The sequence below is a fragment of the Thermobia domestica genome, chromosome 10, assembly GCF_964235325.1.
Source record: "Thermobia domestica chromosome 10, izTheDome1.hap1.1, whole genome shotgun sequence".
Taxonomy (NCBI): Eukaryota; Metazoa; Arthropoda; class Insecta; order Zygentoma; family Lepismatidae; genus Thermobia; species Thermobia domestica.
The window spans coordinates 188327257-188388457 of NC_137463.1; the positions used below are offsets into that span (position 1 = coordinate 188327257).

The 61201-nt window shown below is 37.7% G+C and overlaps 1 protein-coding gene across 1 annotated transcript; it reads right to left on the minus strand.

Annotated features, from left to right (window-relative positions):
* Positions 1–34546: 34546 nt before the first annotated feature.
* On the minus strand, positions 34547–37493 carry LOC145662888 (uncharacterized). Its single transcript, XM_081728858.1, has 2 exons — positions 36719–37493; positions 34547–36685 (listed from the first exon to the last, which is right to left on the minus strand). Exons 1-2 carry the CDS (start codon positions 37166–37168, stop codon positions 34670–34672), a joined length of 2466 nt encoding a protein of 821 aa, XP_081584984.1. The 5' UTR covers positions 37169–37493; the 3' UTR covers positions 34547–34669.
* Between the last annotated feature and the right edge of the window lie 23708 nt (positions 37494–61201).

Sequence of the window (61201 nt, forward strand, 5' to 3'; positions counted from 1 at the left end):
CATCATGTCTGGAGATTAGTGTTTTGACAAATAAGCTAAAGTGGCAATTTTAAAAAGTAAGATGATCTACGCTATAAGTGACAGATGTTGTGATTTTTAACTTAACATATAAGGCAATAAATTGAAAAACAGAGATGACAGTGCACTGATGCTTGAAATCTGTGCCTTTACTCTCTATACCTACGTTATTTCCCTAGTCAAAATAAAAACTCTTCAAAATTAATCACAAATTCTTATGCAACCACCCCTTCCTTAGAGTACTGCGCAGTCACATACCCGTCACGGCGATGTAAAGGCACTTTTGGCGACGAGGATACATGCCCGAACTGAAGATAAGGATGACGATATAAAAGACAGTTTTTACGAAGAAGTGAACGGATATTTGACCAACTCCCGCGATACCATATGAAAATTCTATTAGGGGATTTCAATGCGAAGGTAGGACGAGAGGATATTTTCAAACCGATTATAGGAAACGAAAGTCTGCATAAGGAAAGTAATGACAACGGTGTTAGACTCGTGAACTTTGCAACATCCAAAAACCTAATCGTGAAGAGTACAAAATTCCCACATCGCGACGTTCATAAATATACTTGGACATCACCAGACGGAAAAACACATAATCAAATTGATCACGTTTTAGTAGCTAGAAGAAGGCAATCTAGTATAATTGATGTCCGGTCGTTTAGAGGGGTTGATTGTGACACTGATCACTACCTGGTAAAATGAAATGAAATCTTTAAGTTTTACGTCCCACGATTATGCCGGTTAGGCTAAAGTAGACGGTGATGATGAGAGATGAGTGAAATGGTGGAATGAAGAAAGTGGGAGGAAACGGAAGAATCCCGAGAAAGCCCACGAACACGGTGTTTGTCCACCACAAAGTCCATACGGCGCGAGCTGGGATCGAACCAGGGACCCCAAGCACCGGAGGTGAACGCTCTACCACTGAGCCACCGCGTCCCCTCACTACCTGGTAGCAGCGACAATACGAGAAAGGTTATCGTTAAATAAAGGTAATATTCATTGTCCGAAAACGGAGAGATTCAATTTAAAGAAATTAGAAGAGAGCCAGGTAAGAGAGAAATACCAGATCGAAGTTTCAAATAGATTCTCGGCTTTAGAAGATTCGGAGTGCACTAGTGTTGAGGATACCTGGATAGAAATTAGAGATAGCATTAAAATTTCAGCAAAAGAAAAATTGGGACACGCGGAAATACGTAGGAACAAACCTTGGTTCGACCGGGAATGCATAAAACTAGCAGAGAAGAGGAAACAGGGAAAATTACGCTGGCTACAAAATCCGAATGAAATAACTACACAAAATTTCTCAGATATCAGGCGGGAAACTTCTAAAATTTTTAGAACAAAGAAAAGCGATTTTCTGAAAGCTAAAATTAAAGAACTTGAAGATAATATTAAAAATAAAAACATCCGGGACATGTATAAGGGGATCAGCGAATTTAAGAAAGGCTATCAACCTCGTGCTTATATATTAAAAAAATCTGACGATACAGTTCTCACTGATGCGGATAGCGTCTTAAATAGATGGAAAGATTTCTTTGACGATTTGCCTAACACGCAACCAAAAACTAGTGTGCGTGAAGAAAAGGAGATACACAGCGCAGAAACGTATATTGCAGAACCCAACCGAATAGAAGTAGGGGTGTTCGATAAGGCTGAGGACCTATCGAACTTCGGGAGTGAAAATTTATCGAATTGTCACCGGTTACTCGAAACTGTTCGAGTATTTGAAATTATCGAAGTTTCGGGTATTATCGAAATTTCGAGTATTATCGAAGTTTCGGGTATTATCAAAAGTAGTGATGGACAGTTCGGTTCCTTCACCTCTGCAATGATTCCTTCTTGCAGCCAAACTAATCAAACAACTTTTTCATCTGATAAGTTATTGCAAAGTTGTATTTGTGAGGAGAAATGAAAGCGTACAAAAAGAGATTGCTTTATCGTCCGACACACACGCACACTCAGGAAGTTCAATTTCTCCCTGAATTTTATCTCTTGTTTGTTATTTGCTGACAGCTATTGTATCAGAGTTGTGAGACGTACGGTCTTAAACGTACAAATAGGGTAATTTGCTCTTCATACGATATAGTATACACCCAAAACCTCAACCATATTAATCACGTACGGTATTGCTAAAATATTGTAGCAAAATATTATTTTTAAGCCAAATGTGTTATCTTCTGTCGTGTTTCCTTTTCATTAATGACCACTAGTTCACGCATTGCCGCAATCAGATATGATGATGCTTTGGGCGCAAACTCCTTTAGCCTTTCCGTAAAATAAATGTTAGTCAAATGAGTGGTGATTTCAGGGAGTTGCTCAGGAGTAATATTCCCCCACAAACATATCTCTGATCATGTTCACCGTGGCCAGTACTTTTGCTACTTTCACCCTCCGTATTGAAAATCTTCCGGGGTAGGATTACCATAATTTCTGGATATTTTTAAGAATGGCGTGTGTTTATTGAGAAGTTAAGAAAAGTCTAATCTTAAATTCCAAAACTGCTTATGCTCATTTTCTATACTTAAAAAATATTTTTATATTATTGTCTTAATTATCTCCCTGAGTAAAGTATTCTTGCGAAGAACACTTTATCGCTATTGATTTTTTCATAAATATCAGCACGACTGAATTGCAAGCCAAGCACTTGACCAAACACGGCGAAATTTCCCAGTCTTCCATTTTCCCTAAAATTTCGGGCATTAGTTAATCCCAGACAATTTTCCGGATCGGGCTTGAATCTAGGACGTATGGTAAGCCAATCCCGGGGAAACCTTGAAATCACCACTAAGTTTAATGAAGATGAAAAACGGAAATAAATGTATTTCCTCGACAGTGAATATACAGGGTGAGCATAAAGTCTTGCCCTGATTACAAAAATTTATTACAGAAGAACCATTTGACATAATGTAAATATTGGTCAGTTACATAGGTTAGTATTACAAGCTTTTTTTAAAGACCACTTACGTTACTTATGTTACTGATGTGCGATTTGATTTCGTGATACCACAGCACGCATTGCGCTTTCTCCTGCTTCGATGCCATTTCGTCAACTAACCCGCGCGCGCCAAGTAACGTACTGCGTCACTCTTGGGTAGCACTAGTGCCATCTATTGGTCTTTAAAAAACTTGTAATACTAACCTATGTAACGGACCAGAATTTACATTATTCTATTCAACGGTTATTCCGTAATAAATTTTTATAAGCAGGGCAAGACTTTATGCTCACGGTGTACAGTGTAGCATATGCTCTATACAATCGGTTTGTACATTATGATGAATCCACACACTAGCAGATCCAGAAGCATCGTTTGGTGATTGCAGATTGCTTCCTAGACGAATAATGTAGGCAGCTTTAAAGTTTTGCATCAATTCAGAATAACGTGGTGCATTATTTTATACTGAGTGTTTCAAAACAACATCGCCAACGTTTGGGAGGCGATTCCTGACATAGGGTTACCATATTACCTGATTTTAGCGGATACCACCAGATTTTCAGGTCTTATATTCGTCCCCCGCTTAATCATCTCTTAATCACGAAAAAACACCCGCTTTTTTGGATTGGAGAAAAATCTAAGACGACTTTGTTGATAAAGTGTTGTTATATTCAAGGTAAACCGCTACATTTCTGTCAATCTCAATCGCGAGTGGACAGATGACAGAAAGAAGAAGAACGTAGAAACTGTCAAATTATTACTACTGGTTTGTACAATATGAAAGATGTATCATGCGTAGAACTTTGTGATAAGATTTTATGCAATCGAAATTTTTTAAAGAAATTTAAAGGGAATGAAAAATGTAAAAAATTTAGCATAATCATGCACATTTTGGTTCAACCCATGAATACTAATGTATGATCTCATGGGTGCGTATTTCTTTGATAACATTCTGTCCAGTTCAACTCAACAAGTCTATGCTGTTACGAATCTTTATGTTCAACTAGTCTTTATATATTCAGGAATGATTGCAAATTGAACTACGGTATCCTTAGCATTTTGTTTAGATTAGATTCATTATTAGTATTTTTTTTTTCTTTTAAAATGTTTATACTGTATTTTATATATTGTGAAACTGTGGTAATGTCGTATGTTATTATGATTTCAAGTAGAAATCTTTGAAAATGATTAGAAATTTTATAAGAGATGGACCAAGACTCCTAAATATGTTTTAGCTTTCTTACGATAAAAGTTTAGAAATTATTTTGTATTTCTTAGAGAGAAAACAGTATGAACGACATCTGCCATATATCGCCCTTTTTTTTAACAACTTGTCTTACAGATATCCTTATTAGAGATATTTTACTGTAATACTTACTTTACAATTCGAGACTCACATTTGTTCAACTTAATAAAACACTACAGGCAAAAACTAAATTTGCTTTACTTTAGTTTTGTTAGAAAAGTACATTGGAAGTGGCACTTAACAAAGAAATCACTAAAAAAAATGGCCAGAAAGATCGTCAGTATTTGTAATACACTAGTTCACATCAGTACTTACGGCTTAGAATCCCCCGCTTTTCTAATTTCAAAATATGGCAACCCTATCCTGAGACCAAGATAAAACAAAAAGTATAGACCAACCTGGGTACACAAATGCTTCCTTTTGGAGTTATAGGCTGCCGAAAACATGAATAAATGAACTTTATATGTCCATAGCTCCAATAATATAGGATCTACCGTAGTCGGGTCAAAATTTTATTTAGGAACTAGTATTGCCCTATCCAAATATTCAAGTTTCAGAATGATCCAAATATCCCATATGATCTTTTCGCTGACATTTTCACTACAGTAATTTGAACACACTTTCCAGTGCCGTTTCAGCTTGAATTAGCAGTATAACCTTGTTTCCCATAGAAAAATCTGATTACAACCGAAGTGCAATGTAATCGTAATCGGTTTCAAAGACATTGGTTTCTTGTTTCGGAAAAGAAAGAAACAATGATAAGTAGTCTATTGTATGCAGGACACAACAGGAGAGATAGGATCTAATATATCTTTCAACAACTGCAAAGCAAGTAACTGCACGACCATCTTTCTTTGAAAGTCTGCAACGATATACGAAGCAGCTGAGAGAACTCTTGAGGAAATAATGTTTTTTTTTCTCTTAAGAACTGATCGGAAGTTATTTTAATTTGATATGGAAATTGAATCAGAGCCATTGAAATGTAAGTCAGAGCATGTATGTTTTTCTCCCCTTCATCCCTTTTGTCCCTCCCTGGTTCGATCCCCGACCAAGTAAATTTTTGGTGAACAACATTATGTCCGCGGGTTTCTCGGCGTACTCCCGTTTACTCCCACTTTCTTATTCCACCAATTCATCCATCATCATTCACTTGCCTTAATCATCCTTCTCCCTTAGCCTAACGGGCATTTACGTGAGACGTTAAACTGGAAGGTTTCATTTAATTTCATTTTCCTTTGGTCTCTGTTCTGTAATATGTAAAGTTCTCCCTTGTGCATAGTACCATGCCATGAGGGCATATAGGGAGTGTGGAGTTAATTCTCCAAACGTTCTTGATCTCTGTCGTACATGAATGTGGTGTTGTTGGCACCACGCTTCGGCCGCATCCCCCCCCCCTCCCAGGTACGCATTGAATCTGAGGTTGGTAATGCCCAGAGCCGCACGGCACCTTATGTACAAAATCACATATCGTAAAGTAACCAAGAGCAACAGATACCTGACATATGCATTTAGACCAATCCCCTTTAAAATCGGACAATTCATTCGAAAGTTATCGTAGCTTTTACACGCCTACGCTCAAAGTAAGAACAAATACTTGAATTCGGGAAAATTCCCCTTGTCGTATGGCAACCAAAACTATAGGTTTCTGGTGAAAGCAAACGAAAGCATTTTAAAATGACTTCCATCAAAATCGGACAATCCGTTCGAAGGTTATCGTCGGATGCCACATACAAACAGACAGACAGAACGTCTGTAATAGAGAGCTTCGCACCCAAATTTCTCAAGGTTTGTTTCACGAGAATCTCAAATACTCGAAGGCATTCGAGCGCAGGATGGTAAATTTTCTAAACGGAAGTTTGATAAGTCTTCAGCCTTATCGAATTTTCTTACCTCTACCTATATCAGTAGCTGTCTCTATACAGAACTTTAAATTAAACCCTCGGAATCATCTGCCTGCCCTGTCATTGGCGCAATCGGCAAAGTGACAATTAGTAGATTAATGGTGTCTTGGATTCCAATTCCATTCGGGTGATGCATGTTTTCTCTTCCTCTTTTTCTCTTCTGACAGACTGTTTAAACCTTGTACGGATCTGTGGGGAAAAACTTTTCCTTCATTTTATTGCTAAGGAGAGAAGTTTTAAAATGAACACCCTGCATATATGTAATACATATTATATAGAACTATGGTAACCTCGAATACATTGTTTCTTCCGAACACTCCGATGATCCCGAACTTTTCAAAATGTTCAAGCGGCTCGACAAATGCGATTATATTGATATATTTCTGTATTTGCTGCTTTCAAACAATTCGAGACTCTCGAACAGTTCAAGTGTCTCGAAGTTGTCTAATGTTTCTTACATTTCGAGTGCCTTGAACACTACGAGAGTCCCGAACATTTCGGGAGTCCCGAACATTTCGAGAGTCTCGAACATTTCGGGAATCTCGAACATTTCGGGAGTCTCGAACATTTCGGGAATCTCGAACATTTCGGGAGTCTCGAACATTTCGAGAGTCTCGAACATTTCGGGAGTCTCGAAAGTTCGATAATTCGATAAAATTAAAATTCTTTATCGATGTAACGGTTTTGAAATTTTATCGAATTGTTATCGATTATTCGATTATCGGAACAGCCCTAAATAGAAGTAGAAACTACTATAAAGAAATTAAAGAAACACAAATCTCCGGGTGTAGATGAAATTTCGGCTGAGTTAATTTTAGCTGGAGGCGAAAAATTGTGGAACAAGATACACAAACTCATTCTCCTTATCTGGAACAAGGAAGAATTGCCACAAGAGTGGAAAGAATCAATCATTGTTGAAATTCACAAGAAAGGCGACAAAACTGATTAATAATTATCGATGCATTTCTCTTCTGTCAACATCCTATAAAATCCTTTCAAATATTCTATTAGCAAGACTGACCCCATACGAAGATGAAATTATTGGAGATTATCAGTGCGGATTTAGACGAAATCGATCAACTATCGACCAAATATTTACCATTTGCCAAATACTCGAAAAAAAGTGGGAATACAATACCCCGGTACATCAACTATTTATTGATTTTAGAAAGGCGTACGACTCGGTTAGGAGAGAAACATTATACAACGTTCTTCCAGAACTTGGAATACCGAGAAAGCTAATTAGATTAATTAAGATATGTTTAAATGAATCCCAAAGTAAAGTCCGGGTAGGAAAATTTTTGTCCACGAACTTCCACGTCGAAAATTGCCTGAAACAAGGAGATGCGTTGTCGCCATTATTATTTAACTTCGTTCTGGAATACGCTATAAGGAAAATCAAAGATAGCAACCAGGGCCTAGAGTTGAACGGTATTCACAAGGTTATTACATATGCTGATGATATAAATTTAATAGGGGATGATAGGAGAACAATAGAAAGAAATGCAGAGATCTTATTAACTGCTTGCAGGGACATGGGTTTAGAAGTAAATGCAGAGAAAACTAAATACATGGAAGTGCGTCCGTACCAGAATACAGCAAATTATTGATGCGTTAAAATATTAAATAATACTTTTGATAAAGTGGATAGTTTCAAATATCTAGGATCAATATTAACAGACGAAAATCATATTCACGGAGAAATTAAATGTCGACAAAAAGCAGGGAATTCGTGTTACTATTCGGTTCAAAATCTCTTGTCGTCGCGAATTCTGTCGAGGAATTTGAAGCTTAAAATATATAAAACGATAATCATGCCTGTTGTTCTGTATGGTTGCGAAACATGGTCGCTTACTCTGAGGGAAGAACATAGACTGAAAGTATTTGAAAACAAGATCCTGAGACGAATATTCGGACCCAAGAGGAACGGGAATGAGGAATAGCGGAAACTTCATAACGACGAACTACACAATTTATACGGTTTACCCAACATTGTTAGGATCGTCAAGTCTAGGAGGCTTAGGTGGGCAGGTCATGTAGTTAGAATGGAAGAAAGTAGAAACGCTTTCAAAGTCTTGACTGGAAGACCAATCGGAAAACGAACATTAGAAAGACCTAGGCGCAGATGGGAGGACAATATTAAGATAGATCTCGCAGAGATTGGAATACAAAGTAGAAACTGGATGCAGTTAGCTAAGGATAGAAGTCAGTGGACAGGTTTTGTGAACGCGGCATTGAACCTCCGGGTTCCATAGGCCATAGAGTTAGTTAGTTATTGTAAATATATATTTTTCTGCACTCATATTTAATGTTTTTCTACACGATTTCACATTTAGATATTTTTTCAACTTTTTCATTTCACAATCGCACATAGTCTATGAACCAATGCAATAAAACTAATGTGTAATAACACCTGTGCTAAAGAGAGGGCGTAACCCTCTAATGGCTAGGGTTAGGAATATTATCCCCATGACAACAAATGATGAATAAGAATTCCCTAAATCCCTAACCTTTTACTATTAAAAAACTCTTTTAATGATACTATTTCAATTCCTAGCCTTGCTTATAGCTTTCGGTTCATAATACAGTGATCAGATAGTGCATACGTATCTGTGAGACATATGCATTCATTCTATTTCAAGGACTGAGAAAGATCATTGAAAGGGATTGAGTTACTTAAATTTTGCGCTTATCATCTGTACATTGTTTACAGGTGATTCCTTGTGATCTTGCTTTGTTTCATACTAACACGGTTTGTCAGTCCACTCAAAAGCAAGGCGATGCGCAACACTTAAGAGTTAAGAAAACAAAGTATAACGATGCTATTAAATCTCCAGGGAAAACCCGTCCTGGTCCACCAGCTACTTCAGCTGACCCTGCTATGGACTACCAATCGACCGACACGACTCTTTATAGATGCCATACTCTTCACTAATTTACCTCAAGATCTCAAACATCCTAAGAATTTTTCCAGAGACTACTTCGCCATTGTACCCGTGAGATATCTATAGTATTATTCCTACAGAAAAAGGCATCATACTAAAAAGTACAAACCAAACCTTATATAACCATCTGTGCTTTAAAGTCGGTGAGACATCTTTTGGTCCAACTACCCGAATGCAGAAGTTAAAATCATCTACAACCAAAGTGCAACCGCCTCTACGCCGAGCTCCTCTACTATCAGCTGTCATTCGTGGCGTCGATCCTGCTTATACCGAGAAAGAAATTCTCGAAAAACTGCAAGCTGATAACATCCATACAACGAAGCTCTTTCGTATTAAGAACAATGCTGGTCCTACATATATGATACGACTACTGACAGGCAATCCGGAATTTATAGATGATGTTTTGGAAAATGGGGTTTGCATCTATCGTCGCTATCACCGAGTAGAACCCTCTCACACACCGCCTCCACTATCTCTTCGCTGAGCAAAATGATTACGATATAATGATCACCCTACACATAAATGTACAAGCCAGGCTATTTGTCCTCACTACAACGGACCTCACGCAATTAAGAACTGTACTCAATCAACAGCCTACTTGTAATACTTGTAACGGCCCGCACCCTACTTATTCATACAAATGCACCAGCAAACCGAAACCAAATCCTGCAAAACCGGAAACGGTAGTTCCACTCCGTGTTCATAATGATCCTACTACTACAGCCACAACCACCAATACTCAAACATCAATCCTTTAGCCACCTACTATCGAAAACGTACTTCGTTTTACGACTCTTGTACTACAAAATCTCTTTCCATTTGAGCGTCAGCGAATTCTCGAACATATTCAGAAGGCGGCCTCTGATATTTTCCATCTACATTTGACAGCTACTTACTCCGGATTGTATACCTCTTTTCATCTCCATCTGGTACAGCAGTATGAACTATCCAACTCGGCGGAAAAGTACAATCCGTATTATGTTCAACAACATACGCTCTCTACCCACAAACCGATTACTTTTGGAAACGATGGCAGCATTTCACAATGTAGACTGTATTGTTCTTAACGAGACATTTCTGAAAAGATCCAACCACTTCTATCTACCAAATTAGCATTTACTTCGTGCCGATTTACCGCAGAATGTAGCCCGAGGCAGTGCTGCATTAGGTCTCAAGTGCTCCCTACCGAAACGTTCCATTATTCCACCTGACTCTGCACAATATCCGGAACACGTCATTGCCAATGCCTATTTTCCAGACCGAGCTATCATAGTCTCAACTATTTATGTCCGATCAACCCAGCCATTGCCATATCGTTTCCTTATATATCTGGACCTCCATTTTAAGACATGCGCTCTACTGGCTGACCTTAATTATCATTCTCGTAATGCAGCTCAAAAAGAAATCTTGCAAGACTTCCTGCTAACTACCAATACATCATTCATTAACATTCAACAACCCACACGACCCGAAAGAGGAACCATTCCCGATGTAGTAATACTTTCAAATAACCTTTTGACTTCCTCTACTATTGAAGCTCTGGGCACCATTGGAAGTGATCATCTTCCGATTCTACTTACGGTACAACAACCCGCTCGCACCCAAACTCTAGTATCTCCATCTCCGAAATACAATTTCCATAAGGCCAACTGGACCAAGTATCAAACTCACATCTCGACCAGACTCGCCGAAACTAATCCCACTCTTACCACTTTTGAATCCATAGACTAATTAGCAGAGACTCTCACAGAAGCAATTAGTGATGGCACCGAACATGTAATACCTAAACATACTTCCCTCTCACTCCGGCCTAATTTACCTCCATATGCACTTTCCCTTCTGAATCGCTCCCACACTTACCTTACCGAGTACCGAAAAAAAAATAGATGAAATCTTTGAGTTTCACGTCCCACTTATGCCGGTTAGGCTAAAGGAGACGGTGATGATGAGTAATGAATGAAATGATGGAATGAAACAAAGAGAGGAAACGGGGGAACCCCGAGAAAACTCACGCACACGGCGTTTGTCTACCACAAAGTTCACTTGGCGGGAGCTGGAATCGAACCCGGGACCCCAAGCACCAGAGGTGAACGCTCTACCACTGAGCTACCGCGACCCTGAGTACCGAAGAACACATGATCCATATTTTTTTCCATCTCCACAAGCAGTTTCAGAGAATGATAAAACATTATGCCATAGCCAAAAAATGTCTTACTTGGCGGAATTCCTGTAGAAAAAACTCCAGACAGCGCAATCCGACAAAATTTTAGAACCTATTTAAACGCATGACTTTTCAGAAACATTGTCCACAATATCCTCTACTCGTAAATGATACGGCTCCAACTGCAGATACCGAGAAGGTAACGGCCTTTGCAACATACTTTGAAACCGTCTTTACCCCTCACTCCGATCCAATATTTGCACATATTTCTCACCGACATATTGAACTAGAGGGTAATCCATATCAGCAACCCAACAAGCACAGTTTGGCGATCCACTTACTGATGGCGTTGGCCTCCTAGCCCCAATTACACCAGAGAATATCCAGGATGTTCTTCATAAAAGACCTAATACCGTGCCTGATCCAGACTCTATCAGCTATCAGCAACTTTCACAGGCACCACAACATTTCGTTTGCCAAACTCGTAGTCTTTCTAAAACCTCAAAAGGATCCAGCATCAGTTTCCTCATATAGACCGATAAGCCTGACTTCAGTATTTAGCAAAACACTGGAAAGGATTCTAATTAAAAAAAACTCCATCCTTTTCTGGTACAACATAACATTCTTCCACCTACCTAAGAAGGATTCCGACCATTTTTTGCAGCCAGTGACCAGCTTCTCAAACTCTCATCCCACATTCAGAATCACTTTAATAAGCACCTTCCATCTGTGCTTATCTCTTTCGATATATATCTCTTTCGATATGCCTTCGATACTATCTGGCATGAGGGATTAATATATAAACTCAAACATCTCCTACCACTCCATTATGTCCGCCTGATAGCAAATTTTCTATATCAACGCCGTGCATTCATTCACTTAAACCAAGGACACTCACAAGAATTTTTCTTAAGAGCAGGAGTGCCACAAGGATCGTTCTCTCCACTTCTATATATCATATATGTCGCCGATATGCCCTCTCCGTCATTTCCAATCCATGCTCTACAGTTTGACGATGATACCGCCTATCTTGCTCTCGGCTCCTCTGTAGACCGCATCAATATCCACCTACAAACAGCAATAGATGTTTTAATCTCCTGGTGCTTACGTTGGAAACTAAAACTGAAAACAATTAAAACACAAATGACGCTCTTTGGTCCAAATAAACATAAATACTGCCCCTCACGAAATCCTGAACGCCTTCATATTACGGCACTCGGCTCAGCGATCTCACTTCAAAACAGCGTTAAATATCTTGGGGTCTATTTTGCTAAACATCTAACATGGCGCACCCACCTAGCCGCTCTCGAGAAAAACATCCGACAACGTCTAAATCTATTACGAAACTTGAAAGGCACAAATTGGAGCCTAAGCGCCAAAGTGTTACTATACACCTATAAAGTATTTGTCCACCCAGCTATGACATACGGCAATCTAGCGTGGCTGTCAACACCACCACATTCTTATGACCGCCTTCAACTTCTCGAGCGCAAGGCGTTACGCATCGCCCACTCTCTTTCATACCAAACCCCAAACGCTGAACTCTATCAAAATACCACCATGCCCCCTATTTTGGACCATCTATAAAACCTCCGAACCCGATATATCACACATCACATAGCTACATTTCATATTACAATTACAAATCTCTTGGACCAGACACCTGCTCTCCCCGTTCTGGATATTCTCCTCTGGTCCATCTCCTCGCAATTTACGAAAGAGCAAAAAATTCACCTGACTACAACCCGGAGCGCAATATATACCAAACACATCCACATTTATATCGATAATGACCTGACCACATAGGCCACGATCATTAGCCTACGATTAACATACTTTTCTCTGGTGCATCAAATTTGACATTTTTATTCTAGGCTCTACACATATAATCGAAACCTGTCTATCACCTCTACAGTAATAATCAATTATTCATCTAAACCACTGGCCAAAGAGAAGGCGTAATCTTCTACGGCCCGCCCATCGTCAGATGGGAATGAAAAACAGTTTTTAAAAATCGCTTTTAATTGCTATTGTAGCATTTTAATAGGTAGACTAGCTGAGCCTGCGCTCTGTACACAGCGCATCATTCATATATGAGCATGAATCTCCTTGTTATTCATCACATCTGTACATGTCCCTTTGCAGACACAAATGAAAGACGTCTTGATAAATATCGGTAAGAGATACCGTAAAGGGGAGACTTTTTTCGATTACTTTTTCAATATCTCGCACCGTTTGCAAGATTTGAGCCTACTCCTGTTGAAGTTTTTAATTCATGTATGATCAATGTTTTCTTTCTTCTTGCATACAGTACGTAATAATCAAACACATACACTAACTAACTCTATGGTCTATGGAACCCCGGAGATTCAATGCTGCGTTCACAAAAGCTCTCCAACTGACTTCTATCCTTAGCCAATTGGAACCAGTTTCTACTTTGTATTCTTATTTCTGCAAGATCCATCTTAATATTGTCCTCCCATCTACGCCTGGGTCTTCCTAATAGTCGTTTTCCGGCTGGTCTCCCTGTTAAGATTTTGAAAGCGTTAATTTTTTCTTCCATCCTGGCTACATGACCTGCCCACGTGAGCCTCCTAGATTTGATGACCCTAATAATGTTGGGTAAACCGTATAAATTATGTAGTTCCTCGTTATGAAGTTTCCGCTATTCTCCATTCCCGTTCCTCTTGGCTTGGAATATTCGTCTCAGGATCTTGTTCTCAAATACTTTCAATCTATGTTCTTTCTTCCGAGTAAGCGACCATGTTTCGCAACCATACAGAACAACAGGAATGATTATCGTTTTATATATTTTAAAATAAGCTAATACATTACACATACAACAATTATAATGTCAGTGTTATGGTGTTCATTGGGCAAAACACTTCAAACAATTAAGATTCAACTTAGTCTGGAGAAATGGTTATCCTTCGTTTTTCATTATAATTTGGCCATGGAACAAACGCCTGAGAGATATGCAACCCACAAATAATATTATGTGGTGTTGGAATGTAGACATGACTCCAAAAGTGCCTTACCACCTGCAATTCTCCTTTTCCTGCAAATACAGGCAACCCAAAAAGCTCAGCGGTTGTATTGGTTGTGAATTCGAAAGGCGTTGGACCAAACCTCAATTTTGTAACAAATATATCAGTGTGGCAACCTGCAAATAAGACAATAAAACAAATTGTTAAGAATGACAATTTTATTATCGTGACGGAGTTCGATGACATCAAAAGTTAGAAAATAATCTTACTTAAGCAGTTCAAACAAGATGAATGGCAAGAAACAGATATTAGAGGAAACCATTTCTGTCCTTCGCCCCCAAAAAAGAATCTCTTAAGAAAAAGAGTTATATAATGCAAAGGTTTAATATAAAAACCCAACCAAAATTTTCAATGTTCACACCCGAAAGGCAAAAACAACTGAACCGAAGTGAGTGAAATTGTGCACAGATATTTCAGATGTAAAATGAGATAATACGGGTTTCGTATTTTAATGGAAAAACGGTTGAGTGGGGCATGGACTCTTCCAAACATTTGATCACGAAACATCAAAAGTCCTGGTAACAATATGCCAGATGTGTGCAAAGAACATGAACAATTGCAGCGAAACTTTACGTATGGACAATACGCATAAAACAAACAAACACATTTTTTTATCTTCTGCGGTAAAACGGTTTCAGGGGGCAAAAGCCCCCACCCAAAATTTTGAAAGTTTACTCCTAAAAGACAAAAAAGAGGTGAACCGAAGTAAATGATATTGTGCACAGATATTGTAGACGTAAAATGAGAAAAAACGGGTTTCGTGTTTTCCTGGAAAAAACGGTTGGGGAGGCACGAACGCCTCCAAATCTTTGATCACAAAATATCAAAAGTGCTATTAACCGTATGTCAGATGTGCGTAAAGGACATGGACAATTGCAACATATTTTTGTGTATGGACAATACGCAAAAATAATCAAATACGGGTTTTTCATGTTCTGCGGAAAAACGGTTTTAGGGGGGAAAACACCCCAACAAAAATTTTGAAAATTGAAACCCGGAAGGCAAGAAGAAGTGAACCAAAGTGTATGAAATGGTGCACATATATTTCAGACGTAAGATGAGGATACGAGTTTCGTATTTTCCTGGAGGAAACGGTTGGGTGGAGCACAGACCCCTCCAAACATTCGATCACGAAATATCAAAAGTGCTAGTAACAGTATGTGAGATGTGTGTAAAGGACATGAAGAATTGCAACGAGACTTTGTGTATGGACAAGACGCAAAAAATAAACGAATACTGGTTTTCTATGTTCTGCGGAAAAATTGTTTTAGGGGGGCAAAAGCTCCCACCCAAAATTTTGAAAATTGACGCCCGAAAGGCAAAAAGAAATTAACCGAAGTGAATTAAATTGTGCACTGATATTGTAGACATAAAATGAGGGAATACGGGTTTCGTATTTTCCGGGAAAAAGGGTTGGATGGTGCACGGACCCCTCCAAACCTTTGATCACGAAAAATCAAATGTGCTACTAACAGTATGTCAGATGTGTGTAAAAGAAATAAAGAATTTCAACGAAACTTTGTGTATGGACAATAAACAAAAAATTAACGAATAAGGGTTTTTATTTTCTGCGCAAAAATGGCTTAGAGGGAAAAAGCCCCACCCAAAATTTTGAAACTTGACGTCCGAAAGGCAAGGAGTGAACCGGAGTGAATGAAATTGTGCACAGATCTTGCAGACGTAAAATTAGGATACGGGTTTCGTATGTTTCTGGAAAAACGGTTGGGTGGGGCATGGAAACCTCCAAACCTTTGATCACGGAAAATCAAAAGTGGTAGTAACAGTATGTCAAATGAGTATAAAGGACATGAAGAATTCCAACGAAACATTTTGTATGGACTGTAAGCCGAAAATAAAGGAATGGGTTTTTTTAATTTTCTACGAGGAAACGCTTTTAGGGTGCTAAAGTTTTCAATCAAAATTTTGAAAATTGTCGCCCGAATGGTGAGAAGAAGTGAACCGAAGTGAATGTGAACCAGGTTTCGTATTTTCCTGGAAAACAGGGTTGGGTGGTGCACGGAGCCCTCCAAACCTTTGATCACGAAAAATCATAAGTGCTAGTAACAGTATGTCAGATGTGTGTAAAGGACATGAAGAATTGCTACGAAACTTAGTGTATGGACAATCGCAAAAAATAAACGAATACCGTTTTTATTATTTTCTGCGGAAAAATGGTTTTAGGAAGCAAGAGCCCTCACCCAAAATTTTGAAAGTTGACGCCTGAAAGGCAAGAAGATGTGAACCGAAGTGGATGAAATTATCCACAGATACTGTAGACGAAAATGAGGATGCGGGTTTGGTATTTTCCTGGAGAAAACAGTTGGGTGGGGCACTGTCCCCTCAAACCTTTGATCACGAAAAATCATAAGTACTAGTAACAGTATGACAGAAGTGTGTAAAGGACATGTAGAATTGCAACATAAGTTTGTGTATGAACAATAGGCAAAAATTAAACAATTGTTTTTTGTACTTCCGGGAAAATAGCGCTTTTTAGGGACAAAAATCCCCGTCCAAAATTTTTGAATTTGACCCCGAAAGGCAAAAAGAAGTGGACCGAAGTGAATGAAATGTGTCCAAATATTGTAGAAATAAGATGAGGGAACACGTGTTTCGTAATTCCCTGAAAAAAAACTGTTGATTGGACCGAGACCTTGAGTGGCGGGAGAAGTGGACCGAAGCGAATGAAATTGTATGTAGATATTGGATATGTAAAATATTGCCTTTCGTATTTCACAAGTGTCGTGTCTCCATCCGATTTCTTCAAATTTGGCAGATCAACTATACGCACAAACAGAATACCGTATTTTATAGTATTTTAGGAGGCACCTTGAACCCTTACAGTGTCTTTGCGCATAATCAAACGCACGTGTCGATTTATTTCCAGTTTGCTCTTGATCTGCCAAAGTTGAAGCAAAACGGATAGGGACACTTGAGAAACACGGAAGGGCTTATTTTACATAGGATCTATATAATATCTACACACAATTTCATTTGCTTCGGTCCACTTCTTCCTTCGCTATTACGGTATTATTTACTGTTTTTCCGGATAGGGCCTAGGCCCCAACACTGTTTTTCCGCAAAAATTAAAACACGTTTCATTTATTGTTTTGCAAATTGTCCCAATACGAAGTTTCGTTGTAATTATCCACATTCTTTAGGGACTTCTGACGTATCCGTATTTGTATCCTCGTCGCTAAAAGTGCCTTTACATCGCCGTGACGTGTATGTGACCGCCTCGAACTCCAAGGAAGGGATGGTTGTATAATAATTTGTGATTAATTTTGAAGAGTTGTTATTTTGACTAGGGAATTAACATAGGTATAAGGAGTAAAGACACAGATTTGAAGCATCAGTGCACTGTCGTCTCTGAAAAGATTCGTATAATCAGCTTTTCTATTTATTGTTTTATATGTTTAGTTAAACACCACAACATGTATCACTGATATCGTAGATTGTATTATTTTTTTTAAAAAAAAAATCGTGTCTGTAATGTATTGTCAAAACATTTGTCTCCAGACATGGTGCAGAGAGAAGAGAAAGAGATATATCTGTAATGTATGTATATGTGATTTATGAAGTACCCGGTAAGTGTAGGAATTACGTAGTTAAAGGACACGTAAGAGTGCGATAAGAGATATAGAACTTTGAACTTTCAGAAACGTCCTAGATAAATGAAAATATAGTTAAAAATTGCAAAAGGTATCACGTAATTTATCTTTCTTTGCTTATATTCTAGTATATCTTTTTCACATCCAAACATCTCTATCCAGAATTACGAGATAAAAAATAATAGAGAAACATTTCCATCTGAAGAATTAATCAGAAAATAATCTTTCTACTCGGACTAGTTTCGAACTCACAACCCTTGAATTCATTAGTCAGCATTCTACCGATTGAGCTAACAACTGCTGTTGCAAAAGACTACAACTACCGGTTGATGAATGGTGTATATTAACGAAGTTGGCCGAGATAGTTGCTTCATATAGCTTTTGCTATAATAATAATAATAATAATAATAATAATAATAATAATAATAATAATAATAATAATAATAATAGTAATAATAATAATAATAATAATAATAATAATAATAATAATAAGAAGAAGAAGAAGAAGAAGAAGAAGAAGAAGAAGAAGAAGAAGAAGAGAATTTTAAAAGTCGCATTTGTTAAAAGTTTGTCTTGCGCAGTAAGTCCTAATATGAGATTTTATTAAACATAAATGTAAGCGTGGTTTATTCGTGTCTGCTGCTCAAACTCCGCAAGTCACTACCATAGTCCCATAGGGGTTGTACGCGTATGGTAAAGTAGTCTTGCATTCTCCAACCATAAGAAAGTTTCGGTTTGAACCTATGCGTGTCCTAAGGTAGAGGAGGGGATTCCAAGAGAGAAAAGTGGTTTAGAAATTATAGAAAAGTAGAATATCTCACGCGGTGAGGTGTTATAGAGCTTAGCTTCCCTTTCAGCTGCGAGTCTACATAAGACATGGTTCTACAACTTAACGCGGAACCCGAACTACGCGACTTCCGCCGGGAATCGAAACCCGGCTGTCATGGGGAGCCTAGGAACATGTAAAAATAATCGAAAATGAACTATATTAATGTCGAATCCATAGCTTTTGAGGTCAGTGACATGAATTATCATACTCCCGATATCGTTCACATCAAAGTTTAGCATTATCGGCATGGAGGTTTACTGGACGGGATGAAAATTAAAAATTCCTAGCTGAAAGATATGAGTATCTATTCAATAGTTTACGGGGTCGCTGAAGTGAATAATGACATTCACGAAACCATTAAAGCAGTGTTGGGTAAGTTATTTGTAAGAATGTAACGCGTTACAAGTTACTTTACTTTCTCTTAAAATGTAACGCGTTAGTAACGCATTACTTGCCCCAAAAAGTAACTGTTACTTTTAGGTCCGAAACTTTAAATATGTGAAAAAATTACTTCAATTTTCCGTACTACTATTACTACCGCTATTATTATTATTATTATTATTATTATTATTATTATTATTATTATTATTATTATTATTATTATTATTATTATTATTATTGCACTTCTGAATCACTTTATGTAAATGCAAGGACAAATTTTTATTTGTTATATGAACATTTTTATATAATGTAACATTGATAAAATGCCATTCTGCGTTACTCGTAGGGATGGGCACAAGCGAGTTCGAGCGAGTTTTCTTTGAAACTCGATTCGACCAGAAACATACATCTTTAAGCGTGACCTGAGAATTCGGCTCGAAAAATTTCCTCCAGCTCGACTCGAATTGGGTCGAGTTTCGAGTCGAGTCGATCGAAATCCGGTATGTAGTTTCGAGTACTATCGTCAAGTATATTACACAGACAATATAATTATTATCAATGACACTACTACTACTACAACTTTTTATGATTATTATGATGATTATTATTATTATTATTAATAATAATAATAATTTTAACAACACTATAAACATGAAAGATAGGCGGTTTGTATTTGAATACTAAAAAACTAGTTGATTGCCAACCACTATAGTCGTGAAGTCTAGGAGTCAAGGACATTGTTCACGAGATTCTGAATTTGGGTTGAGGGTCTAGGCTGAGTATTCGAGCTCGAGCCAAACACTGTTAAAAGTTATAGGGCACTGGTCAAATATCTTCAAAACTGTTCGGCCCGGGTTTAGAATTGTCAACGACTCGAGCAGCTCGGCTCACAGCTCATTCACTATCGATCCGAACCAAGAAGTGAGCCGAGTCAACAACTCACCCAACCGACTCGGCTAGAGTCCTCGGCTCAGCTGAGCCGAACTGAGCAGATGGCTCATCCCTACCAAGCCAGCTCGAGTCGATGGTTCACCCCAATCAAGCCGGCTCGAGCCATCTTCTCAGTTAAGCCGAGCGGAGGTAAGCTTGTTATTAAAAAAATCTCTTGTGGTCTCACTATCGAGACGAGACGAGATGCGAGCAGTGTTCCCTCTCGTGAGCAACACTAAAAGTATTCCATATTACTGCTTAGCTTACATTTCTTATGGCTTTCGCTTTCCAGTGTAATTAGGCCATGATTTCAAGACGAGTCAAAACGAACGAGCCATTTATCAAGCTCGACTGGACTCGAAGCTCGACGCGAAAAACTGAATCGGCTCGGAACTCGACTCGAGAATATTACCTTTTACTTGACTCGAAACTCGACTTGAATTCGAGTCGAGTCGAGTTTTAACTTAAATCGTGCTCATCCTTATGCGTAGCTTATTATCATTCTGCTGAGTTAATTATATAATAATAACAATGTTGTTATGTAAAATTAAAAATACAGAATATTGAGAAACATTACACTAAAACTAATAAAATGAGAACACATGAACTGGGAATGAATCAAAACTTGCCAGTAACTCTAAAATCGATACATGCTTTTTAAAGCTAGTTTCAAACTCTATAATCAACGGGACTCTAGGATAAGCAAACTGATCTGAAAGAACTCCAATATTACATACCATCAGCAAACTATTGTCTAGTAATAAAGTAGGCCTTCTCATCAGAACAGTTTATTCATATAAACCCTTTACTGTATATCGTTAATTTGGCACCCTAGTTGTTGATATTTTCCGCCGGGGCACTTCAGACACTTTAGTTTTAAATTCTGTCCACCATCATCCTCAGCTCTTAAGAAAAAGGTATTCTTTCAAATGTTCGAACGGTAAAATATTTTCGTTCTCCATCTTTATAAAAACAACACCAAAGTAAAATAGATTACCGGTATCATTGCATTCCTAGTTCACTCACTGAATGTATTGATTCGGAGCTGTCAAAATCTACGACAAAATCTTCCAGGTGCTTGCAACCAGTACACGTGATTTCCGTGAGGCTGTCATCTTCCAAAAACAGCAAGTGACACTATGAACTTACCTGTTCCTCTGTGTGTCGGTGACTGTTGGTCACTGACATACGTAGTTCATGCTCGATTGTTTCTTTCTGAGAAATTCAGTTACAGGAAAGAAACATTTGTTTCCGAAAAAATATATACATATATTGTAGTTACTCATCCGAAATGTAATGCGAAAAAAGTAATGCAAACTAGGTACGTTACTTAAAAATTTGCAACGCGTTACCGTTACAGTTAGTTTGGAAAAATGTAACGCGTTACTAGGAAACGTTACTTAAAACGTAACGCGTTACTTGCGTTACGTTACTTCGCAAGACTACATTAAAGCCCAAGGCTTTATTCTTCGTTAGCGGTAAGTTTATTCATTTGCTCCTGCTGGAAATGGATCCGTACTATTTCATTCCGATTCAAATACGTATTCTACTGGGAAGAACTAATCTCAAATATATCTTTGAAATATAAACCCATTCTCCCCGTGGAACATCGGGTATTTTAATTAGTAAACAAATGATTTGAGAAAGAATGAGTATATTTAATGGAAATATACATATGTATTTTTGAATGTTGTACATGTATTGCTAATTCATGCTTTATCTAGTAGAAAATGGTGCACCCACGACATATTCTGAAGTAATAGGGAGAACTATAGGAGGAATAATTTATTTAACTACTGTCAAGGGGCCGCGGTGGCTCAGTGGTAGAGCGTTCACCTCTGGTGCTTGGGGTCCCGGGTTCGATCCCAGCCCCCGCTAAGTGAACTTTGTGGTGGACAAACACCGTGTGCGTGGGTTTTCTCGGGGTTCTCCCGTTTCCTCCCACTTTCTTCATTCCACCATTTCATTCATTACTCATCATCACCGTCTCCTTTAGCCTCACCGGCATAACCGTGGGACGTAAAACTCAAAGATTTCATTTCATTTCATTTTTAACTACTGTCAAATTTAGTGTGGAATAAATTCACACAATTCATTTCGAGACTTTCGAGACGAAACTGAGAACGCTGTTTGTCGATTGAAAGGAGACTAATACTGTAAGTAGTCTCGTATTGTCTCGTTTTGATACCAGTCCTACTTCAGGGTTTGTTCTCTAGTAACTAGTTGCGTGGTGCACCTACATAAGAAAGGTATGTATGTTTGAGAACTTACCCCACTTCCACTTGACGGATCGTTCATACTAAAACTACCAGGCCGTTTATGTAATTTTGCATTTAAGCACGTCCTATCCTTATCCCAATTATTTTCTTGCAACAGAGAATGAAAAATGTAACAGTTATAATGTTTATCGCGCATAATCCTGTACAGCTAAAAGGCACTAGAGCAGCGTTTCCCAACCGGTGTGCCGCGGCACAGTGGTGTGCCGCGAATGGGTCGCTGGTGTGCCGCGAGGAAATCGGAACAAAATTAGTAATTCTATAGCAATCAAATTGCAAGACATACAGAAAAAGGTATATTTGTATTTCAAATTACTACTATGAATCTAAAATTTAAAGTTTCATACTGTGTTACTTTTCTGTAGAACATTTTTCTGTACATTTCTAATTTTGAAAAAAAAGTATTTGTTATCATTGTTATGACCATTATTGCTTCTTTATTGTTGCAGACTATTTCGTAACTTGAAATTATAAAATATTATTCAATCCTTCCGGCAAAGTAAACATGCATACGAATTACCTATATTTGTGTTTTAAAAGTAAAAGAGATTCGTTTGTTCGTTCGTTATTTAGTGATCCTCCTTCTTAACGAAAGGTTGGATACACTTTTCGAAAAAAAAGTGTATTTTTAACAACTTGAGCCCTATATCTGATTGTAATTGTTTTCTATTTTTAAATTAAAATGAAAAATAAGCATAATGATTTACCACGGGGAAAAAACAGTGGTCTAGCTTTCTTCTCTGTGAGAAGGATGTCAGTAATCAGAAAAAAAATACTACAGTATTTTATATTTTCAAATAACAATAATAATAATAATAATAATAATAATAATAATAATAATAATAATATGTGTGCCGCGAGAATTCAAGTTACCCTGAAGTGTGCCGCAAGTTGAAAAAGGTTGGGAAACGCTGCACTAGAGTGTCGGACTCCGTGGTGTAAACAGTTACTACCTTGGTAAATTCATCAGCGAACGAGTTTCTGCTCTACTCGCGAAATGACGTCACCTTCGACACACGCTTGGGACAGGACCACAGGAGTAACGCTGTTGTCTGCTTGCTCGCTTGCTGTTGTGTATTCTCCTTGAAACCTGATGTGAAATTACTGTTTGTTTTCTCCTTACTTTCAGCTGTCTTTGCTATTTCTAATTTAGATGTCTATTATATTAGTGGGATTTTATTCCGTCATGGAAATACGCGTATATTTTATTTATTTTTAAATGCAGACAAAAAAGTATATTTGGACAAGTTTCCCCACACTCTAGACGTATTGTCCGTGGTGCGTTTTTCTTTTTTTTTTTTTCTTTCTTAAATGGTATCCCCATTAGGCCTAATCCACTTGCGTTTGTCAATCAGAATTTCTTTCGTGAACTTTTAATTCTCTCACTTCACCACTTTCTTCATTTTCTTTTAAAATGTTCTTTTGGAGGAAGAACTTTTCAGTTGCTAGTTTAGTTCATTTATTCTTATGTATGTTCTAAATCGGATAAAAGTTTAAAACATCCGGTTCACACTTGCTAACAAATTCATTTTTTATGATACCTGTTAATTTTTTAATTTGATCTTTCCTTTGGAATAAATTCGCCATTACATTCACGAAAATATTCACTAGCTATTTTGATTGTGTGTAGAAGTTCCTTTGATGAAAATGTTAGTCCTCGTTTTGAGATGAATTTTGTCCAGTTGCACTGTAGTCCCTGAAGAGTTTCTTTGACATAGAGCTGTGGATATTTGACTTTAAATTAGAAAGCTTGCTTCTCAGCTATAAATTCAAGATTTTGTTCTTCAAGATCATGCATATTAAATGAATACATTTGATCTTCATTTTCATTTTCATCTTCTGGTAAAATAGGCGTCAACAGCTGTACTGTTTAGAATGTCAGCCGGCTTGGCTCAGCTCTTTTCAACTGAGTCATCGGATCGAGCCGGCTTTGTTGCGATGAGCCATCGGCTTGGTTCGGTACGGCTCAGGTGAGCTATCGTCTCGGCTCGGCTCGACTCATGTGAGCCATCGGCTCGACCCGACTCGGTTGCGAAGAGCAATCGACCCAGTTCGGCTCAGCTCAGGTGAACCATCGGCTCGGCTCTGTTTGGCCCAACTGAGCCGAGGGCTCGAGCCGGCTCGGTTGGATGAGCTGTTGGCCCGGCTCAACTTTTCGGCTCGGAGGTGACAGCCATGAGCCGAGCAACTCGAGCAGTTGACAATACTAGTTCCAGGAAACTACGATCTCAACCTTCAAACTCCGATTGCTTCTTGACTCGGTTCGATTTCAACCTCCGAACTGCAACTACCATTCAACCTCCAAACTCCAACAATCAATCAATCTCCGTCAACCTCAACCTCCGAACTCCAACTATCAATCGACCTCTACCTCCAGTCTGGAGGTTTAGGTTATATGAGTGTGAGTTCTATGTATGACTGATAGAGTGCTAAGTTGGGTGAAAACTCCCTGGTTTGAAGACCAAGACCGAGTATTTATATGCAAGACCGAGACCAAGATCAACTGTGCAAAAACAAGTCCTAGAGGTTGAGGTCATATGAGCGTGAGTCCTATGTATGACTGATCGAGTGCTAGGTTGGGTGAAAACGCCCTGGTTCGAAGACCAAGACGGAGTATTTATATGCAAGACCGAGACCAAGATCAAGTGTGCAAAAACAAGTCCAAGACCAAGTCCGCAAGACTCGGGCAAGAATGAGACCCACTTGCAAGAGCCTTGCAGTCTTCCAACTTATATACCTTTATAAATAGACGAAGAATACAGAGGTTTTATGTCTTAAATTACAATTTTTTAAAATTATGTTGTATGTTTAATCTGTGGGGATAGATGGGGCGTTAGGTGAATGTAAGTTCTTCTTAAACAAGAAAAAGTGATAATCGTAATCTTTTGAAATAACCCAACTGAAGAAAGAATGATGGGTTTCGTATTGCATTTCCTATGTATAATGATAGAGTTTATAGGCCCAAAAATTACTAAGAATGAAACATAGTAGAAAATGGCTGTTAGTCTATTGGAAACAAACTTACATGTGGAGATCAAAGCATTTTATCAAAAGTCTAAAAGAGTGATACACTTGCGTTGCAAATCAGCAGTAAAGTGTAGCTGTTAAAGACGCTTGTTTCGGAGCGCGTTTTCTTGCTTGTAGTAAACATAACAAATAAACTATTATTATTATTATTATTATTATTATTATTATTATTATTATTATTATTATTATTATTATTATTATTATTATTATTATATTTTTATTTTTATTATGGAAACCAGCACCAAGACTGTGTGTTCCTTCGCCTTCACTGGCAATCAAACCTGAGGACTTCTGCGTCAAACATAGGTGTGTTATACATTCAACCATAGAGGGCTCACGTAACAAGTAAAATATTGATATAAAATATACATATTTTGGACATAAGTATTCAAATTCTTCTGGTTATTTTGTCATAATCTTTGCAATTATAAAGTTAATACTTCATGCAGTTTATTAAGATAATTAGTTTTTTTGCAATGGAATAAATTTGTGATTAAAGTTGCTAACTACTTGCTACGAAATGTTAAAACAAAAGCCCAATTTTCGAAGTTGGATTACGTGAAAAACAAACTGTTTTATATTTGAGTTTGTAGTAACTGATTTGTTAATCAATCTCGTAAATCAGTGGGCACTAGTTCGATATCTATTGTAAATATCATTCATTAAACTAATGAAATAGAAGTACAAATATGTAAAAGTTCGAGTACATCTAAAACTATTATTGCTAAGGTCGTGTAACAGCATCTATGTAGTTTTCTAAAGGCATTCTTTGTGTTTATCTAGAGACTTGTTTTCTTTTATTGCTTCCATCTATTTATCAATAATTGAAAAAATATTTCTAATATAAGCGAACTTGTAGTTTTATCTTTGTTGTTAATCAGGACGATGTTGCGCTCAACCGGCTCGGCTCGGTTCACCTGAGTTATTGGCTCCAGCCGGTTAGGTTCGGCTTGGCTCAGATAAGCCATCGTAGAATGCTTTTCCATTATATACGCTCTTATCTGTCCTTAAATTCTAGAGAATCCGGATGATCATTGCTTGAACGCATTTTTCTAGGTATCAGGACATTTGCAGTACAACTAGTAAAGCAGTTTCGCTGGAAGTTATGAAAGAAAATAAAAATATAAGTACAGTATTTCTAGAAGTTCCCTTTAAATATTATGGACAGGGGTTTGACCAATGAGAGGTAAGGATTTGTTTACATTTTTCAGTTTTGGCCAATCACAAACAAACATTTGTTTACATCTTTCGGATATGTCTACCATGTATCTTAGTAAATTGTTTTTTCAATTTTCTATATAATTTATCCTTATATTTGGGTTTACATATTCTTAGTGTTCTGAGAAAAGTTTGTATGTATGCATGTGAGTTAATAATGGTTTCACATTCTGAAGGAAGATTTTTAGTCTGCTTTTAGTATGCAAAATACTCCCCGAGTTCCCTAAAAAAAAGTCATGTTATGTTCCCCTAGAACAATGTGCTGGCTACACCAATGTTATAAAATTTGGTCTTTGTGTAGCAGTTGATACTGTGTGCTTATCCTCCAACTGAACACTCGAAAATATTCTCTCTCAGCAAGGAGAATGAGAAGTTATTTCGAATAGTACCACAAATGTCCCAGTACCACAAATACCAATACTTGAAGTACCGCAAATGTTGCAGTATCGCAATGTCCATACTGCAAGTGTTGCCCTTTAAATTTTCTAAACAATTTTCATTTATGTGTAATTCCCTTGTCAAAAGCAATTTTTCCTACACAATTCTGTACTTTGATTCTTCGTCAAAACGAAAGGAACAAATAACAGCTGAAATACAAACGGAAAAGGGCGAACTTTACTTTCTTTTCCTTGCTTGATCTACATAAATAATTTTAGAAATAATAGGATTGTTTAAAAAAATGAAACATGTGACATATTAAAGGAAGGTGCTTAAGATTGAAACTATTGCATAACAAAAGCCTCAGCTATGAAAGTTATCTAATAAATTATCTTCTATCTTCCTGATAAAGAAAATAAAATTGATATAAATTACGAGAAAAGTATATGAATTTAAACGTAAAATTTGATTCAAAAATACCCTCTTATAAACCACTACTGAATTTTAGAAAATAAACGCATGTAAATTGAAGTTATGTGATTAACTTGGAGCTTCAAAAACCAACACCCAGGAACCGCCGTGTAAAGTCTAACTGATGCAGATTTTTTGAATTGCATAACTAGTTTTCAGCTAGGCGGGTAGTCCGCCCCCAGACGCTTGCATTTGCTCTTTCTCCGGCCACTTACTTCTCATATTAATAAGATCTCTAATCTTAAGTGGTTTCGAGATGTGGCTATCATATTTTAACAATTTCAACCCTCAACTTCGTCTTTCTGCTGATTTTCTTCTAACCGTAATATCAAAAAACGCTGAAATACATCTTTAATCAAGATGTTTCTACTCTTAAGGGATTTCGAAGTATGGCCATTTTATTTTACCAATTGCAATTTAAACTTTTTTCTAAGAAAACATTTTTTAAAAAACACAGGAACATATCTTTAATTGTTTTACATGAAAAACCTAAACACCAATTTTCATTCCGGAGGAAGTTCATGTGGTTCGGATTCCACGTTAATCAGTAGGTTCACGTTTCATAAGCTTCGTTGCTGAACGGGACGTCAAACTCAAAATCAACTCAACCAATTTTCATGTCAATAACCTTAACGATTTTTACAAAAAAAAAAAAAAAAGTCATATAAAATAAATAAATAAAATAAAAATGTAAAAATAAAAAAAATAAAATAATGATGATGATACTGATATTGTGTTTCTGTATGACGTTCACTTTCCTTAAGACTATGATTGCGTGAATGTGTCACTGATTGCTGAACGCGAACCCACCGGGCCCAGACGGGCAAGCTGTCAACACTCACTGACCCATCCACTACACCAATCATCTCCGGAAAGTAGAACTCAAATCGTCCCAAAATGTGAAGATTTCTAAGCCTCCCTCATTCTCACTCGCAGTCCAGCATCCCGATCCGCAGGTCATAGCCTGCATCCCATCAAGAGATAAGGTTACAAACCACAACCCGACAGAACAAGACACTGACCCAAGAGTGAAACTGACGGTGAATGCTTCGAAAATCTAAATGTTTGTGTTTACTAACCCAGATAAAAAAAAAAAAATTCTCGAATCAAATCTAAATCGCGCAACGGGATGGAATTTCGGAAAAAAAAATGAATGCCAAAGTGAAGTTAGTTGATCTTATTAACGAAGTGAAATTTCCTGGCAGGTCTGTGATTCCAACCCCGGTCACACTAAGTGAAATCGATTCTGTGAGTTTTCAAGACGCTCTATTTACTTTCGTTACGTACTGCTTTAAACACTTTACTTTCTGAGTACCAACAATACTATTGAAGTTACTTTACGACATAGTTTTAAAATAATTAGCTTTGCACTGGACAATGAAAGATTTTGTTTCGACTCGCACACTTTATTACACTAACTTTCTGTATGATAAGAAATAACAGGAGAATACATTTAAAAAAAAAAAATCGCAAAGGTTGGAAATTGAGGAAAATTCTTGACATAGCTGAATGGGTAAGTCCATCATTGCATTACATACTCTCTTCACATATCATGAACAATTCTACATACGTTTGGTTTAGTCAAAAAAAAAAACATTTTGAAAATAAGGACATTTACTACCATCACCACATGAGCCTTGTACTACACAGGTATCACTTATTACGGCTGTGTGCTACATGCTTTACTTTCTTTTCTTAGTATTCTCTCTTCAGATACCGTTGTGGAGGTGGGGTCAGCGCGGAGGATTTATACCGACAAGGTGACCTCCCTTGTATGAGCTCAGACCTCATCCACTTTGATTCCCACAACAAAACATTTTCCTTTGAGATAATACATACACTAGATACATCTACCTGAAAAGAAAGTACACTTAACGTAGTCCCTAGCCTAACTATCTAACTAACTTAAACTAAACATATAAAATCACTTTATTCAACAGATTAATAATATAGCACACACCCTGCCTCTTACCGAGGACGTATGGGACGTCGACCATTCAGCTCTACTTTAGTATATTGTTAAAATTAAAAAAAAAAGTCTTAAACTATGTGCTTAAAAATTCGAATTTCTGGTTTCTGGTAAAAGGAATTCAAAATACACAACGAACGTGTTATTGCTGACGAGCATCTCCCATTGCCGATAGTTGCAAGCACCCTTATTATCAATGTGAGCCGAAACTTTGTATACATTTTGTCTCATCATATTCAAACTACAGTGAAGGTGAGCACAAACCAGAGAATGGATTTAATTAGGTAATATAGCAGTACGGAAAAATAATAAATTAAAAAAAAAAGAATATATGAGATTACATATTCAAAATATAATTTTGGGGGTGAAATGTATGTTCTCGAGAGTACACACATTTCTTGGACTGTTGGTACCAAACATCCACACTGAAACTCCAAAAAAAAAAAAAAATTACCCCCCCTCCATTGAACGAGTATTTTATGTCACATCGTAGATTCTGTACATTGTATAACTTAGGGAAAACTACGCAGCGTTTAGCACATCATATTGGTGGACATCACCACGCCAATAACATAACACTTACTCCAATCCGAAAAAGGTTAGAAATTTAGCATGTTCTCACGTGGCCAAAACAACAGAAAATTTTGATGCTATCTTCTATAACTTACTTGGATTCCATGGGAAAAATATAGAATACTTCTCTCCCACGTCTGAAGGTTGTTGTTATTTTACACCAGCTCTCGAGGATGGAGAGCCTACCTCGGTGCACAAAAAATCAAATCATCGGATCTGACATCCATGAGTCGACAGTGAAGATGGCTTTTCCCCCAAACCACTTTCGGTTCTGACGTGAAAGATTTGCTCTCACTGCAGAAAATCCTATGTCCGTTGAGCACAGCAACCTACTCACTGCCTTCCATATTATGTCCACAGATATCAAAGGTATCAATTATTTTGTGTCGAAACCTTTAACTAATTCTCTTTCACGTTTTTCCTATGGACGGAGATTATCGTACGTCCATAACTTAACACTGCTTCCGGTAAAGACAATGACAATGGGAAGAAGATCCCTAATTGGAGGTTCATTGTGACGTAACTATACGATGATAGGTGTATCTATCAAGATCAAAGAAGCCGAAAAATCTCAACCACACCTGTGATTGCGGAAGATCCAATCACAGATAATTTAGATTAAACAAAGGGATGCTCCAAGAAGCTACTATGGCTGACTTTACAAATGAAAAATTTTAAAGAAGATTTTTGAAATAAAAATTTTGAATTCTTTCGAAGATCCCCAAAGCCAAAAATATGAAAGAAAATTGACTGGAAAGGACTAAATACGACCAGAAATTACCTTATTTCCTAAAATAATATTATATTTTAGCTAAATATACGAATAATTATTCAATGTAAAGATATTACTATATATTTCCCTCTAAATATACTAAAATCATTAGTTCAAGGAACTTAACGCAAATTTTTGCGGTCTACTTCAAATCAAGTCATTGATTAATTATATATTAAAAATAAAATTTTAATAAATATTAAATTCATATATACACTGGTTGCCCAAAACTTCCGGGCCATGTTACATTATACGATGTATAAGGTAACATCCTCCGGGAGCTTCGGAAAAAAAAAAACTAACTTAGAAGTCCTAAGTTAAGCTCCTTTTTTTTTCTCTAACCTAACATTTTATTCATAAAATACACTAATGCAATGCAATCAATATAGGAAATGTTTGGAAAATTTTTCAGAGACCTTAATCCTAACAAAGAATTTATAACTACACTAAACGAACGAAAAGAAAATTGGACACAAAAATAGACTCAAAACAAACAAAAATTACCTTAATCAAAATTTAACCTACGATTCTCTTTCCTTTTTTTTCTCGACTATGTTTTGTTTCTGTTCAACCTCCCAACAGCTCTCTCTTCTTTTCTTCAGAGCATCGAAATAATTTGAGATTATCGAAACTCTGCGTGCCAATATTTTCTCCTTTTAAACTTTGTAATCTCGCTGAATTTCTAGTTATAGCGGAAACAATGTATGGTCCCACATAGGTATCCATAAACTTGGCAAATATTTTCTTTGGTATCGATGACACGTGATGTGTTTTAACCATTACCAATGAGCCTTCAGTAATGGTATCCTGATGTTTCTGCTGTTTACGTTCTTTCTTGGGCACCGTCGCTGGACTAGATATGACGAGTTTCTTGTCTTCACTGACAGGAAGTGACTCTTTTGGCCAGATAAAATTCTCCTTGAAGCTCTTGGACGCAGAGTAGCATAGGAAACGCTCTGCCGGTGTGCATCCAAGTGCATCACACCAGGAATGGTTACACAAATCTTGGGCGGCTTTTAGAAAGGTACTCCATTTGGATTGATTCTCGCTACAATAGAGGCGGAGAATGCGGTGGAGGTCACGATGTCTGCGTTCGATAATGCCATGGGAGGAAGGATGGTATGGCGTGGTAAGTATGTGCTTGATTCGATGTTTTTGACAAAATTCTCGCCAGACGCGCGACAAGAATTGCGGACCTTGGTCACTCACCAAATACTTAGGATAAGGTAGTTGATAGTAATATCTCTTCTCGAGGACAGCCACAATCTCCCTCGTGTGAGCCGTCCTAAGGGGGAAGAAACACACGAAGCGACTGTAGACGTCCAGGATAGACAAGATATACTTATAACCCTGACTCCTAGGAAGGGGCCCGACCAGGTCGAGGCATTGTTTCTCGAAGGAAGCAGAGGCCTCAACATGGCAGGGTTCCTTTCTGATCACCCTGTACGAGTACTTAGTTCGTGCACAAGGAAGGCATTCTTGAATATACTTAGTAAAAGTCGCACGCATACTTTTCCAGTGAAACATGGCCTTAGCGAACGACAAACATCGCTTCACACCAAAATGGCCTTTGTTGTGAATCGCCGAAACAATATTTTCCACCAAGCTGGCAGGAATGACCAGCAGCCAAACAGAATTTTGAGAATTTCTAATATAAACTAAATGATTCTCCACACGTATCCTGTCATTGTCTCGAGAATCCTTCCAAATGGCGTGTAGCTTTCTACAATACGGATCTTTCCGCTGTTCGCGTCTCAGTTCCGCGACATCCAAGAGGTCAGCGTCCTCCGCGGTCAAAAAATTTATAAAATGATCCTCTTCTGCCTCAGGAATTTCTGGAGGATAACGGCTCAATAGATCAGCGATTTCATTGTCAGAGCCTTTGATGTGAACAAACTGCAGATCGAAACGTTGCAGTTTGAGCAGAAGACGAGTAGTTCGAGCATCGAGATTTCTCAAACTAAAAGCATATGTGACTGCAGCATTGTCACAGTGGACCGTAGTCCGTCGACCCAAAATGAAGTAGGAGAACTTCTCGCAGAGGAAAAGAACAGCTGCCAATTCTAACTGGAAAACTGACAAGGAGGCCTCATGCGGTTTTATTCGCCGACTCGCGTACGCAATAACCTCCGGGTCATCCTGTCCCGGGGGAAATTGAGCCACGTAGCCAGCCAATGACTCCGCAGAGGCATCACTGAACAGATGAAAATCCAAATTGAAATCCGGTTGAGCAAGAGCAGGAGGACTACTTAGAAGTTCTTTTAGGTGATTGAACTTTTCTAACAACTCCGAAGAGTATTCTATCTTCCGGTCCTTCTTAAGAAGATCGTAAAATGGAGCAGTTAAACCTGCGAAGTTTTGAAAATGTCGCTTTCGCCATCCCACGAGACCAAGAAATCTCCGTAGAGCCTTCTTAGTTCGTGGAAGGGGAAAGTGACGGATGGCCTCATTACTTTTAGGATTTATTTTTACAGAAGATCCTGAAACAAGATGACCAAGAAAAGGAATTTCGAATTTGAAGAAGTTGCATTTTCGAAAATTGAGAGAAAGGTTAGCCGAACGAAGAGTGTTGAAGACCTTTTCTAAATGCTGGAAATGTTCGTCTATGGAAGATGAAAAACAAAGTACGTCGTCCAGGTAAACTATAAGAAAATTTTTGAAGGTTTCTAATCCAAAAAAGGTGTGCATGACAGACTGGAAAACCGCTGGTGATGATTTCAAACCCATTGTTAAACGAGTCATTTGATACTGACGTCCTTTGTAAACAAAACTAACATATTTGTAAGAGTCTGGATGGATCGGGACACTATGATATGATTGCGTACAGTCCAACGAGGTGAAAATGGTTGCACCACTGACTCGCGCGATTAGATCGGAGATCGGCTCGACCTGAATCTTTGGTGCAATCACACGCTCATTGATACCACGCAAATCAATCACGGGCCTTAGCTCTCCAGACGCCTTACGCACAATATGTACAGGGCATCTGTATGGTGAAGGACCTTCCACGATAATCCCAAGTTTTACCCACTTATCTAAGACCTCCTCAAACTCTTTTTGAAGATGAATGGGTACAGGATACAACTTTCCTACCACCGGGAGGTCGTCGGAAAGCTGTATTCTATACGGCTCGACCTTTATGATACGGGGATTCTCTGTGAAGAGACACCTGAATCGAACTAATAAAGAAAATAACCTCTCCTGAGAATCCGAATCGAGATCGGTTCTCTGAGAAACAAAGTTCCGAAGTTCCTCCTTCGTGACCGATGGCTGAAACAAAGAGTCGTCCTCTTTATCTGAAGTTAATTCGGCGACAGTAACCTGGCAACAATGCTGCTGTTCCATGTCAATAGAGATGGTCTGTCCCGAGTCTGACTGAAGCAAAATTTCTTTAGACTTACAATTTAAAGAAAGGTTATACCGAACGAAAAACGGAAATCCTAAAATACAGTGTGCTTTTAATTTCTGGACAACATAGACTGGGACTTCAAACACACAACCTTGGATAGTGAAGTTTAAGATCTGGAAACCTTTAACTTGGAATGATTCGTCTCCTGCAAAACCTTTTAAAGAGATATTAGTTTTCGGTCGAAGTTTGGCAGAGGGATAGATCTCTTTTATTCGCCTCCAAGCATCTCCCGAGAGCAAATTCGTATCCGCTCCAGAATCTAGGATACAGACCAAAGATAACTCTCCTACCGAACAAGTTAGAGTGGGTGAGGGATAGGATAAGAGAACACTCCTTTCCGCACTGGAGTCACACTCCCTCTCGTCTATCACGAAACGAACCGAGAACAGAGGCGTGCCCGATTTGTTTCCCCGAATTCCGGAAGTTACCAAAACATCTAATTTTGAATTTTGAGGTTCGAAATTGACTACTGGACAGGTTGATGCCAAACAAAAATTTTGATGTTCCGTTATCGGACTTTCTTCTTTTTGGGGAGTTGAGGAATTCATATCGCAGTCCACACTCTCCCCTAATGAGGGCTGCGACATGCATTTCCCGAACTATTCCCATTCGCTTCAGATGACTGCGCCATCGGCGGCATGAACGTCGTATACGGTGAAGGCCAACCAGTGGACATAGCCATGTTCACCGCTGGGGAAGGAGTGGATGTGGGAGTTGCCACTCCTCCTCCAGGAGGCAAATTCGGCATGTATCCCGGATAGGCTTGTGCTCCCGGTATGTGGTTCGAACTCGGCGCGCACTGTTGGGATGCACCTCGATGACATCCAAAGTTCATTGCTCCCGATTGGTAGTTAGGATTGGAAACATATGGAACATTCTGGTTTCCGTTCCCCCAGTTTTGCCTTCGGTTGTTGTTGTGCCAGGGTCTTCTAGCCTGAAAATTTCTTCTTCGACCTCGGTTCCCCAAGAATTGATTGCCATTTCCATTTTTCTTGGCATCACCATTCTTCTTTACTTCGTCCTCCTCCGTCTGCGACGAAGTGTCTTTAGTCTGTTGCGCCTTTCCGTTCTTTTCGGTCTTTTTCCCAATCTTGGCCTGCCGAATGTGCAGACGCTTAAATTTCTTATCTGTTACTGGTTCCATAGGTTCCGGATGACCTTCTATTTCGGCTATCTTAACAATCAGATGCTGGATATTCTTGGGCTCCACGGCTCGCAACAATCTAGCATCTCCAGCTGGCAGACAATCTAGGACTATTTCAATGAGTTCTGTCTCATCTGGATGTTGTGCCACCGCATAGTATTCGGCTATGACCTTCCAGGCAAAGTCAGTTAGCCGGTTATACTTGGACCGGTCAAATTTCATTCCTTGTATGAATTTCTTCTGCAGGCGTTCCATCCTGGCCGAGAAGTAGTGTTCCTTAAATAGACGCACAAAGTCCGCATAACTGCTGATGTCTTTGCAGACCGTTTGGTACCAAGTCTTGGCCCCAGCCGACAAACAACACGGTACCAAAACCATGCGTTCGTATTCCGACGCAGAGATTATCTTAAACGCCTGTTCTAAACTTTCAAGAAAAGACCTGGCCAAACCATATTCTCCAGTGAAGTTTGGTAAGTGATTTAGCTCCGACAGCCTTAAATTTAACGCCCTATTTCCAGAACATCCCTCATATCTGCTGGAATTCAGGGGAGAGTTGCAGCCAATCACAGGGCTCTTTGCATTATTATGATTTTGTCCAAAATTCGAATAAGAAGTATAATTTGGTCCAAAAGGTAAGTTGCTTGGCATCGATACCACTGCGTGACTACATACTCCCTCCGGAATTCCAACAAACGAAGGAGTCCTATCTGCAACAGTACTGGACACTACATGACTTAAGCTACATACATTGGAAGTCGAGACCGAAGCCTGAGACCACGTCAATAAAGGATTTAAAGCCCTAGAGGCAACCTGACCACTCACGATATCCCCACAGGCGGGACTGGAATTGTTCGTAACCAACGAATGTGAATTTAAGTCAAACGGCCAGACATTCTTAGTGTGAACTCTGGTCGGCTGACAGACAGAGACTGTCACCGTTGGGACAGTACGAGTCTCCCCAACCGAAGAGACTGGTACATCCACTCGGGTGTCAGAGTCTGTTCCGTCAGAGTCAACCCCGTCACAACCAACAAAGTCACGTGACCGCTTGCGACCGGCACGACCTGGTTTACTTTGCTCCTGATCCTTCACCAAAGTTTGGATCTTAGCCTCGAGTACGTCATAAGATTTCCGGGTGCTCGACTCGAGATGCGATAGTTCTTTAGCGAGCTGATCACATCTGCGATTTTGCTTTTCTACTGACAACCGGAGATTCTCCTCAACGGTGTCCACCCGCGTTGTTATCGTATCATGAAATTCCCCCACCGAAGTGTATAAATCGCGAACTTCGTTACGGAGGTCCGATACGTCCTTGTTTACATTTTCGACTCTTTCATTTACAATTTGCTCCATTTCCGACTTTAACATATCAAATTTTTGATTCATCGCGTACAAATTATTATCTACCTTTTCAAATCTTTGGTTCATAATACTGTCAACCTTTTCAAATTTTTGGTCCATAATACTGTCAACCTTTTCAAATTTTTGGTCCATAATACTGTCAACCTTTTCAAATTTTTGGTCCAAAGTTAAAGTTAAAGTTTGACTAAAACGTTCTAACATTTTCGCAAGGTCTGTCACGGATGCAGGGGAACCTGCAGTTCCGACACTCTCTCCACCGTTGTGTAAGAGTTTCTCTCCCGTGTCGTGCGTCGCGGTGTTCCGTTCACTTCCACTTTCCTGTGACTTGGAAAGCGATTGCACAGTCAGCTGTTTGGCCACACACGTTTTACAAAACCAGGGCTCACTACACTTATTCAATTCTTCTACCTGCTCGTCGGTTATATCATAGCACTGTGCATGCACCCATCCAGAACAACCGTCACAATACACACTGAAGCCCTGTATTTCCTCACTACAACACACATATTCATCCGGGCTACGGGATTCAGTACTTGACCTGCTACCAGCAGACATCTCCATTTCATATAAATTGTTTTCCCCAAGTTACACATATACAAACTCAAGAGTGACTACACATCGTTCAAGGAGTCGTTTGTCACAACAGTCCCCATTACATTACACTGCTCTTTCAATACGATTCACTTAGCACTCGCGAAAGATTGAAATAACAGATCCTGGCTGTGGAACGCCAATTTTACAAAAAAAAAAAAAAGTCATATAAAATAAATAAATAAAATAAAAATGTAAAAATAAAAAAAATAAAATAATGATGATGATACTGATATTGTGTTTCTGTATGACGTTCACTTTCCTTAAGACTATGATTGCGTGAATGTGTCACTGATTGCTGAACGCGAACCCACCGGGCCCAGACGGGCAAGCTGTCAACACTCACTGACCCATCCACTACACCAATCATCTCCGGAAAGTAGAACTCAAATCGTCCCAAAATGTGAAGATTTCTAAGCCTCCCTCATTCTCACTCGCAGTCCAGCATCCCGATCCGCAGGTCATAGCCTGCATCCCATCAAGAGATAAGGTTACAAACCACAACCCGACAGAACAAGACACTGACCCAAGAGTGAAACTGACGGTGAATGCTTCGAAAATCTAAATGTTTGTGTTTACTAACCCAGATAAAAAAAAAAAAATTCTCGAATCAAATCTAAATCGCGCAACGGGATGGAATTTCGGAAAAAAAAATGAATGCCAAAGTGAAGTTAGTTGATCTTATTAACGAAGTGAAATTTCCTGGCAGGTCTGTGATTCCAACCCCGGTCACACTAAGTGAAATCGATTCTGTGAGTTTTCAAGACGCTCTATTTACTTTCGTTACGTACTGCTTTAAACACTTTACTTTCTGAGTACCAACAATACTATTGAAGTTACTTTACGACATAGTTTTAAAATAATTAGCTTTGCACTGGACAATGAAAGATTTTGTTTCGACTCGCACACTTTATTACACTAACTTTCTGTATGATAAGAAATAACAGGAGAATACATTTAAAAAAAAAAAAAAAAAAAATCGCAAAGGTTGGAAATTGAGGAAAATTCTTGACATAGCTGAATGGGTAAGTCCATCATTGCATTACATACTCTCTTCACATATCATGAACAATTCTACATACGTTTGGTTTAGTCAAAAAAAAAAACATTTTGAAAATAAGGACATTTACTACCATCACCACATGAGCCTTGTACTACACAGGTATCACTTATTACGGCTGTGTGCTACATGCTTTACTTTCTTTTCTTAGTATTCTCTCTTCAGATACCGTTGTGGAGGTGGGGTCAGCGCGGAGGATTTATACCGACAAGGTGACCTCCCTTGTATGAGCTCAGACCTCATCCACTTTGATTCCCACAACAAAACATTTTCCTTTGAGATAATACATACACTAGATACATCTACCTGAAAAGAAAGTACACTTAACGTAGTCCCTAGCCTAACTATCTAACTAACTTAAACTAAACATATAAAATCACTTTATTCAACAGATTAATAATATAGCACACACCCTGCCTCTTACCGAGGACGTATGGGACGTCGACCATTCAGCTCTACTTTAGTATATTGTTAAAATTAAAAAAAAAAGTCTTAAACTATGTGCTTAAAAATTCGAATTTCTGGTTTCTGGTAAAAGGAATTCAAAATACACAACGAACGTGTTATTGCTGACGAGCATCTCCCATTGCCGATAGTTGCAAGCACCCTTATTATCAATGTGAGCCGAAACTTTGTATACATTTTGTCTCATCATATTCAAACTACAGTGAAGGTGAGCACAAACCAGAGAATGGATTTAATTAGGTAATATAGCAGTACGGAAAAATAATAAATTAAAAAAAAAAGAATATATGAGATTACATATTCAAAATATAATTTTGGGGGTGAAATGTATGTTCTCGAGAGTACACACATTTCTTGGACTGTTGGTACCAAACATCCACACTGAAACTCCAAAAAAAAAAAAAAATTACCCCCCCTCCATTGAACGAGTATTTTATGTCACATCGTAGATTCTGTACATTGTATAACTTAGGGAAAACTACGCAGCGTTTAGCACATCATATTGGTGGACATCACCACGCCAATAACATAACACTTACTCCAATCCGAAAAAGGTTAGAAATTTAGCATGTTCTCACGTGGCCAAAACAACAGAAAATTTTGATGCTATCTTCTATAACTTACTTGGATTCCATGGGAAAAATATAGAATACTTCTCTCCCACGTCTGAAGGTTGTTGTTATTTTACACCAGCTCTCGAGGATGGAGAGCCTACCTCGGTGCACAAAAAATCAAATCATCGGATCTGACATCCATGAGTCGACAGTGAAGATGGCTTTTCCCCCAAACCACTTTCGGTTCTGACGTGAAAGATTTGCTCTCACTGCAGAAAATCCTATGTCCGTTGAGCACAGCAACCTACTCACTGCCTTCCATATTATGTCCACAGATATCAAAGGTATCAATTATTTTGTGTCGAAACCTTTAACTAATTCTCTTTCACGTTTTTTCCTATGGACGGAGATTATCGTACGTCCATAACTTAACACTGCTTCCGGTAAAGACAATGACAATGGGAAGAAGATCCCTAATTGGAGGTTCATTGTGACGTAACTATACGATGATAGGTGTATCTATCAAGATCAAAGAAGCCGAAAAATCTCAACCACACCTGTGATTGCGGAAGATCCAATCACAGATAATTTAGATTAAACAAAGGGATGCTCCAAGAAGCTACTATGGCTGACTTTACAAATGGAAAATTTTAAAGAAGATTTTTGAAATAAAAATTTTGAATTCTTTCGAAGATCCCCAAAGCCAAAAATATGAAAGAAAATTGACTGGAAAGGACTAAATACGACCAGAAATTACCTTATTTCCTAAAATAATATTATATTTTAGCTAAATATACGAATAATTATTCAATGTAAAGATATTACTATATATTTCCCTCTAAATATACTAAAATCATTAGTTCAAGGAACTTAACGCAAATTTTTGCGGTCTACTTCAAATCAAGTCATTGATTAATTATATATTAAAAATAAAATTTTAATAAATATTAAATTCATATATACACTGGTTGCCCAAAACTTCCGGGCCATGTTACATTATACGATGTATAAGGTAACACGATTTTCGAGATATGACCATCCAATTATAACAATTGTAGTTTCACCCTATTTTCTCTCTTTCTAGGGCAAATTTCATAAAAACGGTTACATACATATCTAATTGTTTTAAATGAGAAGTCCATATACCAAATTTCATGTCTCTAACACTGAAAAATTCCAAAGTGTGGACATTTTAAGATAATAATTGCCACTCCTCTTTCTCCCCTTTTCCTTCGAATTTCTAAAAATTCTTCTTTTAGTAGGACCTTACATTACAAATCATATGCCCTTTCTAAATTTCAAGTTTCTACCTTAAACTGTTTGGTCTATGCGTTGATCAATCAACCACTTGTTCTTTTATATACAAAGATACATAAGCAAATTAATGACAAAAGTATTCTTACAAAAGCAGTATGGCAAGGAACTCATATACTGTGTTAAAATATGTAGATATTCATTCATTTGGTAACATTCATAAAACTAAGGGCATAAGCTTAGCGTACGCTCCTTTGACGTGAGAGACCCTATTTGATTCCAGGTGGGAACTCACGTGGTTCGGATTCTACGTTAATCAGTAGGTCTACGTCTCATATAACCTCGCTGCTGAACGGGCCGTTAAACTTAAAATCAGCTCAGCTCAGTTAAGGGCATAAGCAGGGTGGACCTATGGGTTTTTGGGACCAACCACAGATGACAACGTTACACCCCGATTGTTTTACAATTGCTGTAATCTTCCTGCTTTGGAAATGAACGAAACTTGACATTCTCTTCACCAACTTTTCTATTTCGTGTGTTTATTTTAAAGCCGTACACACTACATGAGGGCATTGTTAAAGTTTTCAAAGTCAATGTAACAAATACAGATGAGTTCTATTTACACAATATACAGGTATATACAGTATAAAATACACAATAATATTCCACGTAGAAAATGTTATACACAACAGTATATAGCAAATTCATCAAATGTTTAAAAACAAAGAAAATGTATATCTTCAACACAAATGCAACTAACAACCTGTCACTGAGAGGGCGCGACAATGTTATCTTCTTCGAAGGATCAGTAATTTTGTGTCGAAGGTAACGTCAGGCGAAAGACAGGCTGCGTGTGCGTTTACCTTGTCTTATTTCCACCATGGGTGTTAGTAGTTGATATTTTCCATCGCAAAATACGTTTGGCAACATTGCTCTTCGTTGGCCTATTGCTTGTGCCTTTACGTATTTGCCCTAAAGCTATACAGCGAGCTGTGTGCGATCTATGTCACTCCCTCTCTGCCCCTAGCTGTGCTTGCAAGAATATCATTTGCTTTTTATGGATTGGGATAAGGGGTAAGACACCTTGCACACCTTGAGAGAGTGGAAGGGAGTAGTAACATATAAAATAATCGAAAAAGACGACCGATGTTAATGCAGAGTTCATAATTTCCAGGTCGCTGAGATGGTTAGGCGTAATGCTATCAGGCATTTTCTGTTAGTAGTTTCTTCATATACGTCTACCAAGTTAACGAATCTTGACTTATCTGTGTACAGTAATTGGTTAGTTTATCCTCGATTGCTATTTTTACTTTTTCCACAATCATCCCACCCTACAGTATTTTTATATGTATTGAAAAGGCTTGATTCTATCAATTCGTTAAACAACAATGTATTTTTTATCACGTTCTTTACTATTAACCTCTTCATTCTAATTAATTTAAATATTTCCAATAATTTAGAATTTTGACTTTAAAAAATGCATGGGGCGATCGTCCCCCCAGAAGAGGAAACTTTATTTTATATATAAATAAAACCCATCCCAGAGTTTGGAGCTCTTAAAAGTAGCTCTCAGTAGCAGTATTACAACCCCCCGGGAACTCTGTTCTGGATAAGCCCCTGAAAAAATGAACAATGATCAAGAATTGTATAACAAGAGGAGACTTTATTTCTAATCATTGTCATAACCCAAAGGGAAACTTATAATAAATTGAAATATTAGACGTAGAAAAGCGACAGAAATAATGAATTAAACTATTAGTTGACTCTTAGAAGTATAGTAGATATAGTTCTCAATCCAAGTAGAAGATATACTCTTTGCTTCATGAAAATAATAAACATTTTACAAAGACAATTACAGGAAAGTAATTTGATGACATTTACTGAGCGAACGTAGGTTAGTGGTTAGCGTTGACGCTTAGTATTTGGGACTCTCCAGGTTCAAACTTTTATACGAGGCATCCTGACTAGTGATTTTGCAGTACCACTGCACGAATGCCGGTATACTTTTAATACATAAGCTTTGACAAATTTTCTTGAAAACGTTTTTAGTAGAAAACTTGAAAATATTTTTAGTAAATAAAATATAGTAGATGAATGGTTAGTATAAAGGACTCCTACTTGTATGGCCTAGGTTCAAATCCCGACCGTTCTTATTGATTTTTTCCTTTAGCTACGCTCGGGATACGGCTCTTTCAGTGTAGGATGTTTCGGTGTGGGACATTTTGGTGCAGGGCGTTTCGGTGTAGGACGCTTCGGTGTACGGATGTCTCGGTGTAAGGACATTTAGGTGTGAGGCTGGTTTGGTGTAAAAGTTCTAATGTTTACACCGAAACGTCCACTCTTCAAAATGAAAATTATTCGTTAGGGAGAAATAAATTCTTGAAGTATAAAAAAATAATAAATAAAATAAAAATTAGATGCTGCTGTAATTGGCAGGAGTTACTTATTTATAGTGAGTCCCCTCGCTTCACTCTATATCAGAACATCTTATATCTCAAATGTTATAATTATGAATTGATTGGGAAAACGTTTTACGGTAATGATATATAGTTAAAAAGTGTGTGATGCATAAACATTGTGTACACCACACACACCTTATTACGGCAATAACTGTGCACAAATCGCAAAATGCTGCACAATCTTTGAAAGGAAATTTTCAAACACAGTTGTTTTTTCTTCCAAATAACGCTTTTATATCATGCATGCCCAATAAGATTAGCAAATCTAGGAGAAGAAAACTGATTATGAATCAGTGATGTAATCTTGATTATATTATTACGGAGATATAAATTCATGTTATAGTTGTAGAGAAGGACAGTGTCAGAAAAATGTCTCAAGAAAAAATTGTTAACGGCCTAAAGAATACAACAAGAGGCTGAATCCTACCAGTTGTTCCTGGAGAAATGGTTTATATTATGAGTTAATCTTTTGTTTTTAAAGTAGGTTCAAAGTTGATGAATTGTGACCACTCCATGAAGCTAATAACAAAATGGACTTTGCATTAGACGCTTGAACAATAATCTCTTGGAACCATGATCTCAAAAGACTTGATGTTAATTTTTCCGGATTTGATGCATTCACAAGGAAGTAGCATGATAGGTAATTCTACACAGAGAGATTGCCGCCTTTGATAAGAGATATCAAATGTTTATTGATTGATAATGACACAATCTATTGCTATGATATGTTATCTAGTGTGTCACAATCATGTGACTGAGGTAAGGGTACGATTTTTTTTCTGGAGGAAGTTGAATTACCTTTCTGGTGAAAGCATTGCCCCTGAAGAGTGCCCCAGATTATGTAATCGTTCGTAACTTTTATTCTTTCGTAATAATTACTCGAACAATGTGTGAGAAGTTAAAAAGCTCCTTGTTAAAATATAGCCCTTGAAGAGTACCCCTGAAGAATGACCCACCAGCTTATGTAATATTTAATCCCTCACATGTATAACATATTCGAACAATGCGTGAGAAGTTAAAATTTTATTGGATCATTTGCATAGCAAATTCAGAACAATGCATGAATCGAACCCAGGACCCTCCCCTGCTTGTGGCGCCCATGGCTTACGAGGGACCACAACCTATATGATTTTGATATAATAAAAGCTTGTAATAATTACTCGATTAATTTAATTGGTACGTATGGCAAGCCATACTCTGTCAAAATATAGCCCCCGATCCCAGGACCCTTCACTGCCTGTGACCCTTCAGGGACCACCTATAGGAAAATGACGCACTGCATCCGACAATGAATTAAAATGAAATTATATTTATATGAAATAAGAATATACATGCTACCCCAACTATACAGAGGAACCTATGATTATTTGATGAACCAGGGACCCTGCAGGGACCATACGAACACTATGTAAGCATGTGAAAATGGGATGGACAACTTTATTGCGTTGACGTTGTTGATAAAATTTTCTTTTTATATATGGGCTTTGAAGAGAAGTTGTTCATAGAGTCGTCATGGAGTCGTTTAAGAGCCAAATACATAGAAAAATCGAGCTTTGCAATGAAGTGGATTGGGATTCGTCGTTTAATATTATTGAACCTCCGAAAAAGAAGTTCAACTATTCAGACGATTCTCCTAAATCGCCCGATATTATCATAGAAAAGGAAATTATCGATTTAAGGGACGATCCTGTTTTAATCCCAACATCGCAAGTGGGATCACCAGCCTCATCACATAATGGAGAATCCATTGGTGCATCAGTAAAAGTACCATCATTGAAATGGAATTTAATGGACGGGCACGCATCATCAGATTTATTCCCCGACGTAGATCGACCAGCATCACATGATTTATTCCACGAGGTGGAGGAACCAGCATCAGCAGATTTATTTCCCAATGTAGATTGACCAGCTTCACAAGATTTATTTCCAGAGGTGGAGGTAGCAGCATCGCCAGATTTATTCCCCGAGCTGGATGGATCAATCTCCTGATTTATTTACGAATGCTGAGGAAAAAGAAATTCTTTGTTTATTTGAAGAATTAGATGAATGCAAACCCCTCACACCTTCACCAAGTGCTTCACCACTGGATTTTACATCAACAGAACAGAAGGAACCATTGGATTTGTCGGTTCATTCGAAATTAGCCAAAGAGTGTGCTCACATTGTGAAGGGTGCACCTTAAATTATTTCAACCAATTTGGACATGTTTGTTTGCAAATAAATTAACACTCAAGGCAGAAGCCTGGTGCATCATGAGTAATAATGATGTGTGTGAGAGAGAAATAGACAGATAGCTAAATAGTCGTGAAGAGAAAGGGAAGTAAAAAGGTGGGAAATAGGTAGATAGTCATGTAAGAAGAGAGGGTGATGAAGAGAAAGGAAGGGAAATATCCAAAGAGGTAAAGAAGAAAAAGAAAATCTCCAAGTTGAAGCGTTCCAAAAATTTGTTCTAATCCACTGAAACGAAAAAGAAAAGGTTAAAATATTTGAGCTATGGCTTGCGTGATTACACTGTAGCGAACATTACACATAGACTGAGACGTTGTCGTATTATAATATAGATAGAGAATTTTTGGTTTTTGAAACCTTTGTAAGAAATATTAAAATGTATGTAAGAGATTTTTATGTATGTATAATTTACCGTTTTCAGAACTAATACCTGATGTATATCCTGTCTTAAATAAATCTTGAAATGAGGATATGTAGACTTTGTATTAGTACTTCTCCTGTAATAAGAGTCTGTCAAAGGGCTATGAAATTTCTTGAAACATATCCGTCGATCAGCACCATTACATGTTGATTCAACTTGGAAGTTGGAAGACTGCTTGCAGTGGTCGATTGACAGTTTTTTTCTTATTACTATATGTTCTACACCATTGCTTTCCATTCTTTTTAATCACTACATGTTTGATGGTGATTTTAAATTTCCATAACAAATGTCCTTCAGTTCCTTGATGGTATGCATACAAACACTACAACAGTAACATACCAGATTACCTAACATCATAGGATAAAATCGAAAGCAAAGTTCAGTCTTATTTTCTCTATAATCTTAACAAATATCTTGTAGGTTACATTGAGCTACCACACCGAAAAAACATACATATACCCATATGTTTTCCGAAACCAACAATCCTACTCTCACATGTTCCATTCCCACTCTTTTTTGTCTTGCGATGTCTCTGTGATTTACTTATGTGAGCACTTCATCTGTATCTATGAAAACTCGTAACTTTATCAAATTGTTTTCAATCTTTTGCAATTATTTTCCACATAACAATAAATAATATATGTACATATTGCAAAATAAATAAATCGATTCACGTTACAAAAATAAAAAGAAAAAATCATAACTTGACCGGGGATCGAACCCCGGACCTTTAGTGCATCAGTCAACTGTCTTACTCATTACACCACAACGGACGCTAACGCGGTTTAATATCGAAGTGTGCTACCCAAATCTTTGCCCCGTGATTGTGCAATAAATATTTTAAATACGATAGTAAATTACTTTTATTATTAACAGCACTGTTCTATAAAATTCGCTACCATTATAATATAAGTTTATTTTAAGTAAATTATAAGTGTCCTACCTCTCCGAAAAACATACATACACCCCTATGTTTTCCGTAATCAACAATCCCGCACTCATGAACACAGTAAATTATATCCGTTTTCTAACTACGCCGACTAATCCTATTCCATTCTCAATTAACTTTATCCTGCAAACTTTTTTGCGACACTCCCTGTAATTTACTTCTGACAGTGCTTCATCTGTATGTTATAATAACCATGAAAATTATTTAAGAATAAACTTCCACGGAACAAAAAACAAATTCGGTTCACGTTACAAAAATAAATTATTTTATCACAGCTTGGCCGAGGATCCAACCCCGGACCTTAACTGCATCATTCAAGCGTCTTACTCGTTACTCCACAACGGAAGCTAACGCGGTTTAATAACGAAGCGTGCCACCAGTTAATTATCGTATCAGCATTTATTTTAAATGTAATTTCCTAGTGTTTTTCTTATTATTAATATCAACTTATAATTCTGCTTTCAATATGATAGTACATTTGATTTCTACGGTCTATGGATTTCTTTCAAACATGGAACGTTCCATGTAATTTTTATTACGATGTATTTAAAAACTTGGAAGAGAAGTTTGTACATTAAATATGTTTCAATTGATTAATTTTCTCACCACATGCAAACTGAAATGTTCATCCGCTATCCAAGTTTCCTAGAAAAGGATACAGTACATTATTTAAATAAATATTATTAAGATTCCATCACTGCAGCCCACGCCCAACATTCCAAACTTTTCATGTCCGAATTACTATTTCATGAAATTGGAATTTATTTGTGTGGATCTGTATTCTCGAATATATATGTGTATATAATACTGATAGTCTGATGTGGTCACCCTACACTTATGTCTACGTTCATCCACTTGTCTTAAAACTCATTCTTTATAACCACTAGATACAAAATTTCAATCTAGTTCATGTATACTTTCTGACTAAGTTATTGAAACCAGGGGTGGACTGGCTATGTAAAAAGGGCGCGGTCACATACTCTGGGAGGGCGCCGTCTTTCCGAGGCTTTCGCTTGTATCGAATAAACCCCTCCTATTAAAAGGAAGTGCCGGGGACTTCCCCCGGAAAATTAGTACACAAAAAACAACAAAATATTAAGTAGCTATTGCAGTTAATCACGATAGAATTATACAAATTCAATATTTTCACAAACAAACAAAGAGACTTTGAGTACTAAATATATTAGGCCTATATAAATCTGCACACTTTAACTGAGACTACAAAAGTCACACCAGTTGTTTAAATTCTTCGGCTACATTTGTTAACAGCCTAATTATAACTGAAGATTTGAGTTAAGTTTGGGGCTTATGCTTTTTCATACTTCTGTCCTTTTAAAGCTGTGTTCATCATAACATTAACTTACTTTTCATCTATTTTTAAAACCGCTGATAAAAAGTATACATGAAACATTTACTACAAATTCACAAAAGTAAATTTAGAATTATATACCTACCTAACGAAAAAAGAAATTCAAAAACAAAACTGGAAAATGAAAGTAAAGTCACTGCTTTATGCTTGAAGGAGCCTTCGCATCTCCCTGCTTTTCTCATACATTTTGTCAATAATAAGATTATTGTCTATTTTGGTCAGAATGTCTCTTTCTGAGTTCATCAAGAACAATGACTCCAGATATTCATCTGTAAGTCTTGAACGGAGTCTTGTTTTTATCTATCTGAGCTTTGAAAATGCTCGCTCACAGGACACTTGTGTAAGGAGATACTTTGAGCACAACTTTTGAATGAGAGACATTGCATCATGTCTGACTTTGGAATTGAATTCTTGCGAATTGCCAATCACACTTAAAGCTGCTACGAGTTCCACATATACTGGTTTTGATTTTCTTGGTCTGGCATTCTTTGAGTCGGGTGCCCAGTAATGAAAGTGTCCAAATATTTTTACAGCAGCGTTGCTTTTACTTCTCCATCGAATTATCCCAATAGCCTCAAGGCGAACGCTTGGGTTTTGTTCCAATACACCTCAAGTCGTTTCTGGGATTCTTTCAAAAATATCTGAATTTCTTGAAGAAGCCCAAAGAAAGATATATAAACACCCAAACTCGGCCAGAGGGCAAGGCCGTAGGCCGAGTAAAGACTGGATCTGGGGGCGGAGCAGTGGGGGTGAGAGGGTTGATATATAAAAATAATCCAAAATGACCGATATTAGAGTCAAATCTATAAATTTCAGGGTCCCTAAGATCATTATAATGACATTCCCAAAGCCAAAAACAGAAAGAGCGAGGCAGTAGGCCGAGCAAATACTGGGATTTGGGGCGGAGCGTGGGGTTGGTAAGGGTGATTTGTAAAAATCGTCCAAAATGGCCGATATTAGAGTCAAATCTATATATTTAGGGGTAAATCTAATATCATTAATAGCATTCCCACGCCAAAAACAGAAAGAACGAGGCCGCAGGCCAAGCAAATAGCGGGGTCTGGCGTGGAGCCCTAGCTGGCCAAAGGCTAGCGAATTTATAAAATAATTATGTGTATAGCTTTGTTGTTTTTTTAATGTGTTCAGAGAGGAAACTGTGCGCCTTTCCCGAGGTTAAGACGGGTCTTAGCCCCTCCCGAGGAGGGCGCAAAGGCACTGATGTAAGGAGGGCGCAGCGGCCATCGGGCCGGTACTTGATTATGGCCAGTCCACCCCTGATTGAGACCATTCATCTTGCTACCATGTAATGGTTTTAGCTATATGGCCTACAATATCCGTCAACCCTAACTTTGTGGTGAACTGTTCAAAACAGAAAAGGGTTTCCAAAGAATTATCAGTATGTCAGCTATAACTCGGTACTGCTTTCAGGAATTCAGTTTTGATTAATTCTTGAAATAAACGGTGTAAGCTATCAAATTGTTATAGAGTAAAAATAGGCGGTAAGAACCATAAAGTTTAGTATATTTAAAAATTTTGCAGAGTGTTGTGGTCAGCCCTTGTTTGGATTGGTATTATTCATTTGTCTTAGCTTAAAACATATTCATATTCCAATAAACTGAATGAAAGTTAAGTGTTTGTCCATACAATATCAGACTTTGTCCATAGTTAAGCGCACACACTTTAGTAATTTTTTATTTCTAAGAGATACTTTCTATTCCATCTTCACAGTTATTGAGAGTTCGATTCCCGGGTGCGGGCTTATGTGAATCAAACTGGTGATAAAATCAGTACAAACACAGTGTTATGAGAATACTACCATTAGGGGCCACGGTGGCTCAGTGGTAGAGCGTTCACCTCTGCCGTTTGGCTCACTGGTTCGATCCCAGCCCCCCGCCAATTATTTGAACATTTTCATGACAAACATCCGGTTTGGATTTTTTATAAATTGTGGTGGACAAACATCGTGTGCGTTGGTTTCCTCGTGATTTTCCCGTTTCCTCCCACTTTCTATATATACTTTTAGAGCTTTCATAAAAGCGATAATACAAGAAACCACCGTTCGCTTTAGCCTAACCGGCATATCCGTGGCACGTAAAACTCAAATATTTCATTTCATTTTTAAAATTTTTCTTTGATCCAATTGGACAAACGCTATGTCTATTATCAATTAACATACAAGTCATAGTTTGTCCTTCTACACTGAAACCCTTCATGTATGTCATCCATACTTTACCTTAGATATATGGATATTTAACCATAGTTCATTTAGATGGGTCAATGCCATCTCAGGTTCATTCCTTGACCAATAAAAATGCAATAGACATTATCGTGTTTTTGTATAAGTTTTCTTGAATTTCTCATCGTACTATTTCTTTCATCTTAAAAACAAACTTTTTAAAAGTGATTTCATATAAAATAGCATTGGTACATAAAACGCAAAATGTTAAATCCACAACTTCAAACCCAAAAGAGATAGCTAATTATTAATTCAACTAATGAAAAAAACTAATCTCATTGTATGTTCTGAACTGTTGCCTGCTACCAAGTAAATTTAGTGTTCGCACAAGAAAAGTCTTCGATTTTCTTTAAATTATCTCCATAAATTTTCTCGTGGTTCTCCCGCTTCCTCCCATTTTCTCATTCCACTATTTCTTTCTTTCATCATCATTATTCGCTTGCTTTAATATTCGTCCCGCTTACCCTATTTATTTCCTTCACTTCCGTAGGATGCTCTGAACAATTGTAAATTTTAAAAATCATTGTTAAAAACACAGATTTCATTTTTTATTTCTTTTAAGTTTACTGTATTAGAAATAAATAGAGATATACTCTGTATAGTAAACATTCATCAACAACAAAATAATTAGTACTCGAAAACCTTGTTTTCCATTAATTATCTTAAAAGTGATGAAAACACAACATAGCGAATCGTGAAAGATGAGAATTTTCTAATAATATTCCATTATGAATCTGCTTCTTTTTTCTGCTTCTTTTTTTAATTCTGACGAAGAATTTCAAATAAAACCGAGTTTTAAAAGTCTTAGTTTATTTTCTGCTGCATAAACAGTACTAAGTGCATCGTGGTTAGCGCATCAGTCTTCCACAAGTAATTTCTATTTATGCGAAACACAGTCTGATTCCCAATGGGAACTCATGTGGTTCGAAATTCTGATTAAAAAAAGTCTTCCTTGCTGACAACTAAATAGTGCACAAACTTTTCGTAATGGAAAAACATGAGGATTTTTTCTGCTTCTTTTTAAAATTCTAACGACAATTGTTATTACTCTATTATCAAAATATTGTAACTGTTACAAAGCTTGAAAATTCAAAGGAAAGGAAACTCAAATTTTTCTGCACACATCATCACAACATCAAAAAAACATTTATTTTACCCATATTTAGAACTATTTACAAAATGTTATAACCCCAAAATTAGTTCACCCCTCTTCCTCTTTATCCAGTGCTTCCTTCTCTTCCTTTTCCTTTTCTTCTAATGATCTTTCTTTTTCTTTCCACCCCCACTCCCGCCCCTCGAAATCCCAAGGTAGTCCTAAAATCTCCTTCACCCGTTGTTCTTCTTCCACTGTTTCTCTCCATATGTTTTCTACTGCCTTTTTCGGTTTATATTCTTGTAAAGTAGCGTCAATTACTCATCTTTTTCTATTGCACCATGGAATAGTACTAGGGGGACTGTTTCAACAAATGGAGACATGGCATGTAGAAGAAAGAGTGGAGGGGAAGTTGATATTGTTTTAGGGGGCCATGTTCTTTATGAACTTTTCTCAGGCAATGGATGTTACTGGATTTTATATGTTACTCTTTTAAAGTGGTAGTAGAAGGGGAATAGTACATACAGCACTTACTTTTGATTTCTTACGTTAGACACGACACCGCCGCACCAAACTGTCTTCCTTTGTTGAAAGTAGTGTCTAGGAGATGATATTATTTCGTTATGTACACTTCTTGTTAAATCATTCATTTCGACAATGTTTGTGAAATCGAATATACCACTCTGCAACAACATAGGAGGGGGTTAGAAACGGCAACTACGAAAAAAAATCGGCCACTACCTTTGAATCCTTCCTCCCGCCGCGTTAAAACACGTTCAACATATATATGAAATGTATTTATTGGAATTTCACGTTATTAGAATAGATTATTACATAGTCGAATATACGATAGAATGAGTCCTAATGTTATTGATATAACAAAACAATTTACAATATAGCAGTAATTATGTCATCATTAGTAGTATTCAATAAATATTATTCGATATTATTTTTGTTCATATATATGGTACATAGATAATAATAATAAAAAAACACAATGTAATTGGTATCATATGTATATTTTTAAGTACTAAATATACCTGTATCATGTATTTGAGTATTATTCTTCTTTTTGAAAAATGGGTTTAAAATATTAAAATCACTGTAATAAAATGTAAAATATAGGCCAGGAATAGAGGGAAGGGGCGCCAAAAAGTCACTTTGTCCGGGTGAAAACTTTGCCTTGGTCACCCCTGCATATATGAACATACCAAAGTAGCTATAAGGTCTGTTGTTTAGAAAGCCAATATAGTAGGTATACATTGTGATCTCTCAAGAGCGTTTGATTCTGTAGACCATGATATACTTTTTCGTAAATTAGAAAAATATGGCATTAGGGGTATTGCTGTGGAGTGGTTCAAATCATACTTGTACAATCGTAAACAAATCGTACAAATTCTTCACATGGACGAAAAACTAAAAGTCTGAGCAAAATAAACTCAAATGAACGAATAAATAGAAAAGATGTTCCACAGTTTTGGGACCAACAGATTGGATCAGTTTTAGGACCAATACTCTTTCTTCTATATCTTAATGATTTATCCTTAAATATACGGAAGGGTAATTTACTCCTTTTTTTCTGATGACAGAACATTAATTGTAACTGAGGAGGACAGAAATAGCTTGCAAGAAACCATTGATCCTACAACATCCCAACTTACGCATTGGTTTTCTTCAAATAAATTAAAACTAAATGCAGATAAAACAAAGTGTGTTTTCTACCATTTATCTCACAGAATATCACACCAACTGCCACAGATATCATTGAACAATGAAATATGTACATTTACTAATACAGTAAAAATTTTAGGCATGTATCTGGATGATAATTTTTCATGGCAAGAACACGTAGAAAAACTAAGCAAAAAATTACCCCAGGCTATGTACATAATACGAACTCTTGTCCCAATACTTAATCTGCAATCAATTCTGCCCCTGTACTATGCCATATTCTTTTCTCATATTAAATACGGAATCGCGTTCTGGGGGTCAAAATGTAGTTCCGGAGGTAAAATATCTCCCCATTCGGATCTCCGGGAGGGGGGTGGCTTGGGAAGGACTATTGGACGAAAAAGTAATAATGGGGGGAACAGAGACAGAAAAAGAAAGACAGGGAAGAGCAAAAGGTTTAGGAAAAGGACATGGAACGTACGTACTATGTTACAGGGAGGAAAATTAGAAAATCTTAAAGAAGGAATAAAACAAAATAACCTAGATTTGGTAGGAGTTTGTGAAGTTAGATGGGAAGATAATGGGATGTTGAACAGCGAAGAGTATAGAATGTTTTACTCAGGTAATGAAAAGGGCGGTCATAATGGCGTAGGAATAATTCTTGGAAAGCGTTTAAAGGAGAAGGTAGTGAAAGTACAATTTATTGATGATAGAGTTATGATGTTAAAACTTAAAGGGAAAACGAAGGATCTAGTTGTGATACAGACATATGCACCGACGACTTCGCATGCAACTGAAGAAGTAGAGGAAAATTATGAGAAAATAGAAGAAATTATTGATAGGGAGAAGAGGGGTACATGCGTAATTGTAATGAGAGATTTCAATGCAGTTGTGGGAGAAAAACAGGAAGGTAGTATCGTAGGCAAATATGGTTTAGGCGAAAGAAATAAAAGGGGAGAGGGACTAGTGAATTTCTGTAGCCATAATTCACTAGTAATTGGGAACACTTGGTTCAATCAGTACAAGAGAAGATATACATGGAAATCACTAATAGACGGTGGAAGATATCAAATAGACTATGTTATGATTCAGGACAGGTACCGGAATAGCTTAAAGAACGAGAAGACCCTTCCCAGGGCTGATATTTTCTCTGATCATAATTTTGTGCTGGCCGAAGTAGATATTCAACTTAAAAATGTAGACAGAAGAAAAGTAGGTAACAAAGTGTTGAATACCGAAAAGTTGAAAAACGAGGAAATAAGAAAACTTTTCGTTGAAAAATTCGAAGAAAAATATTCAAACCAGAAAAGAATAGGTGCAGATAGTAACGAACAGTGGGAATACATTTGCTTACAGCAGGCTGCAGAAGAAGCAGTAGGTTACCGCGAACACAAAACGACTAAGAAACCATGGGTTACAGAGCAGATGTTCCAGAAAATGAGGGAAAGGAAGACGTGGAAACAGATTGATACAGAAGAGGGCAGAAAGATGTACAGAAAGTTTAATGAGTTACGGAGAGAAACAGACAGAGCGAGGGAAGAGTTTTACAAAAGAAAATGCGAGGACATAGAAGAATTATAAAGAGTTGGGAAATATGAGGAAATGTATAAGGAGGTGAAATCTGTGGAATTTCGGAGGAAACAAGGGTGTATTACGATGGCAGTAGAAAATAAAAATGGGAAGGTAGTCAGCGACAGAAATGAGATCATAGAAAGATGGAAAGAATACGTGGAAGACTTATATGAGAGTAGGGAGAGACCGTATAGTCTAAATGTTGAAGTAGAAAATGAAGTAGGCGAGGATGATAAAGGATTTAGTATTCTTTGGAATGAGTTTGAAAAGGCTATATCCGAGATTAGGAATGGAAAGGCAACCGGGATAGATAATATACCAATCGAATTCATTAAAAATATAGGAGACAAAGGAAAGAAAGAATTGTTCCGACTATGCAATGAAATACATGAGACAGGGGGGTGGCCAAAAGACTTCCTGAAGACGATCATGATACCGATGGCTAAGAAATCGAACCCAAAGAAATGTGAGAGTTATAGAACTATTAGTCTCATATTTCATGCAGCTAAAATCTTGCTCCGAATATTGAACAGAAGGTTATATGAAAGAACAAATGAAGTTGAGGAGGAGCAATTCGGGTTCAGAAGAGGTAAGGGCTCAAGAGGTGCTATTGGATTATAAAGAGCGATCGGTGAAGGATTTATAGAAAAAGAGAAAGAGGTATATGTTGTATTTATTGTTAGAAAAGGCTTTTGACCGCGTGAATTGGGAATTGTTGTTGGGAGTTTTAAAGAAGGTAGGGTTGGAATGGAAAGATCGAAAACTCATAAGAAACTTATACATGAACCAACAAGTAAGTGTAGGATAGGGGAAGAACTGACGGAAGAGAGTGCAATTGGAAGGGGAGTTCGACAAGGATGCTGCCTCTCGCCAACACTATTTAATGTCTATTTAGAAGAGATAGTGAAAAAGAGTTTACATGATGATGACGGCATTTCGGTAGGAGGTAGAATGATTAGATGCATAAGATTTGCAGACGATATTGCGCTTGTTGCAGAATCTGAAAAGGAAATCAATAAAATGTTAGAAAACCTGAGGATGGGCTTTGAAGAATATGGGATGAAAATAAATGTTAGAAAGACAAAAACCATAGTGATTGGAACGAAGAGGTATGTGTCAAATATAAAAGTGGGAGGGGAGAAAATAGAACAAGTGAATAGTTTTCGATATCTGGGTAGTATTCTTAGTAATGACATGAAATGCGAACGTGAAATAAAAGCAAGGTTAGGAATGGCGAAAGAAGCCTTTAGGAGGAAGAAAAATATGTTTTGTGGGACTTTGAATAGAGAGTTGAGAAAAAGACTCATAAAATGCTTCGTGTGGAGTGTTGTACTGTATGGGGAGGAAACGTGGACATTACGTAAAAGTGATGAAAAACGACTGAAAGCATTCGAAATGTGGGTGTGGAGAAGGATGGAAAGAATTAGTTGGGTCGAGCGGAAAACGAATGAGTGGGTGTTAGAAATGGTGGGGAAGAAAAGAACACTTTTAGATATTGTTAAGAAGAGGAAGAGAAACTGGTTGGGGCATTGCCTAAGAAATTGTGTCATGAGGGATGTCATAGAGGGTATGGTGGCGGGAAAGAGAGGCAGAAGGCGAAGGAGACTACAATTAATGGATGATATAAAAACAGATAGATCATACATGAAGACGAAGAGGTTAGCGGAGGACCGTGGAGCATGGAAGCTTCTCAGCTGCTGCAAGTGACCTGCCAGTAAGAGCAGAATACCTATGATGATGATGGGGGTTAGAAGATTACGGTACTACCATTTTCTAATACTTTGATTTGTTGGCGATTAAAACTCTACAAATATATCCAAAATACAAGCATTTTGTAATGAAAAATTCTGCCATTAAAATTTATTTTTGTATTGTAATTATCCCAAAATAAGTAAAATTGGTGAAAAAACAAAAATCAAAAAGTGTTACGTAACAAACGGGGAGGGGTTCGGTCTTGCATTACGAAGTATGACAAGAGAGAGGGAGGGGCTAAAATTCATCAAAAACAGCATTACGTAATATGTGAATGACCCCTACTGCCTATTACGTGTGCTACTTATCTGCAACACGTTTTTAAATGACTCCAATATCTTCAATAGTTCTCGAGATGTGTATATATATATATATATACCTACCTTCGAAGCAATGTGTACAAAATAAAGTGCCCTTTCATCGATATCTCGATCGATTGCTTGTCATGACCAATACTATCATTCCTCAAAATATGACACTTTCCTGATGAGACAACCTATATATCGCTGTTCAGAGAACTCTGGAGACGTAACCTCTTGACAGAATGCAACCACACTTGGTAGGAGTATATTTGGGAGCATGCAGAAGCGATTGGTGTAGAAAACAAAATTAATTCCAATTTTCGCCACCAGAGGTAATTGTGGCGCTGTACAACACCAAATAAGTACAGTGTGGAAGAAAAATGACACTAGTGATGGTAACTGATAAGAAAGGCTGTAATTACCCTCCTGTGGGTCTCCTGGCATTGATTATCAATGCTATTAATACTCCGTGATCAGTGGCGGATTTACGACGGCCTTTGAACAGAAGCTTCCCTTAAAATTCCGAGATGAACATCGGCATCTGCGGCACGCAATTGATGTTTTATTGTTACCTTGTAAGGACACCAATGCAGCACTTTGCGAAGAATTTTCTTCAGTTCAACAGGGCATGTCCAGATGTTTTCACACTGCCTTTGCACTTACCACGCCACTGTTATTCGTGGATTTCTCCACGAACATTTTGAACTTCTTTCTGTGTTACACTCTTACGACCTCTTCCTGGTCTCAACCCTAACGTAATCATCACAGATGTTCACGAATGGTACCAGTATTATTGTTCAACGTATTGTAAAGTTTTATTAACAAGCATCTTTCTGGCAACTTCAATACCATGGTTGCTCTCTTGGTACCACATTCGTAACCTGGTTTTGAACTACACAACTCACGTGCTTAGTCATGCCTGCATGTGTTTCAGTGATACGGATTCGAGCCCCACTATGTGCCAGAAGTGAACTGCTCTGACCTTGATAATATCCGATGTTTGCTTGTTTTTTCTTCCCGCACCCTTAATCCTTGTGATCAAGGGGTCCCGGTATCGATTCCGGTGAAGATATGTGAGTCTGGATCCCATGTTAACCTGTAGGTCCCGTCCTTAGAACGTCATCATCATCTCATACGATACAAGTCGCCATGGGTTTTCCTTGCCCATGGATCTTCACGTCAAAGACCTACCTTCGGACAGAATTCCATATCACCATTTTCGCCCGTAACACACCACTACACCACGAGGTTATTAATAACAGTACAAATCAATACCACGCGTCGCACAGGGGGGGGGGGGGCATAATTACGTCTTCCTTTCATTCAACATCAATAATATGACTTGTCTTCCACACGGCACTTACCGTACTTAACACTGAACAGCAACACAATAGTCTCTGGAAATGAGATTTGACACTAACCTTTCCTGGAATTTTGTGGGGAGCTTGCAGTTTATGAGCATAGGAAAGACTAATATAAGTATTTTCTGGACTTTTAAACAGTATTTTAAGATATGAAGATGATTGTTTAGTTGAAGCAATTGGGTTCATAGTTGAGCTTCTTACAATTATAAACTATCCAGGCATCTTTCGGGAATTTGCCGGGCCTGAGAAGATGCCAATTGTTTGTATGATATAGGCCCTCAGCGCCCATGGCCTGCAAATTACAAAGAGGAAAGGAAGCTGAGGAAGATACCATTAAGGTAAACAACCGTCAAAGCTTCCTTTTCATAGAGGGTCTTCTTCCAGGGCGCTGTTCCCCTTCCCTCTGTTGCCTCTAAGTAATCTTAACAGCCAAGTTATAAACTAGCATATTACGAGAATTCATGCTAGTCCTCATGTACATATATACATACATTGCTAGTAACGTTTTTAGCTTCAACGTCACTAGAAAAAAAAATGGGGGAAAATTACTTACCTGGGTTATTTCACTACATTTTGTCACACGAATAAGAGAAACTGAATTCTTAGCAACTGTTTGATTGTAGAGAAGTAACAATAGCATTCTTAAACAATACAAAAAATGTTTAATATTGATATTTTCTAATGTTTAAATTTAAATTTAAATATTTTTGTCAACATTCATTATAGACTTCTTGAAAATATACTTTCCCAAGTAGCCCTAATTCATTAACTACGTTTATCAGATTACCCGCTTTTATTGAGTAGCACCCGTTTTCAAAGCCTTTATCGTTTTCTGTTTCATAACCGCTAAAGAATATATTACAAGGTGGCCCAAAAGTAGGTATACAATACCATACTGATCAGCTCATTGCATTTTATATCATTTCATATTCTTATCCATCGGATAGACTTAGTTTCTTTATTATTTCTTCTTAATGTGTTTTACTTACATCTTAAGCTCGGAAGAGCCGAACCAAATAAACCCATAAACTAGAATGTTATCCTTGATCAAGGCAGGGGTTACTGGCGCAAATCCCGGGGGGACGAGGGGGACATGTCCCCCCAATGTTGGACCTGGGGGGACTGTTCCCCCCAATAATCTGACTTAAAAAGTGCTTTTTGGGATAAGTGTGATGATTTGTGTCCGACTGCCACAAAGGAATGTAAGATGAAATTGATTTCTCTTGGCTTTTCCATTTTTTAAAAAAGAATCGTATTCTGTAGTATTTCAAACTGAACTTCGTGTTGTAGTGCGTTTAGTAGTCTCATCAAAATGTGTTAATTCCACCTCCGCAACTTGGGCACAAATTGCAATAAATGCCAGAGGAGGATATGGCCCTCTCTTCATGCTGGAAAGTTATCTCAGCTATACGTACGGGCACAAATTCCGAGGAAATGGAGACATGCCACCCCAACATTGGAACTGGAAGCTCTCCCAATAATCCGATTTGAAAAGTGCTTTTTGCAGATAAGTGTGATGATTTGTGTCCGACTGCCACAAAGGAAAGTGAGATGAAATTTGTTTCTCTTGGCTTTTCCATTTTTAATGAAAATGAAGGCATGCGCCTGTGCGTGACGTAACCTGATATGAAATCTTATCTCATCCTCTCCCCTAGGCTCTAGCACACAAAGAGTATATAGACTATCCAATGTCAGTAGAACTCGTCTATTCAGTAAATGCGCATTTAATCTATTTGTAGTATCAGCCTAGGCATCTACTCATGCTTCGTAAGCTAACTAACTCTAAAGCCTATGGAACCCGGAGGTTCAATGCCGCGTTCACAAAAGCTCTCCACTGACTTCTATCCTTACTCAAGTGGATCGAGTTTCTACTTTGGATTCCTATCTCTGCGAGATCCATGTTAATATTGTCTTCCCATCTGCGCCTAGCTCTTCCTACTGCTAACACCTTGAAAGCGTTCCTACTTAATTCCATCCTGGCTACATGTCCTGCCCACCTAAGCCTCCTAGACTTGATGACCCTAACAATGTTTGGTAAGCCGTATAATTTACGTAGTTCCTCGTTATGAAGTTTCCTCCATTCCCCATTCCCGTTCTTCTTGGGTCCGAATATTTCTTTCGGGATCTTGTTCTCAAATACTTTGCCTATGTTCTTCACTCAGTAAGCGACCATGTTTCGAAACCATACAGAACAACGGGTATGGGTTTGATTATCGGTTTATATATTTTAAGCTTCAAATTCCTCGACAAAATTCGCGACGACAAGAGATTTTGAACGAATTCCCTGTTTTTAGTCGACATTTAATTTCTTCGTGAATATGCTTTTCCTCTGTTAATATTGATCCTAGATATTTGAAAGTATCCACTTTATATCAAAAGTATTATTTAATATTTTAACGCATCCATAATTTACCGTATTACGGTCCCGACGCACTTCCATGTATTTAGTTTTCTCTACATTTACTTCTAAACCTATGTTCATGCGAACGTTTAATAAGACCTCTGCATTTCTTTCTATTTTTCTCCTATCATCCCCTATTAAATTTACATAATCAGCGTACGCATAACCTGGTGAACACCGTTCAGCTCTAGGCCCTGATTGCTATCTTTGATTTTCCTTATAGCGTATGCCAGGACAAAGTTGAATAATAATGGCGACAACGCATCTCCATTCTTGACGTGAAAGCTCGTAGCCAAAAATTTTCCTACCCGGGCTTTACTTTGGGATTCATTTAAATATTCCCTAATTGATCTAATTAGCTTTCTCGGTATTCCAAATTCTGTAAGAACATTGTACAATGTTTCTTTCCTAACCGAGTTATAAGCCTTTCTAAAATCAATAAATAGTTGATGTACCGGGCTACTGTATTCCCACTTGTTTTCGAGTATTTGGCGAATGGTAAATATTTTGTCGATAGTTGGTCGATTTCGTCTAAATCCACACTGATAATCTCCAATAATTTCATCTGCGTATGGAATCAATCTTGCTAATAGAATGTTTGAAAGGATTTTGTAGGATGTTGACAGAAGAGAGATGCTTCCATAATTATTACAGTCAGGTATGTCGCCTTTCTTGTGGATTGGAAGAATTATTGATTTTTTCCACTCTTGTGGCAATTCCTTGTTGTAGATAAGGAGAATGAGTTTGTGTATCTTGTTCCACAATTTTTTGCCTCCAGCTAAAATTAACCCAGCCGGAATTTCGTTTACACCCGGGGATTTGTGTTTCTTTAATTTCTTTATAGCGATTTCT

Excerpts from the sequence above, each read along its gene's own strand:
- LOC145662888 (XM_081728858.1), bottom strand. The coding sequence starts at position 37,168 with ATGGAGATGTCTGCTGGTAGCAGGTCAAGTACTGAATCCCGTAGCCCG. Across the intron at positions 36,686-36,718 it reads TGGACCAAAAATTTGAAAAG|GTTGACAGTATTATGAACCA; the intron begins GTTGACAGTATT and ends AAATTTGAAAAG.